The following is a 72089-nucleotide window of genomic DNA, read 5'->3' as shown; positions in this document are numbered from 1 at the left end:
TCTGAAAACGAGAAGTGTTTGAGAATTTCCACTAGAGGACAGTTTTAGAGTCGGACAAATAATAGATTCGATCGATTTTAATACGAAATATCGATGGAACGAACTTCGCAGTGCCACAACTGCTCCTTGGAGCTCTACATTTAGATAATCGTTGTTAAATAGCGCAATTAATTTATTTATCTTACAAAAAGAAATAGCCTATGGATCAATTCAACAACAGGAACTAGGAACATTAAACTGCTTAGATTAAGATCTAACGAAATACATTATGTAAGTAAATTTATTATTGTGGTCGAGTGTTCGTTCCTCTTGAACTTCGTTAACCTTCGGTTTATTACCTCCCTTACCAGCACACATTGTCCATAGGATATCCGATGGTCCGTTTCCCGTTCGTCCGTTTACCGTAAGATACGGACATCCTATGGACGTCCATTCTCTTCCATTTTACGGATGGTCTGGATATATCCTAGGTATGCTAGGATGTATCATATATATATATTTCCATTTATATATCCGGTTGTTTATCTGGTACCAAACTAGCATGTCCAATTAAACGTTCATATTTGTACGTCCACTTGACACCCAATAACATCCAGTTTTGGGATGTTTCATTCGGATCCGAATTGATTTTTGTGTAGGATGTCCAAGACGGACCGTAAATGGACATGCTCCTTTTAGACAACACTTGGACTTATTTGGGACTGGTATCTTTTCATACATTTTGAACACGCCGAACGCATGTCATTTGTTTGTTGGCAACCATATCTAATTCAAACAAAACATTTTTTGAATTTATTTAATGAAATTGAACTACACATTATTGAAACAGACTGTGGTTTACAAGTGTACACACAAAGTACTTTCCAGTTTTGGAATTATAATGGGAATTCGCAATGGCTTGCATTTAACAGAAGTTATTGGAAAGGATTCAAGATTACTTGACAAATTTGAGGATATTCTTTGATCAAACTAGAAGATAAAGGATATGTATACATGTCTTCTGTTTTCAGGAATCCTCTCCCAACCAAAAAGATTTGTTCGTGAAGTTTTGCGAAATTTTGAATTGCAAAAACGTCATTAGTATCGACAAGCAATACACAGTTTTCAGATTTTGTTATGTTTAGCACGGCATTTTTAAACCGCAGGGTCTTGTACTGCGTTGCTATAGTGAACTGGGGTAAAATCGGCCCTGAACAATGAATCTCATCCAGTCTATATTTTATTATATTTGTACTTTAATTTGCAGCATGTTAAAGGTTGCTTTTAGCTTTGAATATTTCATCCAGTCGCTGGACAATTTGTTGCAATGGCTTTCCACTTTTTCTCTACAAGTTTTTCATTTTTTGCAGCTTATTTTCATACGAAAAGGCACAACAGTCGTCGAGACTTCCCTGTTTACGCACGTCATTCGCTAGATGAATCAAATTATGAACGTTAAACGTTACATACTTGCCGCCATACAACCGAGCACCAATACTGACGTAGAGTTTCAACAAATACTCCGCATAATCCTTGTAAGTCTTACACGTATCCTTGTTTACTAGAATCTTTATTCCTACATGGAGCTACATCATATGAGAGTACATCTCATTACTCAAATGTGGTTGGTGAGCAACAGGACAAATATACGGCAGATCTAATCTCAACTCGGTTGCTTTCCACTGGGTTAGTTCGGAAAAAGGCCTAGGTTTTCTTGCAAAAACTTTCGTAATATACTCCTCAATTCCAATCAAGTAATTAGGTATGTTCGTAATCGTTTCGTTAGAAAATTTGAGCTTATGAAACGTTCCTGATACTCATTCCGTTAAGTCCTTAAGGCATAGTACGTGGTATGAGTTTTTATATTCATCACAAAGGAAGTAGCAGGGGCATTGCAACATATGCTACTAAGTATCACCTTGATATTTTTACCTTTATGTTGCAATCCATCAGTCCTCAACCTCACTACATCGTCTCAAAAAGCAGATAAAAACAGATACAAGCGCGTTTCTTTGATCCGTGGTATATGCCTCCGACGAAAATGTCGTCCCATCCTATAAAGAATATATAGTAAAAAAACCTAAAATTAGTTTCAGTATGTTTTCAATAAAATAAGAAAATGTATTGAACAAACACTCACCTTGTATTTTTATGAGGATTGGCCAAAAACCACTTGAGGAGCTTTTCGACACAGGAATGCCATCAACATTAGCCAGCATGTATGTCACATCAGGAATATCTGTTTCACTAAACTCCATTGCAGCCAATAGTTTTAGAAGAGAAGCAACAATATCAAAATGTTGATATTTTCCAGGTAGCATCTCCCTCAACTGAATTTTCCCTTGTTTGGACGACAGAAGAGTTCTCGAATCAAGTAATAGAAATGTAAGTTTGGCATGATTATGTCGTCTGTTTAGTAGATTGGTCACGTGACACCGTGTTATTTTGCAGCCTACTGCCCATTCGAGCAAACTTTATTTGATTGTAGATTCAAATTCGGCATTATCAGGTGATCCTTCGCTATCGGAATGTTCTTCGCCATCGTCACTTTCAGACCAGATAAATGAATCTGTTTCATTTCCTGATTCATCACTGCTGCTGCACTCAATATCACTAACAGGAACGTAATCAAACTAATCATCAGAACTGACTGGTTCATGCAATTGGTGAAAGGTATTGCTGTTAATTTCTGTAAACCATAAAAATAAATTAAGAAATGGAATAAACATCTTGTACACATTGAGACTTATATATTATTACATTATACACATATTATAGAATTATATTACATACCATCAACTGAGTGAGTTTGTGACGTTGAATATTTAAGTCTATGGTTGCTACATGAAAAGAATCATGTAAAATTTCAGTTAACGTTGCCTGATTTGTGGTTGAACCAATAGAATAATTTATATACTCTTCTATCACTCCACTTGACGTTGGCTAAGTAAAAACTGAGGCAACAGAGGCTCTAAAAAAATAATATTACGAGTGACCTATGTACATGCACTAAGATATGATCTTACTGTTGAGACACAAGTGCTTCAATATGTGAGTCATAAAAAAAACTTTTCGACAGACAATTGTAATCGGCGACGTATTTGGCGAGGCCCAACCTCCTCTTTACGTTTCCTTTTTGTGGCGACGACGATAAACACTGTTCATGAGACACGATTTAAGTTCCGAGAAATAACTCAATAATTTTCACTCGTTTTCAATAATCGTTTCAATCGTTTCGATTGGTAAAACAAATTGGTAAAACAAATTGGGACACAAAAAGAAGCTCTTGCCTAGCTCTAGAGTCCGCACTTATAATGGACAGTCCTTGCATGTACTGGGTCAACAGGACGTTGCGGTATCTTTCAACAGCAAGCGGTTTCAGGTTCGCGTAATCGTGATCAAGGAAGACAATGTCCCTATTCTGGTGCTGCCCAGTTGTTGCGAGTTGGGTCTAGTTCAAGTCCCACAGAAACAGGTCAATGAACTCGTTGTTGACGCGTCGCCACCCAATTTGCCCTCTGCGTTCCAAGACTACAAAGGTGTGTTCGTCGGCATCGGTAAATTGCCCATTATAACGCACCTGACGTGCTTGCAGGCGCGTTGCAGAGAAAGATAAGAGAATTTACTTGGGGGTAATTTAAGTACACTGTATTTCTGTGAGAAAAACGGAGGGACAAAACGTAGAGGACAAACGTAAGGACGAACTGTCTTTCAGACGGGGCAGGGAAAAATCATAACGTAAAAATCGAATGGACTGACGAGGTAACTTGGTTACAAAAAGGACAAGACTGACAAAAACAAAACGAGACCACCCGACGACGACTTAGAAGGCCGTTGCCTCCCACAGCCCTGCCCAATGAGGGCAGCACCGTAGGTGACAGTGGGCCCACCTGTCTACAGGTAAAGAATACAAAGAAAAAACGACCACGAAAAATAGGAAAAATAAAAAAGGGATGGAATCTTCTTCCGGCCGCCGCGCCAACTTTCACGTGTCTTACTGGGGCAGCAACTCTCGGTAAGTCTCACGTGGGCCGCACAGCAGCTGGTGATGTTTCCATGAGTTGCAAATCACACAGTACCGGAGATGCTTGCAGTCTCTTAACTTGGAATGGCCGGCTACCGCCACCTGTAGAAAACAGCCGTAACACCGGCGTTGTTTGAAGAACACTTTCAGCCGCTCTGCATTTGAGAGACCCATGAATTCCCTACATTCCGATGCAAAAAGACCGCAACTGGATGATCCAAATTTCCCTTAATCGTGAGACGGGAAACACTTCACCGATGGGGTGAACCTGGGTACCACGATCGGTGGTAAATCCATGTTGGTAGGCTGAGCTACGGGAATTCCATTTTCATTTTTTTTCTTTTCACGTAAGAGAGACCCCACAAACTTATGCAATAAAGTTTCTCTTACTTTCGAATAATGTACGTGTACGTAGACGAGATCTCGACCCACGTTGTCGATTTCTTCGTCAAGACTCACTATCATCTTCTGATGGCGGTACACTTGTTTTACGGCCTCTTCCCTGGCCATCACGAGCAAATGTTGTTTGTCACGAAGGTTTGTCACTGGATTCTTTAAGAGAAGCCTTTACTGATGGCACAGATAAGGGGGGACATTCGGGCATTTTAGAAAAACGTTTACGTAAGCACTGTTCAGATGGAGTGAAGGTTCACGTTTGAGTCGCGTGGTTCGTGGAAACGGTAATGCCGATCGTCTGCTAGCCTTGTGAGCGCTAAACAGTATCTGCGCAAATTTAGCAGTGATTAACGGAAATTGCACAACCTGGCGGATGAATTACGCAATATTGTATGAAGTTCAATATGGGTGGTGACGAAAGTTTCTACACTACCTTTATCAACTCGAACAGCTGTTTTACCTACACAATTGCTTGTAACATGTATAAAGTTAACGTTTCTCTACAAGTAGGTGAGTTTTACACTATTTACTTATCAGTACAATCCATTTTAACGTTTACCCCTTTCTCTTTGGCCGTAGCTAAAACACAGAGCTTTGTCACAGGGCGTATAAACGGGTTTTTGTGGTTAACAAGCTTCACTTTAACCACTCTAACGACATTGTCAACGGCACTGGGCATTATTTCTATCACTTTGCCTTATGGCCACTGCCCCCGTAAGGTATTTGATTCAATAACAAGCACTATATCCCCCACAGTAACATTTGGTTGATTTTCGGCCCATTTTCTTCTTTCAGTCAGACGAGGAACGTTTTCACGTAGCCATCGATTCCAAAAATGTTGAATGATAGCCTGGCTTTGCAGAAATTGCGTTGCGACTTCCGTCTACGTTTTCTTCATCTGATAACTTAAGCGGTGTATAAGGACGTGCCCCACCATGTAGAAAGTGATTCAGTGTGAGGGGATCAGGAACGTCAGGATCCATGCTGAGATGAGTCAGTGGTCTTGAATTGAGCAAGGTGGCTTCCTCGGCAACGACGGTTCTTAAGACACGATCAGTGATGAGGCGAGTCCCAATACTGATTTTCATCGCACGTATGCACGATTGAACCAGTCTTTTCCATACTCCCCCGAAATGGGGCCAACCCGGAGGAGAAAATTGCCATTTTATCTGCTGACAAGACATTATGGTCTGGAGTTCGTTGCGTCTTTCGACGAGCTCTTCCAGAGCCTGGCGAAGTTCTTGCTCGGCTGCAACAAAGTTTTTTCCGTTGTCGTTGTAAATTACTTCCGGTTTTCCACGTACACTGACGAACCGGGTGAAGCACAGCAAGAATTCTTCCAGACTGAGTCCATCTGAATTTTCTAGATGAACAGCCCTGGTTGTTAGACACGTGAAAGGACTGATTCATCGCTTTTCGTGCCTTACACCTCTTCCACCAACACGCACAGTAAGAGGACCGAAGTAATCGATCCCCGTGAAGGCAAAAGCAGCGTGATACGGGGTAAGTCGATGTACTGGAAGCGATGCCATAAGGGGCAGCATTGGCTTTGACGATCGGCGTTTACAAGGCCAGCAAGTATTCACGACTGACTTGATGACTTTCCGCCCAGATAGTATCCAGTAAAGTGAACGTATACTTGCTAACAACATCTCAGCTTTCACATGCAAATTTTTCACGTGATGATCCCACACTATCCGTTGAGTCAACAACTGATCTCCTGGTAGCAGAATGGGATGTTTTGCTGAGTAGTCTACCGGGGCGTGGTGGATACGTCCGCCTACTCGTAACTGTCCGACATCGTCTAAAAATGGCTTGAAAGGATGAAGTTTAGACGTCAGCGGTAGTTCCAGGTTTTTTCTCAGGGCATAGATTTCTTCCTTGAATGCTAACGCTTGAGCACGTTTGACGCAAATCACTAACGAGGTTGACATTTATAACACCGTTAACTCTCCGACTGTCAGTTTGTCCCCACGTTTTTTGGATTGTGTATTTCTCACGAATCTCAAACACCAAGCTAGAACTCTCTGAAATCTAAGCAAACTCGAACAGTTTTTTACGCATTGGTCTACGGGATGATTCTCATCTTCTGTTTTTATTGCCAAGATGCGAATCACATTCACGTCACTCTCTTCCGGCTCAGCAATGTCAACCCAATTGTTCCATTCAGATGGATCGAGTTGCAAGAACTGCGGTCCTTGATGAAACTGGAACAACTCGTTTACGTTCTGTGGGTCAATACCACGACTGCACAGGTCAGCAGAGTTTTCGAATCCAGCTACATGACGCCACTGCCGACGATTGGTGTTTCTGAGAATTTTGCCAACACGATTGTTCACGAAAACTTTGAATTCGCACGTTCGTGAGTAAATCCAACGTAACACTGTTTGCGAGTCGGTGTGAAAGGTAATGTCTTGTAGGTCCATTTCTAGCTCTCGACAAACGGTGAGGGCTATGTTCAGACCTTCAGCTGCTGCTTGAAGTTCCAGCCTAGGAATTGTATGGCCTTTGACTGGGGTGACGTGGGTTTTCGACATGACGAAAGACACGTCTATCAAATGGTCTTCATAGACCGAACGGAAGTAAGCCACAGCTCCGAAGCCTTTTGAACTTGCATCCGTGAATACATGCAACCGCTGCTGCTTACAGCTCCCCCGATTGAATCTGTAACACCGTGGCACCGAAAGCTTCTCCAAATTTTCAAGAAGTTCGTACCAGTGTAGAAAACGTTCACGTAATTCTTCGGGTAGAAGATCATCCCAGCCAATCCTGGTTTCATACGTCCAGATGTCTTGAAGAAGAGACTTCATAAAGAAGGTTACAGGCGCTACGAGACCCAATGGATCGTAAACACTGGAAATGATGCTTAGGAACGTTCGCTTGGTAAGAGTGTTAGGGTTTGATGACTTGTTAATTTTGAATGTTATCATGTCTCTCTCACCATCCCACATCACGCCAAGGGTTCGTTCAACGGGCAATTTATCCAGGTCGAGATTCAGAGTTGGTGTGGCGAGCCCGAACTCACGTAAAGCTGCCATCACGTTTCTTGATGACGACGTCCACTTCATGAGGTTAAAACCACCCAACTGAAGAAGGTTCTTCATTTGGCGGGCCCGTTTAACTACCTCATCTTCAGAATCGAATGAGTCAAGGTAGTTTTCGACGTAGAACGTACGTCAAACACTGTCTGCAGCTTCTGGAAACTGGTCACGGTGATCGTTTGCAGTTCGGTTCAGGGCGTAGATACAGGTAGTTGGGGATGAAATTGAGCCAAACACGTGAACGGTCATCTGGTACGTCAATGGAGCAGTACTGCTGCCTGGAGTCCGGTAAACAAAACGGTAGGCTGACTGATCTTCTTCGGGAACTTGAACCTGATGAAACATCTTCTCGATGTCTGCACCAACCAGGATGAGATTTCGGCGGAACCGGATAAGAACACCCAACAAGCTAACCAGCAAGTTGGGACCCCGCAGAAGATTCTGGTTGATCGATGTTCCGCCATACTCGGCAGCTCCATCGAAGACAACACGAATTTTGGTAGATGAGCTAAACGGACTCATGACTCAGTGGTGAGGTAGATACCACGTTTTGTTGCTTTCCTTCAATGCCTCTTGAGTCGTGAGAAGCCTGGCATGTTTTGATGCGATGTACTCCTGGACTACGGCATCGTATTTTCGGGCGAAGTCAGCATCTCGATGGAAGCGCCTCTCAAGTGCATAAAGCCTTTTCAAGGCAGACGTCCAATTTTTCGGAAGGTTTACGTCATCAGCCTTTCACATCAAGCCGACTTGGTAACGATTACATACGTTTTTTTACAGCACGATCGAGGATACCTTTTCCTCGCAGGTCGTCTTCGGAAAGAACGGGCGATTCTTCTTCGACGTCCTTTGCCTCGAGTTGCCAGAATCTCTTCACTAACTCGCTCAGGTCTTCGCTTTGTTCTTCTGACACAATGTGTGCGATGAACGGGATATCGGAGTTCTGCGGGCCCGTTGGACCACCCAGGCACCAACCAAAAGGAGTCTTGAAGGCGATGGGCCCTGTTGTTCCAGCCGGCGGCTTGATGGAAGCGACATGATCGTGGGCCTCTGCTACGTCAATTCCGATGAGTACGGTTACATCCTCCAGTTGAACGTTCGGGACATCAATACCACGTAGGTGGGTCCAAGATTCAAGCTGCTGAGGGTGGATCGGAGAGTTCGACGTTACCTTCAATTTGTCGACGGCGTAAGCATGTTTAACTTCAAACTTTCTCGTTCCGTAACGGGATGAAATTGAGAAATATACTACGGAAGCACAAACGTTAGACGTGGCCCCATCGTACGATACAACGTTGATGCGTTTAGACGGCCCAACGATTCCCAATTTCTTTACTACATCACTCCTTATCAGTGTAGTGTCACTTCCGGTATCCAAGAAACCATAGGTGTCGAACCACCTTCAACCAACATCAATGCGGATTGGTACGATCTTAAAACGTACACGACGCTTTAAAGGCTCCAAATGTGTAGCTGTCCCAAGGAATGCCGTCGATGTTGGTGCCGATGGAGTTTGTTGATCTGCTGACTTTCGCTGTGGGATGAATTCAGCTCCATGAAGCAAGGTACGATGTCTCCAGCCAGTGCAACCACTCATGGTGCATTTGACGTCTTTCGGACACTCCTTACGTTCGTGGTTGCCGGTGAGGCATAGCAAACATTTTCCGGATCTGAAGATTTTCTCCGCCTTTTTTTCTGGGGAGAGAGAGGTGAAGGCGGTGCATTCGATAAGGTTGTGGGCCTTACCGTGGCATACCAAGCATTTCCAATGCTCGTTCTTCTCGGCTCTTCTCTTCTCTGTGTGCGTTCGGCTCCTTGGAGGCACGGTTGCTGGGGAAGATACTGCCGTTACTTTCGAGCCTTCCGTTGTCGATACATGGCCAATGATGGATACATGAGGAACGCTGGGTCTCTTGACTGGCTCCTTTTCATGGAACTTCACGTTTTTGGGCGTCGATGTGGGCAAAGACTCGAATACATTTTTACCATGTTGTTTACTCATGGATTTTAAAGTTACCCAATCATCCAGGTCAAGGATTTTCAATTCTGCTCCCGCCATCTTACGTTTCTCACTCCACTTGTCCCTCGGGTATGCAGGCAGCTTCGCTTCAATAGCCATCAGGGTAGTGTGGCTGTGAAGTTCCTGCGCATACTTGGATTGGGATAGGGTCGCCACTGCACCATGTAGACGGTTCGCGAAGGATTTTAGGTTTTCAGCTTCTTGATTCTTTAATGGCGGAATCTGGAGCAGGTCATCTAGGTACGTCTGATCCATAATCTCGGTTCGGCCATAAACCTAATCGAGACGTTCCCACACAACGGAATACATGGAACCATCAGTAAGGCCTTCACCGACTTCTTACGAACGCCTTCTGTTAGGAACTCTTCAAGAATAAACAGGAGGACAGGGGAACCGTTGTATTTGTTTTCGTATAAGGTTCGGAATTTGGCCTTAAACCGAGCGTAATTCTTCGGATTTCCATCGAACGGCTGGATCGTGAAGTTTGGGGTACGTGGACGACTACAGCAGCCACCATGAGGGTGGTTGGTGTTGCCATTAGCAGTCCGAAGAAGCGTCGTCCCCAATATAAGGGCAGCAGGCTGGATGCATGATAGGCAGTGGTCTCGAAGGCTGCTCTCGTGAAGAGGTGTCGGCGTCAATCAGAGTCCTACGATGTAGTACCGTGGCTTTGAGTGACTTCAAGGTAGACCAGGCGGAAACGTCTTGTCTAACTGATAGAGTCTGTGGTCGGCTAGGTATGCGTGCTCCTTGGTCGATGACTTGCTCCTGAATCGTTCTCAGGTGTATCTTGCTGACACCAATCTCTGTTTGAAGGCCCTCGATCTGTGCGTTTAAGTCTACCTTAACCGTTTCGATCTTCTGATCCATGTAGTGTAACGTGTTACGTGAGTCTTTAACCATCTAAGTGTTGGCAGCGATTACAGTGGACGTGACATGGGAGCTGTCTATGAGCTTGCCTAGTTGCTCACCCATACCCTTTAAAGCCTTACTCAACGTTTCGGTGACTGACGTTGCGTTGGCTTCCATTTGGAACTTTGACTGTTCCAACTTGACTTTCAGCTCCAACATTTGCTTCATGAGGTGCAGGTCTAGCTGGCTGTTTTGTCTGGGAAGATCAGTTGGCGCCGACCGAGTAGACCTCTTCTGCGATAACGTTGTGCTAATTGTGACGTCTGAAGCTGACGTCCCAATAGAACTGACTGAGTGACGAGACGACGTGGCATACCTAATGGCGAAGTTGAGGATTTTCATGTGGTCGGTGTCAAATTGTACCTCCCATTTTTCACATGCTTGGCGTTGTGGATCCGTAATATTCGGCAAGCTTTCCATATACGTGTGGTGAAGATCTTTGACGTCTTCGTAGATATGAATTAATTCGTCTCGCCATGCTGTAAATGGACCGCCTTTCTTCTACCACGTTTATGCTTGAGATCGTTGTCTGGGTGGAGGGGGCCTTCATTCTTCACTTCTTCTGGCTTCATTTCGTCTTCTATAGAGATATTGCCGCCCGACTCAATACTCTCGGCTTTTGCTACGGCTTCACTCATGACGTAGAAAAGTTCAAAGACAAGGAAGTAGTCACACGTAAACGGATGTCGATGATTCACGTAGATACAGCGACGATACAGTCAGATACGAAACGCGTGGTAGACCGGGCTCTGCCTTCAGGCTGGCGTAAACGTGTGCCAAAGTCTTGCAACAGGGAATACTCGACAATTTTACTGAATCTTGACACGTTTTACTAGGGATAACAAGAGAAATGCACGTGTTCGTTAAATCCCGGGTTTCAGCACCATTTGTAACGCACCTAACGTGCTTGCAGGCGCGTTGCAGAGAAAGATAAGAGAATTTACTTGGGGGGAATTTAAGTACACTGTATTTCTGTGAGAAAAACGGGGGGACAAAACGTAGAGGACACACGTAAGGAGGAACTGTCTTTAAGATGGGGCAGGAAAAAATCAAAACGTAAAAATCGAATGGACTGACGAGGTAACTTTGTTACAAAAAGGACAAGACTGACAAAAACAAAACGAGACCACCCGACGACGACTTAGAAGGTACCACAGATTGGACACAAATTTGATTTTCGCATTTGCGGAGAAGGCGCAACGTAGGATGTCCAACTGCTCCATAAAGGAAAAAAGTATTTTGTATTTGTATTTGTATTTGTATTTATTTTATTTGGTATTTGAGGTTTTGGGAGAAAAAATTTATTTTGAAGGACGAGTATTTTAAAATATAGTATTTGTATTTTTAAAATACTCGTTTTTTTTCAAATACGATACACTGTTTTTCACTCTTTACCTTTTATTGTTTATTTTTTGAGTCTCCATTTTCTGGCCAGACGAAAAACGAAGTGAACTAGTGGTGCGGGTATGCGCCATTCTTTGTGAGATTTCGCGCATTTAGAGACAAAGGCTACCTAAATTTGCATGATTTTCAAGTAGAAAAACAACGCGCCCCTAGTTGCCGCATGTGTAACTATTTTTCTGACGGGAAAAAATCAGAAAATGACACATAGACTGCCACGGAAAAATTAATTACTAAAAAGGGATTTAAGTTTAAGCATAACAAGTGGCCGGAGTAGATAACGTATTTGTACACAAAAAAAGTCTAGTTAGCCTTTGATAGTATTACATTTGGTATATTTTAAAAAATAATAAAGAAGACACGTAGTGCCATAAGAAAGCATGGCGGAAAAACTCGCGTTCGGATACTTGTGCACTGATATGCCGGCCAGCGGCTAGAAGTCATATAAATTTTAAAAAAATTTGTTTAGATACCTTTATCTATTATTAGGTCACAAAATTATTTTCATTGACTTAGGTGGATTTTTTAACCGTCTTTTTCTCAATCGCGCTAAGCGCACTCCGTCATTTGAACCCAAGCAAAAATGGTCCGAAAACGCGAAGTGTTTGGATACTTTTGGCACCTACTTTATATCGTAGAAGAAGAAATATCATCCTATCCGAAGGACTACCATATTGTCGCGGTTGAAAAGGGAGAGTGGTTTTCTCTTCGCAGATATGAGTCACCCGCACCTTGGACAACACTGCGACAATGGTGGAGAAATTACCAGGAGTCCGCTCTAAGGAAGACACGGAGATACGCAGTCCGGAAGGGGAGTAGTTCGCGTGACGGTATAACACGCTGCTATGAATCTGCGTCAGTTGAGTCTCCATCGAGTTAGCTTCCGATGCTTACCGGTTGGTGGGTTTTTTGCATATTGACACAAAAATGTTGTATTTGCACAAACAAGAAATACTACAACAAGTGATGACTTAAACTAAACAATGTTTTATGTTTTACGAAAACCAAAAGGGGAATAGAAATTCACCTAAGTTCGGAGAACCGTCTGAATCTGTTACAGTTATTATTTTCCAACCTACAGAAGGCTTACAAGTCCCTAGTGAATTTCAACTGATGTTATCGATGAATAGTAACTTTTGCGAAGAAGACCAGTATCAAAATCATTTAGATTACGATTTGATTGATTGGAGCACAAATGATTTTGGAGAATCTGAAGATGATAACGACAACGAACGATGATCAAGTGAATTACAATTTATTTCTTGTTTATCAAACTCTAACTTTTAGAAGGAATTAGTTAATGTAGAGGCAAAGAAACAATATATCGCTTTATTAAGCACTGCTTTTTACGTGAAACATGGGCCATCTAATTGTGCGCTGAAGGACCACTTGGCTTTATTAAAAATCGCTTTCCCAGAAAACGACGTGGAAGATGCATCCAGAAGTCCATATCATTTCCAAAAAAGTTTGCTCTTCTGAAGAACACCATACGAAAAATATTTCTTTGCAACAAATGTTCCGAAACTTTGAAAACTGGAGTGGATTGAAATCCTATCAAAGAACAGCCAAGTTGCCATCCCTATATAAAGAACGTCAAAGATATTCACGACGGCTGCTACACAATCATGCTGCCCGTCGAAGAGCAAATACGATATTACGAAAAGCAATATGGATCATCCGCGAGAAGCCGCAAACCATCAGATGGTGTGGTTGGTGATAGAGTTTCTGGCAAACTCTATGAAGAAAGTCGTCACCGAGGATACATCTGCGATAACCCAATCACGATCCTTATTTGTGCAGGCGGAGCGAATCCTTATGAACGTAGTAAATTTGGGTTTTGGTCATTTATGGGAGTGGTCAACGAGGCACCATATATGGTCCGACGTTCAAACGTAATCGTGTTTGCACTTTTTTATGGATATAAAAAACCTTCCATGCATATTTTTATCAAGCCATGAGTTGATGAACTCATTCGTCTTGGAACTACTGGAATAGTAGTAGATGGAACAACATACCACGTAAAGCCTTTAATTGTTAGCGTTGACGCTGTTGCCCGTCCTGTGCTCCAAAATACGACTCAATTCAATGGATTATACGGATGTGATTTCTGCCTACATCCTGGTAATCTCAACACTTCATCCCGGTGTATTTAGCAATTCAAAATAATTCCTTCTTATTTTGATATTTATTACCCAGGCCAAATTGCTAGAAAAGGAAAAGGACATTCTCTCGTGTATTCAAATCCTCAAGATGGGTCTACAAGTTTCCCTTTGCGGACTTAACAGCAACACGATTTTGATTTATTAGAGGTAACCACGTCCTATATTTAAACGAACAAAGGGATACTAAAATTAAATCCCGTTCTGCCATTAACTACAGGTACTTATTGGAGAGAGTGCCTCAGTTCATGGCATCCTGGGTGATACACCATTTCTCAGGATTCCAGGATTTCATTTCATTGCCGCTTTCATCCCAGAATATATGCACTGCGTCTGTTTGGGAATTGTACGGTATTTCCTATTACTCTGGACTCTTTCATCGTATAACAAAGAGCTGTGGTATATTGGACAGCGGGCTATTCTAGACCAACTTAATAAGCGGCTAATTGAAGTTAAGCCTCCATTTGAAATAACAAGAACACCACAGACCTTAGAGAATATTCCCTACTGGAAGGGCTCAGAGTTCAGGTCGTTCGTTTTGTATTATTATCCGATCCTTCATGGAATTTTACCTGAGCCTTTTTTTTCACATTTCTCATCATTGGTTTATTCAATATTTGGTCTACTACAGGATGAAATTCATGTAAATTCCGTAAGAAAAATCGAAACCGTTCTGCGACATTTCGTGTACGAGGCTGAATATCTGTATGGATCGCAACACATTATATACAATATGCACCTTCTTACTCATTTGGCTAAAAGTGTCATTGATTGGGGTTGCCTTTGGTCAACTTCTGCATTTTTTCCAGAGGGGATAAATGGCGACCTACAGAACCTATTCAATGGCACTATAAACGTAATTGACCAGATGGCGCAAATGTATCTAATGCGCATAGGTATTTAAAAAGAAGCTATTGATCTTTTAGCATTCAGCAGTATTCTGAATGAAGTTGCCTGACTTCTCCATCGCCTCTTTGTTTACCCAAAGCGATCATTTCCTCTCGGTCTTTGCAACATGACCGAACGATTGACGGACATTAAAAAGTATTAAATCTTAATAATAACGCTAATATCTGCGATTAAATACCTTTGTGAGTTTAACTTAGGCAGGTTCTACCACTGATTTTATTGAAACCGACTTTTGACACAAAAAATGGCGTCTGCTTCTACACGGGGAAAAATTCTAACAACGGCTATTGCCGATATCGGCCACCAAGAAGGCTCTGCTTGGCAGTGCCCCTGGCGGCCTATACAAAGTTTACAATTACAACATACATTACAAGTAAAAAATAATAGGCCGTCTGACGGGCCTTCCAAATTTAGAAACTCTCTCTTCAGGTGGACTTTGACAATCCGCAACATCCTCCCCGCCGGAATCGCCAGCGTCCTCGCGTGATTCCAAATTCTTCTTAAGGAGCGGATTCTTCTTTCTCGTAGACGTAGTTTTCTCCACTGTGCCATTTCCGGTATCATCGACGGGCGTGTCGATATCGGCTTGGACTTCTAATGGGTAGACAGTCTGGATGCTCCTGGTGGTTTCCTTACCCGAACGTAGTCGTAAAATAACCGCTCGCACCTTTGCGTCGGTTCCAGGTATCACTCCTGCAACAATAGCCGTTGGCCACGAAACACGTTTGATGTTAGGTTCTTTCAGCAGGACGATTTCGCCAACACGCGGAATTCTGGTGCCCTTTCCCTTGCGACAGTGGACTCTTGCCACAGCCTCCACCATATCAAGGCGTGTTTTCTCCTCTGCTTGTCCAGCTCGATGAGGCCATCACGGCTCATCTTCGTTGAGTCGGGTGACTCTGCTGTAGCTCCAGGTGGTCTTCCGGTCAGCAACTTTTGTGGAGACAAAACTTCGTAGGAATGTGCGTCGCCAGAAACATAAGTGAGGGGCCGTGAATTCACGATAGCTTAAATTTCCACCAGTATGGTGTGAAGTTGGTCGAAACTAACCTTCTTTTTCTCCAGCATCTTTCTTAGCGGTTCTTTAACGGAGCGGACCATCCTCTCCCCAAACCCATCCCACCATGGAGCTAGGCTAGGAAAAAACTTCCATTCTGTACAATTACTTGAGAGCCAGTTGGCTAGGGTAGGATCTTCCGTCACTAATTTTGCAGCACAAGTAAACATTGACGCGTTGTCACTGTAGATAATTTTGCAATCTTCTCCACGTGACATCATTCTTCTTAACGCGTACATAAAGGTTTATGTTGTCAGATCAGTCACAAGCTCTAAGTTCACAGCCCTTGTGACTGCACAAGTAAACAAACACGCATGCACTCTCTTTTTTCCAACAAGAGTTTTCTCGATATCGTTCCAATCACCATCCTTTTCAATAAGAATCACTTCTTCTAGCACATACATTGGGCCGAAGTATTCGATCCCGATCACTTCAAATGGCTGCGCTTTCTTGGTTCGATCTAAGGGCATTGCAGCAGTTTCTTCATTAAAGGGACGCGATTGAACTCGTTGGCACTTAACACACTTTTTTATGACACTTTTAATCCGTTGGAAAACGGATTTGTCATCTTTTGATTTTCAATCAACATCGGCATACCTTGGCTGCTTGCGACCAGATAATTTATCTGCTTTCTGTCGGTTTCGCTTTAACAATAGCGTTGCATTTGGTTTTTTAGTTTTGCTGTTATGAAATCCTATCGACAGTTGCGCTGCTAAAATACGCGCACATATCCTTGTCGGGTTGCAAGAGCATTTCACAATCGGGAAAAGCCGAACCAACCGTGGTTCTGTAACAGCGTGGATCGTAAATGTTTGCCTTTAAGTATTGAGTTCAACTCTATTTCCTTCAATAAATGCGACTGCTCGCTCATAACAAGACTGCAGAGCTGTCTTGTTATTAGGAAGCTTAACTTTTTCCGATGCTGCTGGTTGTGAGTCCTGGCACTGAATGTCAAACACAGAAAAAAAGTAGCACAGTGTGGATGAATAGAAAGTCGATAGGATCTATTTTCAGAAAGTTGTGTTATTAGCCTACCATTTTTTCAGCTTTCTCGACAGCATCTTTAACATCACTCATAATCTGATCCACCGTTTTAATCTCGTTTAGTTGCGGACTATCTTTTTCCAAGTTGTAAGTCCCTGTTAAATGATCACACAAGGAATGTTCACCTCCGATATTGTATCTAGAACAAATAAAAAACAATTAGCTTAAAATATATATAAAAGTGCAAATAGCGGATATACCTCGAACGCATTATTTGAGTATCGTATGAATAGAACAAACGATAGAGAATCAAGATCATAACGTCAATTGCTGATTCTTTCCAATCGGTGAACTGTTTCATGACTCGGTTAAACGACTCTGATCGGTTAGTTGTAACTGAATCCACCCCATATTTAGAAAATGACCAGCGACCAATTCGATCGATGTCAGGGTGGATATTGTCGTAGAAGTAGGCATAGAAGGACTGAAAGCAATTAAAATTTAATTGACAACTACTGTTTAACATGATCATGTTGGTGAACTAATTCAATTTTTATCAGGTTACTCACCTTGTCCCAATAACTGACATGCTCAATAATAATTCCATATACTCTTCCTTAGAGGATGCCCTAATTAAGGTGTAGATGTCGTCAATGTATTTTTGTTGCTGCTTCCGTTTTCCAATGTTAATCAAAGCCAATTTTCGACGACAGTCGGATATAACGTGATTCCAGCATCGATATGCATCAACATTAGGAAAATGTTCCTTGAGGGCATTTACAATCGCAGTTTCGTCGTCAGTAACAAAGAAAATCTTTTCTGGATTTTTTAGTTCGGGAATCAACTTAGCTACTTCTCGGAAGAAAACATCGTGGCAATCCTGCAGTTTGCGTTCGTGTAGCATGTAAATGACTGGGATGAGGGGTTTTTCTTCAAACTCGGTCTCGACAAAAATCAGAACAGTGCAGTAAAGATCTCCTAGTTTAAATGTCGTATCGACGGTTAGCATTTGATTTGATAAATCTTTTCTCCCCAAAATTGCACGTAATTTAGTGAGCAAAGCGTCACTGTAACCAAAAACAACCACGTTAGGGAACAGCCGATAATACGTTATAAATTCCTTTACTTCAGCTTTCAAGTCAATGATGTTGTAAAACGCGTCATGACAAAAGCGATCACTTCTTCTTTGATTCTTTTTTATGTTGCTAACTTGTTCTATATCACGTGGAGCGTCGACTAAATGTCGGATTAGATCTTTTGACCCCTCAGTAAGCAGTTTTCTAAAGATCGTGCTAGGAGCTCCATTTTTCTTCCGTATTTCATCAAATAAATCAGGATTGGTACGAACGTACGGCGTCGTTAGTTTTGCCTTCCATTTCCAGTTGCCGTGTGGAAACTGAGTCACAACAGTATCGTCTCCGCAATAACGGATAAATTTTCTAGATGGAATGTCCGGATGACAATACACTGACCGAGTGAAGTCACTGGTCGTTGGATACTTGCCATCTTTCTTCGGCCCAGTTATTAACAGAAAATACGTTGCCCGTATTCCGGAATTGAAGGTATGACATCCGTTGTTTCGCCAACGATATCCATCAGCCCTCCATCCATCTACACATATAATATATAATAGGATATATAAATAGGAGAATCATTTTTACAAAATTAAACCATTTAATTGCTAGTTCACGTGGTGTGTAGAATTGCTTAAATGGTGTCTTAAGAAACCACAAATAAAAAAAGGCTTGCTCACACCGGACACAAGCTACAATAAGAGTCCATGCTGATGCAAACGTAAATTGGAAGCTTATTTCAAGAGTGAACCAGGCTAAAGATCAAAGAGCTCTTACCACCTCCATCGAACAAGTATGAATGCCCACCCTTGGGATTGATAGGCTGAATCGAAATCGCATTAGCTTTGTTGAAGATGTCCTATGTTGGTATAAAAGTCGTGTTTGCACGGTCCTCGGAAACAGAATCATCATCACTTTGATCACTATCACTGGCTTCCTTCTTCGACATAACGTCAACCTGTCGCTCTACTGGGCAGGAACTAACTAAACTACTTAAAGTGTCGATTACTCTAGTGGGAGGCCTCTGGGGAAATATAAGGACGCTACTGGTCAATTCAGGAGGAATGGAAATGAGGGAGCGTAAGAAGTGTCTGGGGATTGAATTGTTTTGTTTAAAAAGGCGTAAAAATAGACATTAAAAAACCCTTTAAATCATGAATTGCGATTTATATTTAAACAAGTAACAATTTGATACAATTAAGGATTCAACGAAACAATATTATAAATGTTAAAAAGCACTTTAACACATTACGACTGACGGAATGATTTGGCTGCTGAAAGAAGGCACGTCCAGGCGCGTCCCAGCTGGCTGCTAGCCGCTGCAGGAAGTGACGATCATAAACTTTAACTAAATACAAATGAAAAAAACAAAGTTTCGATGTAATTAAATTATATCACAACCAGTTATTAAGACATAAAACCTAACCTGCACTTTCTGTGAGCAGCATATGGGCCTGCTTTTTACCCACCTACCTGCACGCCGCACCCTGCACTCCGGGTTCCGCACTTTACCCCCCGTCCAACCTGCACCTGCACCCTGCACTTTACCGACACCCTATAATTCAAATGTTCTGTCGATTTTAATCACAGGCAAATGAACCAACAACCGAACGCCTGAGTCTCTCACTGTCTAAATCATTCGTGCCTCCTTTTAGGCCTTCCACAAATCCCCTTTTTGTAAAACAAGGGTTAAATTCCATTCCGGGGCTAAAGACGACCTATTCTCGGCCAACACGGCTGGTAATTGAGTAGGAAGAAACAACTCGGGTGGTAAATTGCCCGTAGCTAAGAGGGCCAGTTCCACACTTATGTCATATATGGCCAATCGGGCCTAATCCAACAAATGATAGGCGGCCCAAAACACCTCGTCTATTCTTGTGGTAACAATAGCCTGTTTATCTTAAGAATTAATTGCAACCATTACATTCTGTTTCCATCTGTTTAGCTCCGTTTCCAGTGCTTCGTGCACTTGATCCAATTGGTCTAGGGCCAGTGCATGGTCCTTCAATTCACAAAGAGTGTCATTCCTTATGATGATTTTGCGCCAAAACCGCCCTACCTCTCCTTAAACCGTTAAACTACTAATATTTTCTACCCACAGATGGCCTTTTCAAAATAAATCGGTGTTTATCTTTTTGTGCAGGGTACTGTGCAGTATCCTGCAAAAACAGGAGAACACCGATTTATTTTGAAAAAAGCCATCTGTAGGCAGAAAATATCCATTGTTTACTTTTTGAATAAATGGAGGTTGGGTTCGGCTCAAAACCATCATAATTGGTGTAAGTTAGTTTAAGTCTGCACACCGGTTTTGTTTTGCCTCAGGTAATTTGCTAAATGTCTAGAAGAAAAGTGTAAATCATACATTCGGTAGACTTTCCTACCCCCAGGATAACAAGAAAACTTTCTGCAATACAAAGCAGACTCACCTTCCATTGCTCATTATGGTCATCGGTCGGGTCGGTATAGTTCGGGTATATTCGGGTAGCATGTAAAAACAATTAATTCTTTTCAGCGGTATGCTAGCAGTCTGCTATTAAGTTGTTGGTGGCTTATAGGATCAGTTAGCGTCGGCGTGACGAGATCCGCGTTCTAAGCTTGATTGAGTTGTTTGTATTCAAAGTCCATTTCACTCACGAATATGATTACATAACTATTTAATGATATCTATTATATTTTATATATGTATTTATAAATATTTCTATATATATATTGTCACACAAGTTGTATTTGAACAAGAACAAATGAATACAACAAGTGATGACTTAAATCTAAATCTAGATCCAATTTTCCTTCGTGTTCCCAGCTTCTCTAGAATGTCTTTTCCTAGCAGTAGTTCAATGTTCGCGTCATTCAACTGAAAACGGCCCTTTGGCCTCTTTTTATGTGTACTATTTCAGGGTTGCCCCAAAAAATTACAACCCTACATGGTCGCGGAGATCGCTAACCCCCCACCAGTTGTACCGTACGATCCTCTGGTACCTATGTAGCCAGTCTTCAATATCGCTCTTGCTCTCCTCCCGGAAATACAGGTGGCATTTGGAACTTTATCAGCCCGCCATGGCGATGTAGGAGGGGGGGGGGTTAGGATTTGCTTAACCCTAATTGGATTAGGCCCCGGTGCCCAAAATGCCCGACGGCCTTGCGTTGTCCGGTGGCCTCGACTTGCTGATCATCGTCTAGATACTCGTCGATTCCACAATTCCATTAATGGAATAAGACGATGACGCGGAAGCGGGGCAATTAAAGAAATGCAGGGAATAGCTCTATGACGTTTGCAAGTGAAGCACTTGTGCAGATACTTCTTAATAGCCACTCGTCCTTTAATGATCCAATATTGAGAAATTTTTTTAGCTGAGTAGTCTTTCTGGAGATGGATGAAATACTAGGTCATACTCTCTCTTGACGATTAAATGCGTGATTGGATGATAATGAGGAAGGATTTTTGGGTGCTTGACATCGACCGAAAGGGTACTTCAAGCGACCTCCTACTCGCAGTATTCCTTCCTGATCCGGAAATGGTGATCGTTCGAACCCAATTTTAATGGTTTTTTATCCTTTAACTCTTCGATTTCCTCGGAATATATCGCCAATTGCGCAGATTTATGCAATGATTAGAAACGCGCAGATTGCATTTAACACCAATGCGTGATTTGTCACGATCCGGTAATTTCAATTTCGAGTTGGAAATAAAATGAAAAATCCAGGAAACAACTCGCATCACTAAATCATAGTTGGAATTTCGTTCCAAAAGTGAGCGGAGTCTATTTTCTTCAGTGGGGCCGTAAACGAGCCCAATCCAGTTGCTGGTTGATACCTCTGGATCTTCGACAGAAGGTTCGGGAAGTTTGAAGGTTATCGGCCAGACGTTTTTTTCTTGCTGCAAGTTGGCTGGGTCATGCACCCAACGATAATTTTCCATCATCTTATCAGGAAAAAGTCTTCTGCTGCACTCATCAGCTGGATTTTCGATAGCTGGGACATGTCTCCATTCAGTTGGTTAAGAATGCTCTAAGATTTCAGATATTCGATTTGTGAGGCACGTCTGAAAGCGACAAGTCGTTGAGGCTATCCTTTGAAGGACAGTTTTAGTGTCAGTCCAAAAGACGATTTGATAAATTGCAATACGAAGGGTCGATTGAACGAATTTCTCAAGGCGTAGTGCCCCAACTTCTCCTTGGAGTTCTAATTTCGGAACGGTAAGCAGACGAAGTGGTGCCACGCGGGACTTTGACTTCACGAAATTTACGGCGACGATATTTTTGCGATAGGTTACTCACAGATACACCACAGAGTCAAACCCAACGTTGGATGCATCGCAAAAAGCGTGCAGCTGAATGTTTTTGATGTCACTGGAAGAAGTTAGAGCTGGCGGGATCTTGAACGCTTCGAGATTGTTAAGATTAGTAGTCAACTTGTTCCACTGGTGTTGAATTACTTCCGGAAATGGGTCATCCCAGTCAATCCCGACAAGCCACAATTCTTGTAGAATTTTTTTAGCGCTAAGGATCACTGGTGATAAAAAACCCAGTGGGTCCTTCAAGGTAGACTCTGCACTCAAAATCCGGCGCTTTGTACTTGCTTCAATGTCGGTTTTAACATCAAAGATGAAGCTGTAACTTTAGCTGTCATATAAAACCCCTAAGGTTCTCTCCGATCTTCTAGATCCAAATTCAGGCAAGCCTTATTACGATCATCTTCTGTTATGCGAGACAATACCCGTCGAGATGAAGAGAGCCATTGATTTAGAGGAAATCCTCCCTTATTTAGCAATTCCGTAGAATCTTTGACTGCTCGACTAGCCTCATCTTCGGTGTAAAAAGAATCCAGAAGGTTATCCACATAGAAGTTCTTGTCGCAGACTTGTTCAGCAGCTTCAGGAAATTCTTCACGATGTAGGTCAGCAATATGTCGGAGCACTTGAGAGCAGATGAAAGGGGATTTAACCGATCCAAAGAATGGTCACTGCATCTCATATACGTTGGGCCTTTTTCAAGAGCCAGGTGGACGCCATAGAAATCGTAGAGTGGAATGATCTTCTTTCTTCGCGCCAACTTGAAGGAAAATTTGTTGAATATCCCCAGATAGGGACACCGGCCTTTCTCTAAAGAGTAGAAGGGTAGCACCTATGTCGTTGATAAGGTTAGGACCATTTAACAGTACTTCGTTGAGTGCAACTCCTCAATACTTGGCCGAAGCATCGAAAACCACTCTAACCTTTTCGGGTTTCGGAGTATTTACGTCTCCATGATGGGGAAGGTACCAATTTCTCCCAAAGTTGCCCTTCAATTCACTTTCTTTGAGAGGTCGAGCGAATCTCTTTCCACATACTTATCGATCACGGCTTTGTATCTGCGCTGTATAAGCGCTCCTGTCAGTCGCAGTTATCGATTTCTATCATATTTCAAGCCCGAGGTGTAGAGAAAGCGTAGCTTCGGCAGTCATCCGCCAGGAGCGCGAGGAATGGATGAAAAAATGGCTGCTAGGCTGGGTGAGAAACTGGCCAAATGAGCCCTTTACTAGATTGCGAATAACTCGGCCAATCAAATCCGGAAAAAGATTTCCTTTGGGATTTGCATTGAGGGGTAGCATATCAAACTTTTGCGAAAATTAGTTTTTTTAAGGCTTCACTTTTTCCCAAAAAGCGATACCAAAGACTGCCCACAGAGAAAAGCTAGAAAAATTCAACTCTTTTTGTAAGGAGCTCGACGTCATGAAAGTATTAGGAGTGAATCCCATCATTGATCAACCGAGTCAAAGCAGATAATCTGTTCGAAAGCAACCGAGACCAGCTCAGCAAAAGATTTCTTTCATATGATATTAAAAACTTGTCACACAGAAGGAATTGGGTTAATTGATTTCAGTAAAACTCTTTATGCCCAACAAATATTATATTTTGAGCACATTTGGCATTCTTAAAAATTCTTATTATAGGAATACTTGTACCAGGCAGTACTTCCTGTCTCATTCTTCCAGCTCTCCTGACGTAGAAGAAACTGAAGTTACCGACGCATCTTCTTCACACCAGCAGGAAAATGAGAGGCACAATCGTTTGGTATAAGCGTTATCACAATGTTTAATATTACATTACAGATTTTTAATCTTTTTGTTTTTCCCCTTATAGGACATCAAAACCGATGATATCGCTGCAGTGCTAGATGATGAACCGTCTGAATTCCAAGAAACTGATGACGACAAAAATACTTCAAATGAGTTTCAGCCAGATAAAGAGTTCACGACTGGAGAAGCCAGCGAATCAGCCCTGTCAGACGACGAAGCAGAAAATGACAGGGATTTGCATAAAGATCAAGATGAGCTATTGCAATTCTTCTCTTTAAATGAAATCCTTGACCAAGTCGCAGACTCTGCCAACATCTACCTTTTGTCTCCGCATCGTCGATGTTCTTGCCACACTTTAAATCTGATCGCAAAAAGCGATATTTGCTAAAATTTGGATCCAGCGCTGAGGAATTTGATGGCGACAGACGACAGACAAGAAATATTCAGCGATATGGGCGAAGCAAAGCCGAAGCACGAAATCATCTGATACAATCATAAAGTTCCTTGGACTCTTGTTCGTTATTCATAACGTTACTCGCTGGAATTCACTTTTCCTTGCCCTCCAGCACATGAAATACTTCCTTAACATGAAGAGAGACAAAATAAAAGCTCTGTTTAAGCACTTCGGGATCCCTTACTTCAGACCAGCTGAAGAGGAGTTGATTCGGGAGTACGTGAAAGTGATGGAGCCCATTTCAGAAATGCTGAACGTTCTTAAAGCCGAAATTAAAGTTTCTGTAGGCTATTTTACATTGACAGTTTTGTTGGATAAGATGAAAGCCTTGAAAGAGAGTGGGAATATCAAGCATTGCAAACTTGTTTTTCTCAAGATAATTGACTCAATCAAGCTTCGCTTCAAGGACTCCTTCAATGACGAGAAGCTGGAGATAGCTGTCAATGATTCACCCTTTCTTCAAAACTAGACGGATTCATGAGGAAGAACGCCAGTCGAAAGTAAACCGCCTTGTCGAACTCTGTCAGCCATTCAAGTTGGACCAGTCTGCGAAGGACGCAAGGCTCTGACTTTATAAACATAAATTTTATTTTTATTGGAATGTAATGATCGTTGTTTGTTTACAGAAGAAAGTTTAACGCCTCGACAGAAACTGGTAATCGAACTCAGAGCGAGGACAGTGATTATAGCCCACAACAGAATCAGGCAAAGAAAATCTTATTCAAAAAGATTCTTACTTCAAGCGCAGTTTCGGCAGAAACGAATGAAGTTGAGCTCTACCTGGCCGATCAATCAACCAAGCTTCAAAGCCTTAACAAATACCACACGATTAAGGAAATTTTCATCAAGTGCAATGCCAGACTTCCATCTTCTGCGTTACAATCTCCACCCAACCGCAAGCAACTACCGTACCCACGGTTGTTGAGAAAACTACCGCGTTAGTACCGGCGGTAATCCTTTAATTAATAAAAGCCTAACTTCTCAAAATACTACAATTAACTTTAATCTGCCAAATAGTTTTCAAAAAGCTAAAAGTTTGTCTTAAGCCCCTCAAACCCAAGCTAGCTCTTTCCTGTGCTCCAAACACGTTGGGGCGGAAAATTAAAATACGGTTAAGTGCCCCTTTTTTGAACAAAATTAGTTTTGACAATCAGAAACAAAGCAATTGAAACTTTTCTTGTCCGTTGAAAGGACGTACCTAGAATCAAATTTTTTTACATCCATTGGACTCCAAAGGAGACTAGCTGGCGGACATCCCTGGAACTACCCATAGAGGACATTGATATTTAACGAATATTCGGCCATGAATCGAACGTAGTAGAGGCCCATGGGGCTATATGCCGAAAAAAAGGCAGGTGAATTGAAACAATCTGTTCTCCCAGTGAAGTTATAAATAGCGTTGATCTTCTTCGGGGAGGGTTGCTGTAAGGTACGCATCTTTTATGTCAAGCTTCCCTATCCAGTTGTTTGGTAGATTAAGTGCTTTACGGTACCGATACTCTCCATGTTAAAACTGTTACACATATAACTAGCAATTCGAATAACAGACTTCCCCCGTCGTCCCGAGACTGGGTCCCTATATAGCAGACGACCGGATGTCTTGACCCGGAAAAGCATCCGGCTGCAATAGTACTCTGCCCTTCGTACATACCAGAGCGGGATTTGTCGCCGAAATACTAGCGTGGTTTAACGACCGCGAAAACCCCTCTCCTCAGCCGAATTCGTCCTTGACTGCATCTATATATCCTCTAATAAAGTATTACATATTTATAACAAAAACAAAAATTTAGAGACACCAAACAGCACTACATGGAAAAAAACAATTGTCAACAACCGGTCGATTACCGCTGATCTTTCTACTTGGCTACGCTTTTGGGGTCTCGTGGCAAACTCCTATCAGGTCAGACGTCAATCTTTTTGTGGGGCGTTTTGCATTCGGTCCTGGACACGTTGGTCTTCTCTCTCCCATCGGCTTTCCTATTGGCCGTCTCCCACAAGCAAACTTGGCTTTTTGGTCTCCCTCAATGGCTTCCATCAACATTTTTTCCGTTTATCCATGCGATCGTCCACCGAAACTCCCTGTTTATTCTTCTAAATTTGTCTGCCTTCTTCTTTCTTTATCACAACCACCACCCCACAATCCGTCAACCTTGACCGTCTCCTAACAAAACTCTATGCCTTTCTCTCGATCGTTCGATCGCTTACCCCGTTGTCCTCGCCGCCAACGGTTAACCCAACCATTTCCCGACGAAACCATTCGTCTCCAACTATCGATCGTCTGATCACTTACGATGGTGTCCTAATCATCAACGGTTAACCCAACCGTCTTTTGACAAAATCCTTCGAAACCCAACTCACGATCGCCTGATCGTTTACCATGGTCTTCTTTTTCGCTGTCTCGGGATGGCCAAATCTCCCGCCAGATACAGCTCCTTTCTTCTTCCACTCTCTTTTGGTTGAATTGTTGAACTTAATTTTCTGCCTCGCAGTCCTGTGATGGCCGAATCCCCGGCCCGATACCCCTTAGCTATTGACCCTGCTTTCTGATTTCCTATTCCACTTCTCCCAGCTACTTCTCCTTTTCATCCCGCCGTACCTCTGTCTGACCGTACGGCTCTCCCCAATCGACTCTTCTCCCAAATTTGTCTATCCTACTTTCAACCACCTTCCTGTCCTTGCGAGTCTTAACCTACGGGTTTGCTTCTGTTTATTACTCATTCCATTTGCTTTTCTGTGCAGCAAGGTTGACGTCCTAGTCTCGTACCACAGCAAAACCACAGCAAAGGTGCAACGACCCGCTAGGTCATCGACTCTCAGGAGTTCCTCACGACTTTCTCGCCCACTTACCTACAATTATAGCAGAAGCTAACGGGATATAAGAGCCTAAAACAAGGGCTTATCCATATGCCTGATTCTTAACCATTTCACAAATCACCCAGTCGTCCCGAGACTGGGTCCCTTTATAGCAGTCGACCAAATATCCTGGCCCAGAATAGCGTTCCGCTTCCCTTAGTACACTGCCCTTCGGACATACCAGAGTGGAATTTGTCCCCGAAATACTAGTGCGGTTGAACGACCGCGCAACAATACAATAAACGCGTTGAGCTTTTTAAAAATTGATAACAGAGCGAAAGCCGACAGACTGAACATATTGCTAACAAATTTTACCTCCTCACTGCATTACACGGCTATTTTCCTTACTATATTCTCATTTTCTTATTCCAATTTCCCAATTGCTTTTTTCCCATCACCGTATCCCCTGGGATAAACTGATGCATAGGCTTCGAGATGAGCTCTAGTTTTAACCAATATCTATCATATCCCTTTGTACAAACGGGTCGTGAAATTGCTCAGTCCAAGCCCCAGTGCAGGGGGGACCATTCCATTATGATCATTTATCATGAAATATGAAAATACTCGTACATTCCTCTGTTGCTGAAAGGTCTAGAGGGCCTGGCGTCTTGATGATTGGAAGCGATCTTCTAAATTGGGGTGTTCTCACAGCCAAACCTTGCCAGGGTAGCGTCATTGGCCTCCAACGGTTTAAAGTTGTTGAACGACTTACCCTGCTGGGTCGTTTGATTTATAACGCTGACGGCTGGATTGACCCAATGCTCTAGTTCTGCGCTGCTGCGTCACCTCATGGAACTAATTGCTAACGGGCGTTACCACGTAAGTTGCACACATTATGCGCCGATCTATACCATTCCCGTTTCTCTACGATGTATGGTTCAAAAGTTAGCAATTTTTCATAATTTTTCCCAAGTTCACACTGAAGAAAAATGGCGATTGTTCACAAATCTTTGATATTCAGATATTAAATGTATAGTATCTGACTAAGTTGGAGACTCTGCGTCGATCCATTCTCGTTGAAAAACGATGCGTCGTTCAAAAGTTAGCAATTTGGTAACTTACTACAACATACCGTCGTAACTTACTACTGAAATCTCTAAGTAACTGCAGTTCATTCTTTATTACTTCTCGATGCATTTCGTTTCTCAGGTTTGACAAGAAAAACAATGGATGGGCTGCGTGTAGGATCTTATGTTATGTGCCATAAAGGGCTCTCTAATTTTGGTCTATCGTGTTCTTGGAAGCAAAATATCCCTTAACCTGCCTGAGGCGTTGGTATTGTGCCTAGTCCAAGGAAGGGCACTTAACGAAGGTCGAGCGCCATTTAAATGACATTTAATTACCTTGGACTACGTGGTGCCCACTCCTCTAGTAAAGGGACGCAAAAGTTTCCTACTCTTATCCTATGATAACTTTAATTTTATCACCAGACTTTCTTCTTTACGCTTTTTTTATGGTCTGGAGTTCTCTTCTCTCTCTGCCATCCTATCTCTTCTTTTGCGTGAAAATTCCTATTCTAAAGGTACCTGAAGGTCGTGTGGTACTACTACCCCTACGTGTGGTAGGGATGTTTCTCGTTCGGGAATTATCGTAGTACCCAGTTCGCACGGAACCGGTGTTCCAATTTCATATGACTGGCTTGGCGCATGGATGTAGCAGAAACTTACACGTAACGAGAATTTATCGTCGACTAAAGAGGAAGTTAAGGACACAAAAAAGGCAACTGTAACTATTCTCACCTGGAGTGGCTTCTCGGATTTTAAATGTCTCCTGTTTCTACAAAATCCGATTTTCCTAAAGTAATGCTCCGCTCGTCGAGGGACTTTTTTCAAGGTGACGTGACATTACTAATGGAGATACACAGATTATATTGACACGATTGACTAAACCCAATTTTTGTTTACTTGCCAAATGATAAGATTTTACTGAAATTTCAGTAAAGTGAAAATGTCTTTTGCCACATACAAAAATTCTTCTAAAGGTGATTGTCCGTCCAGTTCTGTTTTTGGTTCACAACTTTACATATGTTTACGATAAATCCGGGATTACGAAATTTCAATTTAGATTCCACAAAGTTAATTTCAAGACTTTGATGATGATCAAAGTCCAAGGTCAGGGAGAGCCGATTCTCCCCCACTGACCGCTCTCAGTACTGTAAAGATAATTATGACATTACAGAATCAATACTCAGTATAGAAATTTTTTTACATGTTTCTTACCTTACTTTTGCACGTCCTACGAGCTGCTGCCCCTGGTTTGAGGTAGTAGATCGTCCTCATTGTCCACTTCCATTTCAGCCGCCGCTTTCAATGAGTTGCGGTAATTCTCTGGCATCCCCCTCATAACTGACTTTGTTAGTTTCTCAAACTTATAATCTTTGGCCCTCCGACCCCCTTTTTTTCGCACAGCTTCTACAAATTAAAACACCTTTTTAATGATACTAAAAATTACACATTCGATAGTATTCAATCATACTACTACTACCAAAGACAGCTTTGGTAATAATGGATTTTTTTCAGTCCTTGCTTCTGATGTTTCTTCGTTGCCACTTCATTCCAATTTACAAAAGCCATATCCTTAAAAAGAAGACGCAATACTATGCGCGCTTAACTGCACTAGTGATCGATCCACCTCCTAAGTTACGAATAATCGTTACCTATAGTTGAAAAATTATAGTCATAAACTTGGTAAGAATACGTAATTAAAAAAGAGGAGAAAATAAAATAACTTAGGCTTATCTTACCAGTTGATAGTACTTGTCGTTATCCAAAAGAGTTTCCTTGAGCAATTTGACTTCCTCAATTTCCTTAATGGGCTCCGGCATAAAATCAGCATCAATTTCTCGTTGTTCAGGGGCTTTGTCACTAAGACATCCATTTTACCCTCGATTACTACCATTTTCTTCATGACGTTTGAGATGTTTTCTTGAAGTTTTAGAACCTCTTTCACAAGTTTTGCTAAAACTGGTTCTGAACTTAAACATTAATAAATATCACAAATTAATAAAAAAATTTACAAAATTACCAACTTAGCATTACTACAATTACCTTGAGATAACTCGTTTGCTGGACAAGCATAATTGGAAGGAACGGAAATCGATTGATCAACCCCCCAATACGGGTTGGATGACTAGGAAAAGATGATTGTGTTGGCTGCAGAACAGTCGTCGATTCAAAAGGAAAAGGTTGATTCCAAATGGTTAAATAAGTTTTTTGTTGTGAAGCAGCGTTAGAAAAAAAGCCCAGGTGAAATCGCAGTAGTAGTGACGACTGCTTGCTGAGCTGGGTGTTGAGTAGATCCATACAATCCAACACTCTCATAACTATCATCACTTGAAGAACGCCCACCTTTAACGGTCTCTGTTGGCAAATGTCTGCCAGGGGTCCCCTTGTTTCTCTTGCCCCTTCCCATTGTTGTTTTCTGATCAGACTCAGAACTTATATCTGTCTGTATTATTCCCTGATTTTCCTTTGATCTTGAAGCTTCAAGATCTTCTGACAAAAAAAGAAAAATCAATTTCTAAAGCAAACTTAAAACAAATAGTAATTAAACAACTTACTGAAAGCTTTGTGAATTGTACAGTAATAAATCTCCCAATTTGTTTGAAGGGTTCTCTCTTCATCGCAGCAACTCTTGCATCACCCGTTGATCTAGGATAGTAACACTTGTTGCCCTTAAAGACCCAGCAATCAGGCACAGTTGCAACGTAAAGCCCTGTAGCAGTTAACAAATCAACCAGCAAGAATTTCACTACTGAAACCTAAATAACATAATATGTAACACATTAGAAAAGAAAAGTCCGTTATGTTGTACACTAGCCTTGTCTGTGTGTATCTGAAGCTCAGCCTCTCTGTATTAGACGACGGATCATAACCAAGAGGGGCTCTGCCCAACACGTCAAGATAAAACATCTTTGTTTTTCAACACAAACAATGAGGAGGCAAAGCCGGGCAAAGCGAATACAAAAAGGGGAAACAAAAAAAAGAAAGGTTAGGTTAGGTTAGGTTAAAAGTTAGGTAAATCTGAATTGACACCGCAAAACATTAGAAAAAGGAATCAGATAAGGTTAGATGCTTTCCAATGAAAGCGCTGCGTCTCACAAACCTTGATCAGGACCCAGAGGTCTGTCGGGAACTTCTGGTGGAAGGTGGAACTACTACCAGCTCAGCGGGATCGAGCACTGGAGTCGGATTACTTGCTGTGGACCTGGCGAACTGTGCGATACACTCCGTCTGTTCTTCGCGGCCAACCTTGCGCTCGAGAGTGAGCAGGACGGCCACGCTCTAGGTCTGCGATAATTTCGAATGACGCCTGAAGAAACGGCTTGACTGTTCGGCCCAACAAACGCAGACACCGGGGGTCTAGCCGGTAGTAAAGAAGGGACGGGTGCCAATACGTTGCTGTCAACGGACCGGGCCCAGGAACCACTAACGGGGCGTGGACTGAGACTGTGACCGGGGCTAAACTAGACAGGGAGAAGGATGAAAACATGAACGAAGCCCGTGTTCTGCTGCTGGCCACTGCTGCGTTGACCACTTGTGTGGCTGCTGGAGGAGTTGCTGCTTCGATTTTTTGCTGACCACGGCAAATGTTGATCGCCCTGCGATTCCGGCGAAACTCTCTCTCATCACTGGTGCTGACGACATAGGAATCCGGCTGTTGACACACTGTCTTCACTACACCAGGGATCCATTTTTTCCCGATGCGAACCCGAACACGTTGTTTAACTATCAAAACCTGATACCTGTTGGGAACAGTGGACGACTGATGAAATATCATGCTATCCTGTCGACGGTTCAAAAGTTTCCCCACTTCTCCACTGTTTACATCCGGATGCTTGAGTGCTGCAGGCCCAAACGGCAGACTTCCCCGAAATATCCGGGACTGGATCAGGATGGACAGAGACGGAAACCCAACGCCGACTGGAGTGGAGCGAATAGCCCGGACTGCGGCCTGAAGAGAGCGTCCGCTCTCAATGGCTTTTTTAAAGAAATTCTTGACGGTCTGAACCGAACGCTCAATGAAACCTTGGGACTCGGGGTAAAACGTGCTTGACGTGAAATGAGAAAACTGCTGTTTGCGAGTAAACACGCGAAACTCCAACCCGTTCACGCCAAACTGAGGCCCGTTATCGGACACTAGAATTTCCGGGATGCCAAAATCAGTGAAAATTCTCTTCAATTCTCGAATAGTGGCGAAAATGGTAGTCAAAGACATTTTGACTACACAACTTGCTGAAATAATCGACTGTTAAAAGATAGTGTATACCAGCAAGCTGGAAAAAATCCGTTGCTACTTTGTGGAAAGGGTGTTCCGGAATTTCCGTCGGATGATAACGTTGAGCTAGATTGTTGCTTCGTCTCTTTTGACAAATACTCTACCCGTAGACGGGGTTGTGGATCTGCTCCACGTAACCCGGCCAGAAGACGACTTATTTCGCCTTTTCCAAAGACTTTGTCTCGCCGAAATGTCCGCCATGGATTCTTGCCAAAATTTCACGTTGGAGGCTGTACGGTACAACCATTTGTTGCCCCCAAAGAAGTAGGCCACGGACTGTCGACAGTTTAGCACGTTCGGACTAAAACGGCTTCGCTGGAACAGGACAATCGCGCTTGTGCTCCGGCCAGTCTTTGTTGACAAAACTGACGACTAACTGCAGAGTCGAATCAGCTTCCGTGGCCCGAGCATATATTTCTTGAATTGTTGGCCCCGGGATGACATAACTGAGTATGGTGTGGACATGTTCATCATGACACTAAGACTGGTTATTGGAGTATTCCCGGGTTCCAGCACTCTGCTCAAGGTGTCGGCAAGATACAACAAATTCGAGGAGTGCACAGGCCAATGGGTTTGTCAATCAGACCAACGAGGGGCTTGTGATCGGTTTCAACTAAAACTTGACTCCCATACACATAATGATGGAAATGCTGCATTCCAAACTGTACCACCAGCAACTCCTTTTCAATTTGCGCATACCTGCACTGAGTCTGGGTCAACGTTCGAAACGCAAACTCGACTGGCTGGCCATTTTGCAGCAAGATCGCACCGAGGCCAAAAGGAGACGCATCCACTGACACAGTCACTGGAGCAGCCGAATCAAAAATCTTGGGGGTGGGCGCCGAAAGGACAAAATACTTAACGGCTTGGAATTTGTTCGTGCTTGCTGCCTCTCAGACCCACTCAACATCATGTTTGAGCAGATCTCGCAATGGTTTTGTTGTCGACGACAAATGCTCACAATACTTTGATATATAATAATTGACCATACCCAACAGCCACTTGAGATCTTCCTTTAAAACAGGCTCTCAAAGCGCTCGAATGGCTTCAATTTTATCGGGATCTGGTTTCAACTGTTGGTGGGAGATAATATGTCCAATCCAGGGGAGTTCTGACTGCAAAAACTTAAACTTAGCGGCATTCAACTTCAAATTGACTTGCACACATATGTCAAACACAGCTTTCAACCGTTCAGCATGTTCTTCTCGTGTTTCGCCCCAAACCAAGAAATCATCGAAGTAGATCTCAACACCGCTAAGGTCGCCAAACAACTGCACCATCGATTGCTGATAAACCTCCAGCGCCGAGCAAATACCGAACGGCAGACGAAGAAAACAATATCGGCCAAACGGAGTAGCAAAGGTCGTAACGAAACTGGATTCCTTCGACAGAGGAACCACCCGGATTTATGAGCGGTTTTTTATGAACGCCTTATTTATATTTTGCCGTAAGGGATTTTAATGACGATGTTACACGGAACGGCATGCATTCCTGTTTATTGCATATATTCATTCGCAGCCATTTAACACGTGTAGCCGTACAATAAAGTTTTTTTGTCTCCGGATCGGCGAGAATGGGCATAACATGTGTAATTGAGGGATGCGGTAACCGCAAAGAGAAACCGGAAGAAGGAAAAAAAATTTTGTTTCATCAGTTACCTGCGGATGAAAACCAAAGGAAAAAGTGGTTAGAAAATATAGTGAAAAGTTCCTGCGGATTAAAAAAAATTTGAAGACAATTGGTGATAAATGTTGCGTGTGTAGTGAACATTTTTATGAAAGTGATTACATCTTGGGTTTCACGGGAATAAAGCGTTTAAATTATAAATTTGCCGTCCCATTCTCCACACTTACAAGTTGCAAGGTAAAACCTGATTTCCAATTATGTAGTGAAAATAATTCTAAAATCCGGTAGCATATTTTAACACTGTATTTGTTTTTTAAACCGGTACATTGTTACAAAAAGGAACCACTGGCCCGTCAACTCTAGACGGAAAAGAAGTAAGGCGTAAACGTTAAACGCAAAAGAAAGAATAAAATAATAATATAAGAATAAGTAATAATGTAAAAGAACATTTCTCACAAGCAATTTCTAAATCACTTGTGTAAGAGCACGAATGACAAAATATCTCGTCAAATCTGGTCACCAAGCTGGTAATTTCTGAAACGATATGCCAAAGATATTTCAAATGTAGATAATTTCCATTCATTTACCTGTGTATGAAACAGTTATCGCCGCAATATTATTCCTCAGTAGCTGAATTATAAATGAGACCCAGTAAATGGACGGCGCTCACCTAATTTACCTAAAAACCAATAAACTTAAAAATAACATTCTCTCATTAGGAAACTGAAGTAATCACAGTTACAGTGGTCGATAGAGAAACGCTGCCTGCAACTAAAGATTTCAATTATGAGAGTGATGAACCACTCAACGAATTAAATCATTCAAATAAAGGAAATAACCAAGCTACGGGAATCGAAACTTTAAAAGGAAGAAACTGGCTGGATGACGAAGTAGGTTAACCATCTCAAATATTTTTTACCAAGAATACTTTTCCTATTCTGTTATCAGGTTGTCGATGATTATTTAAAATTAATCGCCGAATCGTCAAATATGGAACCAGTGTCGCCAAAAGTTATTAATCTAAGCTGTTTTTTGTCTTATCACTATTGAGAGCGCAACAAACCGGAAACTGGAGCCAGGTTATGAAGGCCACACGGAAAATCAACGTTTTGGAGACGGATCTCATACTCATTCCAGTGAATATCAACAACGTACACTGGACTCTGGCCACTTTGTGTTGCAACGAAAAACTACTTAAGTTCTACGATAGCTTAGGTGGAGGAGGTGGAGATTTTCTTAAATTGATACTAAAACATTTTGCATCGCTTACAAATACGAGTTTTAACGAATGGAAAATTGAGGTTATGAAAAACATTCCGAGACGAGAAAACTCTTACGACTGCGGAGTATTTGTTTGTCAGTATTTCCTCTGCCTCAGCAAAGGGGCGCCTTTAAATTTCCATCAAGACAATATGAAAATAATACGCGAAATAATGATTGAAGAACTTACCACAAGGAAATGTTTCGGGAGCTATGAATAAAGCTGAATGCAGTAGATGCTGACACTTGATATTTTATTGGTCGAGAGAGACTGAAACTGATTTGCACTTCAGTATTCAGCTCTGCAACTGACAATCCATAGGGCAAATGATAGTTAACAGTAATGGTGCCTAGATGGCAAAGAGGAAAGAGGTTAGATGGGAATATTCACACGTGAAATTTATACAAGTACTACCTGTGGCAAGGCTGTTGACCATTAGGTTTAAATGTGCAACGAACAGCAGGACAGATATGCACGGATCACTTCAGTAATGCCGCTATAGAAAACATGTAGGTATAAACATACGTGAATAAGTATAAATTAGACGTAACATTTTACTATAGAAACCATGGCCTACTGAAATAACGGCCCATCAGCTCGCTATCTCCCTGTTGCCGAATGGTTCCTAGCCCCTACCCCTTCCAATCCCCTACTTTTCATAGCCAGAGGGTCGTATAGTACTTCAGAAAGTTCCACATTCCATGTCATCTTTCCGCGGTTTAAAATTTTTTTGATCGTCAGTCTGTTTGCCTTGCAAGCCTTAAGTTAACGTCATATATGGTCGTATTTGGGCATGGCTAATTAAGTCTTTTTTTTAATGTAATTTTATTTCCTTTAATACAATGCCAAAGTGTAGTTGCTGTGTAAGATTTTGCAATAGTTCAAACTATGTGGAAAAAAAATCTAAGTTACATTTTTTTTCGTGGCCTAAAGATGAGAATGTTGTGGAAACGTGGCTCAAGGCATTCTCAGACAACAGTTTTGTCACGGGGTTTTCTTAATATTTTAAGGTTACCAATAACTAAAAAACTCTTAAAAATGCTATTCCTACCATTTTTCAATTACAAACACATCACTCCACACATCACTCACTCCAAGGCAAGTTGTCATAATAAATTAAAAGTTGTTAATATAATAAAAATGATGTGTTTTGATGTGCCTAATTTCAATTAATAATATTTTTCTTATAGGCATGTACAACAACTACAAATGTGGACAGGACACCATTAACAAACCTAAATGGTCGATTGAAATGTGTACCCTCCATTAAGGTTTGGATTACTGGTTGCTTTTAGTTAACTTGATTATCTAGTTATTAATTTATTTATTCTCAAAATTAGGTAACTTCAAGTGATAAAACAGGGAGCTCTTTTTTTGCTCGTGACTTACATTCTACATCCACTAATTCTAACTCAATTAGTGGTGATGTGGGCTACGACTTCTCCCTTCTATCTGTAAGCATGTTTGCCTTTTAGTGTAGTTAAATAAAAAGTTATTAATCATTGTGATTGTGTTAAGTTGAATATCAAGTTTCAATTTATTGTGTTTCAATATTAGGAAGCTACAAGTGACACAACATTGGACTCCTTCGGTCATGACTTGGATCAAAATGGTAGATCAACTTCTCATTCTAACGTCCTTCAAGGAGATTTAGAATTATCTCTTCTCTCTGTAAGAATTTATTTACTTAAAGTTTAGTGGAAAATCAAATTATTAATTATTGTGTTTCACTATTAGAGAACTACTAGTGATATAACTTTGGACTCCTTTGGTCATGACTTAGATCAAAATGGTAGATCCACCTCTAATTCTAACAACCTCGGTGGTGATTTACAGTTGTCCCTCCTATCTGTAAGCATTTTTCGGCCTACAGTTTACTGGAACATTGAGTAATTCAATATTGTGTTTCACTACTAGGCAACTACTGGTGATACAACCGTGAACTCCTATGGTCATGACTTTGATAAGAATGGTTTTTTTTTGCGGTTTTACGGACTGAGGAAAAAAGATTTCGGGTACGATTCGAAAAAGTACCAATTGTTTGCAACAAACCACAAAAGAGGAAGGTATTGAAACTTCAGAAGTAAATAGGTTGTAGCATTTGTTTGTATTCCTACAATAAATTCGAAAAATTGAAACAATATTTGTTTTTACCAAAATGTCTAAAAACTTGATTTTCAACTAAAAGAAAAGCAAATAATGCTTAAGGAGAGAAGAGACAATTGTAAATAACAGAGATGGAATGGATATAGAATTTTGATGTAAGTCTTAATCGAAAGAAGGATATACTGTTGTTTACTTGTAGTTGCCTTGAATTGAATCATAATGAATAAAAACTTTGCATTCAACTATTCTAAAAGCAAGTGATGCTTACGGAGAGATAAGAAAATCAAAAGTAACTGGGATGGCGTTAGGATGGGAAGTGGAAATACCAGATAGATGTGAAAAATTATCAAAGTTCACTGTTTCATCACATGTTTTCCAATCATTGAAAAAAAAATTACAATTTCATATTCAATTAAAACCGATTGAAACCCTAATAACGCTTACGGAGGGTACAGATGACTGTGAAGTCAAGATCACCACTGAGGGTGTTATATAGAGAAGTTGATCTACCATGTTGATCTCAGCCACGACCAAAGTAGGAGTCCACACTGTTGTATAGCTTGCTGTTGCCTGTTATTCAAACACAACGATTAATAACTTTATATTGAACAAAACAAAAGCAAATAATGCTTACAAGGAAAACAGACAATTCTGAATTTCCATGTAGGGTGTTAGAATGAGAAGTGGATCCACTTTTTTATCCGTCATGAGACCTTTGAGTCAGAGGGAATCCTTTGTGGTATAACTTGTAGTTGCCTAGTACTGAATCACAATGATTAATAACTTTACATTCAACTAAACTTGACTTCACTAAAAGTCCAACAGGCTTACAGATAGAAGTCGTAGCCCACATCACCACTCAAAGTGTTAAAAAAAAGTGAATTTAGAATGTTGATTTCATTCGTGACCAACTGATTGTGATAGAATGAGGAGTGGATGTAGAATGTTGATGTAAGTCACGAGCAAAAAAAGAGCTCACTGTTTTATCACTTAAAGTTACCTTATTTTGAGAATATATTGATTAATAACTAGATATTCAAGTTAACTAAAAGCAACCAGTAATCCAAACCTTAATGGAGGGTACAGATTTCAATCGACCATTCAGTCAGATTATGGTTCCCTGTCCACATTTGTAATTGTTGTACATGCCTAAAAGAAAAAAAATAATTAATTGAAATTAAGGACATCAATACATATAATTTTTAAATTAACAACTTTTTATTTCTTATGAATACCATGCACAGACAATAAGTCATCACCACGGTTGGCAAGCATGATGGCAAGGAAAACAAAACAGACTGACGATCAAAAAAATTTTAAACCGCGGAAAGATGACATGGAATGTGGAACTTTCTGAAGTACTATACGACCCTCTGGCTATGAAAAGTAGGGGATTGGAAGGGGTAGGGGCTAGGAACCATTCGGCAACAGGGAGATAGCGAGCTGATGGGCCGTTATTTCAGTAGGCCATGATAGAAACATACCTGATGCACTAATATGTGATAGATAGCAAGATCACGGTAATTAACACTAGCAGGTGATCAGAACAGAGAATGACACGTGAGAAAAATGAGGTTTGCAGACGAAGACTAGAAATGGCTTTGACAAGGAAGAAGGAAAAGAAAAGAAGGGAGAGGGAGGAAAACGTTGCCAGATGGTGAACAATAATTATCGCCGCAACAAGGAAACTTCGGGGCAGAACCTTCGTAGCACCTTCACCGATTGCAGATGCGGGTCCAGATGGTGCAACATACAATCATCATGCTGATATGCCGATTGATAAATGTTGTGGGGCCCATCCAGCATCCGAGATGGACATGTCTTATGTGGCTGCTTCACCTATTTCGGCCATTTACAATCCGCCGATGTCTTTTGCGGCTCCTTTACGAATTCCGGCGGCCCCGGAACACGATCCACCAATCTTTCGTTTGGATTCCATGGCGGCTCTCCTTCAAAATCCGGCTGTAGCAGCGAACAGTCGAGGAAAGTCACAATACTGGATAGAAACTTCTACTGCTGAATATCACGCCTCTTCCGTTCCACCTAAAAAAGGAAAATTGTTTACGAGAATGAACATGTTAAGAAAAACTTCCGAACCACATTCCGAATCTTTAATACAGCGGAATTACATGTGCTTTCGCTCCGGGAACAAGTGAAGGTACTACATCAACAAACAAGAAGACTCGAAGAGAGATTAGTAAAGAAAAGTGAAAAACTGAAAAAATATGAAGAGATTGCAGCGGATAAAGAAAAAAATCAATCAATGGTGGAGGAATTATCTAAACGACGTGAAAATAAAGAGATTATGGCAATGTTTTTACTAAATCAGGTAGATTACTTTTTACCACTGCAATTGCTCCTATATTTAAATGTATGTTCATATTTGCACAGGCGGAAAATTTGATGAAAAAGAATAAGTATACCTGGGAACCAGAAGTTATAGCATGCTGCATAATTCTTCATGCTCGATCGCCTGGAACGTATAAATATATCCGCCGGAGTAAACTTCTATTGATCCCTAGTGTTTCTACTTTAAGGAGTTACATTGGGAAATCGACTGGAGATGTTGGCTTCACTCCAATTGCCGAGAAAAGGTTGACATCATTAGCAGCCATCCTGGGTGAACAAGAAAAAGAAGTAAGCCTAGAAATAGACGAAATGGCAATAGATCCAAAAATGAGAAAAATCAAACAATGGGATAGAATTGTTGGGCAAGTAAATACGGGCGGTGTTCTGGCCATACAAGATGGAAAACCCATCTTAGCAAACCGTCTACTGGCATTTCACATGACTGGTCTGTCAATGGCGTTTAAATTTCCTGTTGCATATTTTTTTGTACGGCGGTTAATGGCAACGGATCTTTTCAAGCTAACGCAATTTGTCCTGGAAGGTCTTGAAGATAAAGGATTTAGAGTAGCGAGAATAGTCGGTGACAACGCTTCCACTAATGTTAAAATGTTTAAAATGTGGAGTCCCGATAGTAAGTTGGTGCCTTTCATTGTACATCCCAACGATGAGAATCGGCTACTGTTTTTCAGCTTCGACTACACTCACATACTAAAAAACATTCGAAATCTTCAAACTGATAGAGAATTCGATATCTGTGGCTATCCTGTGTCTTTTAAACTACTGAGACGAGTGCAAATTATACAAAAAAATTATCCCTTCTTTCGCCCATATCGAAATCTCACCGACAAGCATACGAATCCAAACACTTTGGACCGGATGAAAGTCGGGTTAGCATATGATGTTTACAGTGAGGAAATGATAGCAACTTTTGAACTATTTAAAAAATATGGAGCGGAAGGTGTCACAAATAAAGGGCATGTTAGTGCAACAATCGACTTCTTGAAACATGTGAACATGTTTTTTCAAATTCACGATATCTCCAGTACAACCCAGCACATCCGAAAACGACTGGCTATAAAGAAACACTTTAAAAAAATAGACGACGCTCGTCTAAGATATTTAGAAGAAACTCTACCGAAATATTTCAAGAAATGGAAATACCACACAGTGAAAACCAGGAACTCCCAGGGATTTTTAAGTAAGGAGACGTATGAAGCATTAATTTTTACATGTGCATCAACCGCAGCTTGTGTCCGGTATCTGCTAAAAGAGCGCAAATTCAAATTTGTACTGACTAGAAGATTCTCCACAGATAACATAGAACGAATGTTCGGCGCAATCCGCTCGATGGGGGGAGGAAACCACAAATGCGATGTGGCTTCGGCCACTTTCGCTATTAACAAAATCCTACGAACTAACATTTGCCACAGCTCTGTTCACAGCAACGTCCCTATAAAAATTAACAAGGAAACTACTGCAAATTTGCTGAAAGAGTCGGCGAGTGGGAAATCCCCTCAGAATATTAGAACAATAAATGTTCTATATCGATTGGAGAAGTCTACGCTGTCAATACTTGATGAGCTTACAGAAAGTCCAGGTGAAAAATCCTGAAAAATTACCATTACCCCACCTAACGTATCTTTTACATTCTAGTGTTCCCCGGAAACGGAACGGGTACGGCAGCTATTGCTCGTGTTGGCGGATTTATTTTGAGATGCCTCTATGAACGAGAGCTATGCACGAAGTGCATTGAAAACCTGGAAACAATAAATGAAACGAGCCAGCAAAAGTGCGACTTCTTATTTCTAACTTTCGGAACGGGTAAAATTTCTAATAAAAACACTTGCGTGCTTGAGCCGTCTTAAAGCTTCATTTTCAATACTTAAATAATATAGATAGAGGAGGTTTGTTTTACCCAAATTGGAGTTTCATTTCCAGGCTTGTCACTATAGAGAAATTCTTGCGAAAGGCTGTGCCTTTAATCCACGGAGCAACTCACATAGTTAAGGATCTCATCGAGTTCATCAGGCCACACCTCCTGAAGTGTGAATCAATGTGCTGCGGAGAAGGACCAACTCCAGATGTTCCTATCCATAACGAAGAATTAGTTCAATGCATTTTGGAGAAGTTTCTTTCGCCGGCAATAAGCATCTATGCAAGCCACATTTCAGAAATGGAAAAACCAAAATCAAACATAACATTCAAAAAGGGGAAACCCTTACTACGGAAATACAGAAATTTTTCCTAATATTACCGAGTTGTGTTGATTTTCTCTCCTCCAAATGTTTCGAAAAAATTTCCGGCATCAAAATATTTTTCTCGCAATTGTCGATAACGTCACATAGACTGCATGAAGCTCTGCGATGCCAAGGTCGCGATTCATGACTACACTTCTCTCGTTGCTCATAAGCATCTAAATCAAAGAGAACTTCACTTACCATATGCTAAATGAGTTGCTTTATCAAGAGTTCATCCTCATTGCCATCAGCGATAGCAGAGTGGAAGACAAAAATTCATTTGGCGGTGTGATGAAATGCTGTATGAGGATTTCAGGTAGTGGTGGGAGCGAGGGCATTTTTACAGCCACTGTGGCCTGCAAAGGAAATTCAGGTCATTAATGGTGAGCAAAATAGTTTAAACCTGAGGTACAGACAGCAGATAAGAAATGTCAGTATGATGGGCTACTACCGTCAAATTGTGTTTCGAAGAAGCTTCATAATGCAACTGTTGCTTTTTGTTCGAACTCCTACAGTTAATCAGAAAAGTGATAAGGGATGCAATTTCTCATCAGAAAGAAAAATAACACACCTGGACGGCCGTCGATGAAAAATAAATAATTGGGCGATGGAAATTTGACCATTCTGGTTGTGAGGCACCAATTGGCGAGTCTGAATATAAATGTCATTGCCCATTTGTCCTGCATAGCAAAAAAGTCACACGGTCACAAAAGTATGAACAGTAATTTAAAGTAATATTCACCACTGGAAACAAAATTGTTGCACCTTATGACATAACCATTATCAATATCACTTATTGCAGCACCGAGGTGAAAGTTATCTAGAAACAAACAAACACAACTCACAAACAAACAAAGGCCACCATCTTGAAATCTTCGGACTCCGTCTGGAATGAATTCATATCTATCGAAAAGTTAATTTTTTTAAATCGCCACTAGGCGATAAAACGGCTCCCGTGTGTACACTTGAAGGATGGGCAAAATTGGAGGAAGGGAAGCCAAAATTGCTTCAAAAAAAAGCTCCAACCTTTCGGCTTTCTTAATAGAGAAGGCTATGGTGCTAGTAGCAGACAATTATTGGCCTCATGACATTTTCAATGGCTAAACAGAAAAAATAACTCCAAACAAAAGAGCAACGGCTAACGGAAACAAAGATTTTTAAACTTAGAGGAACTTTATTTTTTATTCGATTTTTCCATTTAAATTTTGGATAATCGAATAAAAAATAAAAATAAAATACAGGTAAAAACTATTCGAGAATAAAGAATAAGAATAAATAGAATAAAAATTTATTCGAAATAAAGAATAAGATTTTATTCGTATTCTTATTCAGAATACGTTTTTTATTCCAAAGAGCTTTATTCGGCAGAACACTGGTGGTACGCTGTCTACAGCGTCTTATGGGAAAACCAACCATTTCACTTTTAAAATATTGTTTTCTTCTCTATAACTATGTTTTACCTCACTGTTGTACCTAACAGTGGATTCGCTATTCATTTGGTGATAATTCACCAATTTAAGTTAAGTTAAGAGTTAAATTTTTAAGTTTTCCTAAAAACCTCCCACGCTTTCTTTCGCAAATTCTGGAGTTGTTGTACTTCGTTTGAACAGTGAATTTTATTTTTAGGAAAACTTAAAAATTTAACTCCATCCTTGTGATTCTTTTCACAGTTTCGTACGCAACACTTCATCTTGTTAAACTTACAAGTTTGACGTTTATAGAGTGAACAACAATACACCAGCTAGCTAAAGAATTCGGGTTCTTCTGCTAGCCGGGTCGATCACAAAAAAGGACTCTTAAACAAAAATTAACTACAAATAAATTAGATTTAAAAGGAGATGGAGGGAAAAATTTGGTTATCCAAATATATAATTCGTTAAAGAAACTTGTGGTTTAATGAAAACACACACGAGACAATAACAGGCGACGAAAAATGCAATTGAAAGTTTTGAAACTAGAAAAAGCTATTGCAAAACGTTTTGCAGGTGCAATAACGCTGCCAAAATGAAGTTCCTTTCGATTCACACACTGTTGCCAATTAACAAACTTCAAATCTTTGAAACAAAAGTATTTTGTATTTGTATTTGTATTTTATCAGTGTTCTGTCGAATAAGGTTTTTCGTGATTCGAACGTAGCTCGAATAACGAATAACTGTCATTTATTCGACGAATAACGAATACGAATAAAAATAAGGGTTTTATTCGAATTTTCGAATAGAATAACGAATAACGAATACGAATAAAATTTCGAATAAAATTTCGAATAACAAATAAAAAAATTGTTGAACGTTTAGACGTTACACGTTTACCTTTAAGTTAATAGACAGCAATAAATTGCATGGAAAATGTTGATTTTTATTAAACATAGCACGACGACGTAATGTCATACACAATCATTTTATCAAACATTTGCTGACTTTGACTTGGTTAAATAAACAGTAACATGAAATGATGAAACATTGAAAGCGTTTTTCGTTTTTGAAACAAATGCTCTTGATGAGTAGATGTGGGCTGACGAGAGAATTTTAACTAAAATCACATTTAGTCAATGACAAGTTAAAAGTTATCAGTTTTGATTGAATGACAAGAGTTTTCGTTCGACAGTTTTAGAGAACGAGCAAAACAATTTGCTCTGACTCGTTTTGACTTGGTTACGTGACATAAAATCCATAAGCATATAGTAATCCTATATGATTTTGGATTTACATTCTTAAGTATACTACAATAGTATACTTAAGAATAAACATTAAAACTTAAGAATGTGGAAATAATGAGGATTGAGGAATGAAATAATCGAATGATTACTCGATAAGGCTGAGATCAACCAGGCCGGTTTAAAGACTTTTGTGCACTTTCAAAATCAGAAGAGTTTCAAAAAACTCATCTGACAAGCGATTTCTTCGAATAGTTAAGACCAAAGGTCCAGCGCTGAACAAACGTTCAACTGGTGCGCTTGACGGAAGCGCGGTATTAAACCGGAGGAAAAGGTCCTTGATGCGGGGATATTTATTTAGAGAAATTAAGTCTCTATCATTATCAATTAGAAAAAGGTCGAGCTCATTCATAACTGATGTTGCTCTAGAAGGGATATCTAAGGGGTCTTCCAGTTGCTCATTATGGAACGTTTCTCCTAAAACATCCAGTTTTTCAAGTTCAGCTTCTATCAATTTCCTTACTTTACTAGTAAGTTCTTCATTTTCTTTGGCGATCCAGTTGAATTTGAACCTTGGGTGAACTGTTGTTGCTATCATCAAGGAATCCCTTTCCAAAAGTGGCTTGAATCTAAAAATAATTAGGTATTGTTATAGAAATTTCTTAAGTTAAATTCTTAATTGTTTAAAGAACTACCTTCTTTCAATATGGCTCATAAGCCCACGGGAAATTGCGACTCCGTATCCATTAGGGGCAAGATCTTTGCATTCCGTCATGGCAATCTTGATTTTTTGGAAACACGGAATAACACAGCCCAGGTAGTTGTTTGTTTCAGACTGTAATACATCCAAGTATTTGGCCAGAGGCCCCATTACAGCCTTGTATTCCTTCAAAAGAGCAATATCGGATTCGTCGAGGACGTCAAGCTTAAGTTTCTTCATGACAGTGTTGAGTGAGACTTGGTCTTGCTTCAAAACGCAATCTACGGAGTCGTATTCTGAATTCCATCTAGTCGCGCACGGTGTTTTCAGTTGGCAACCTAAAAGATATATAGAACACATTAAAATGAGTTGATGAAGAAATAAATGAATCTGAAAATGCTTCTAGCAGCAAATACGTAACTAGTAATTACCGAGAGATTCATAGATGAGTTCAGATGCTTGAATGCTCCTGTTACTTAAGTTCCATAGCTTCTGGAGTTTACCAAAGGCTTGCTCATGAGGCTTTTTAAATATCCCAGAGCGGCAGTTATCGATAACTGTTTTGAAGTCAGCTGTAGCTACTAAATATAAACTATGCGTAACACAGGGAATGTCTTCACACAATGTGCTTCGGTTGTAGTTGAATTGCATCCCGGTCTCATCGATTTCTTGCGAAATTGCAGTTTTCAAGATATTGCCCACTGAGACTTCTAGTTCATCGAAGATAAGTTCACTCTCAAGACTATCTCCAATATCAAATTCCAAGTAAATAAAATCTTGCAGATTCATGTCTTCGAAGTCATCGAGTCCAAGATCATCTAAAAACCACCAGGAACAAAGAATTATTAGTTGGAATTGTTTATACAATTCATTGGAATTATGACCTACCACCAGATTCAACATCAACAGTTGGTGTGTTTTTCGCCTTTTTGGCTTTCCTTTTTTCTTCTCGGATAGATTTAGCCTTTTCCAGTTTAAGTAATCAAATGTCATTCAACCTTTCCTTGTAATCGTCCTGCATGGACTGGACTGCTTTCTTTATGTTTGCCCCATTGTCTGTGACGATGCAACATACTTTTCCTTTTATATCGAATCTTTTTATTTCATTTTCAATGAAATTTGAGATATCGTCGAACGTGTGGCTACCTATAACATTAAACTATAAGACGTTTCTGTTGGAAAATACAATAAAATTTAGCTTCATACCGGTCATTCTCTTGCAGCATAGAGCTTCTGATTTTCTTGTCAAATTGTTTTTTTCAAGCCAGTGAGCAGTGATGCCAATCCATGCTCGATGTGATGTTGACCACATATCTGCGGTTAAACACACATATTTTGCAGCTGCAAGGGCATTAGTAGCTTCCTTTTCGAATTTTCGTTTCTCTTCGTCGATAAGTGACCTTAACTTTTTGGCACCCATAACATTAGCTCTTGGGTTAAGACCATTGATAAGGGCAATGAAAGCTGGATCATTGACGGTGTTAAGTGGAAAGGCTTTCGTTATTATGAGGTTCACAATAACAGCATCAATTTTGCTCTGTTCCAATTTAGATAGCTTTGATGGGGCCTTGGATGACGAAAAATTCAGGAGAGATTGACGAACAGCTACTCTTTTCTTTCTGGCAGCAACCGTTTTGGATGACACAGTCACACTATCTCTAGCTTGTTTTCTTTCCTTTTTCTTCTTCTTATAATCATCATATAAGTCTGGGTGCTGCTAAAATATTGCAAACATTGTAAAGTAGAATTAGGATAAATTGATCAAGACGATCTTACAGCAAATTGAAAGTTAGCATCATTACCTTGATATGCCTTACCCAGTTGGTTGTTGATCGAACCTGTCCACTGCATGGCTTGAGACACTATTTACAATTCCCCCTTATGCTGTCATTATCTTTCGGCTTTGATTCCATAAGCTCTGGGTCAAAAGTAAAGAAGGAAAAGCAGCAACGGTTATACCAGCAGCTGCCTTCAACCTCAACATCTTTATCTTCATCACGAGTCTTTCCACTATGAAATCCAGCTTGATCACTTTTCTTCCTATGTACAGTACTATGGCTGTTCTCTTCATCATCACTTGCATGATTTGACTCCAATGTAGAAGAAACATTACTGCCTTCGTGAGAGCTTTGTCTTTCCGGGCTAATATTGCGAGCAACATTCTCATCGTATTCATATTCTTCGTAGTCGGACATGCTGACATATGAATGACTCCTTGTGCATGTGCCTAAACAAGTTTGAAGACGTTAAACAAAGACAATTTTTTAAATTTGAGTCATGCAGTTTGCAAGCACCAAGCAGATACTTAATCCTTACTCAGCCAAATAAATTTTTTCGGTGCCGATTTCAATTTGCAATTTCAATTTGGAATGTCTACACGCAGGCTAACTAGTAACTACAAGTCTACAACTATGAGCTCATCAAAAACAGCAGACTAAAAGTTCTCGGCGAAAGAAAAATCTATACTAAACAGCAAACTTTAAAAAAAAATTTTTTTTTTAAATATTCGAAATTGTATTCGAAATCATGAAATCGTGAGGTACAACGAATACGAATAACAAATACGAATAAAGAAAATTTTATTCGACGAATAACGAATAACGAATACGATTATTTCCTTATTCGTTATTCGAAATTTTATTCGAAAGTTTTATTCGGCAGTACACTGCTATATCACTTTCAGCGTAAACGACCAATACAAATACAAATACTTTAAATAAGAAACAGCCCAAATACAAATACCGAATAAAATACGTATTTTAAGTATTTTATTTTAAAATAATTTTATTTTAATACCCAAATACGATACACTGGTGAAATACATTAAACCATATACTTATTTGTGTGAATTGCTCTTGTTCTCTCCATTAGCACATTAAGGGATTTTTAAAATCAGAAGAGGACAATTTGCAAATCAAGATTCGACACAGTTGTTCATCTCGGTGAGATTTTAAGCATGACCAGAATTTTATTATTCGGCTGCAGTGGGCTGAATTACACTACAGCCCGTTGGTAACCAGGTAATCTGCTGAAATACAAAAGGAAGAGAAAAAGAGGCTTACCAGCAGGGTTTCGTCGTCCAACCTCCTTATACGGCTGGCTTATCATGAGTATACATACAAGCAGCCGCATAAAAGTATTATTTACACAGTCACGCGTGCAGCAAAAGCGGATTACAACGGAACACTTTTTTGGAAAAAGAAAAATGAACTCGGAGGAAACCCACGATTCTATATGTATTGCAAGGGTTTCGTTTCAACAAAAGTTGACTTGAAAGTTTTATTTTATACATACGGTCATATAATGAAGCCATTCTCATTGTTTTCAGTCCTCACATGTAATACGCTGGTTAATAACTGCCGTTGTGACGACTCTATACGAAAGCTGCTCAAATTTCATTGGAACAAAGTGTTTCTTTTCCCAAAAATTTGACATGAGGAAACACAAGTAGCACTTGTCTAACTAAGATTAAGACCAACCAGATATTGGCGTCCCAGGCGACTGTTCCTCTTGCGCCTTTGATCAGCAACAGTCATTTCGTCCGTTTGGATGATGACCGTTTGGATGATGCAACACGGCGTATGAGTCATACTCGGGTAGGAAAAATAATAACATTATTTGATAATATGAATAATTTTTTATGGATATAAAAACTACGTAAATTCCACTCCTAATAGATTTTTAATTGCTACGGTTCACAAAAGACAAATGTCTTTTAATACAGTGGCACACTGGAATCCGTTTTATTGGGGAAAAAACGAGTTTGTGTGTGGTTCAGCAAGTCGTTCTTCAACCCACACTTGTGCATCGAGTAACCACTCTTAGGTCTATATTCAGGTTGCCCAAACCCACGAGCACTGCCCATACCCTAATTGGGATCTGCTAAGCGGGTCAAACCTATACCCACTGGGAAAAGTTCCTTCTCACCCCAACTGCCCCACGTCGCGCATAATGACTTAAGTAAACAACACAATTCTATCGCAAATGAATTATGTTTTGGTAGCACAAAACTGTAACGAAAATATTGAAGCGCTATTTGCAGCTGCAACTGATGCAACTAACATTTGCAGAGGTCCCCCACCTATAGCTTAATCACCCATATGAACCACGTATCAGTCTGATACCGACAGTCAGACAAAGGGAATCAACAAATATTCGATAGTGCTCGTTGTCATAGGCTGTTATCTTATTGCTAGCATTTTCGACGCATCTGTTTTATTCAACCATCGTTTATGCAAAAAGGGTTTCTTCTTGGCTATTAGTTGTTGTCTAATAGTTTCGGCAACCCAACGAATTCCATCACAATATTCAAAACTATTACAACCCCAAGAATACATGAGGTATAATAATTAGATCGTAAATAGGTTTTTGATGGATAATGATATGAGCAGTCCATACAGACATCGCAGTTATAAAAATTTGCGTCTCTCTATTGTACATTTATTTTTTTCAAGTTTTCAGTTCGAGAAAATTCGTTTTCTTGAAAAGTCACAAGTGCGCCAGCACCGTCGTTGAATCATATTTCGGTAAGTGCAAGCACAATGGGAGCGATAACTTTATTTTTTGATACGTACGTTTCACGAACTTTCACGAGAGAAATATATTCAAATTTAGATTCGCCTGGAACAACAAACTGAATGTTGTTTTACCTGCGAATGGCAATTACCTATCCACCACCATGCTCTTCAATCAGACATCACTGAACACCGCAAAATGGAAGGATGTCAATTTTGACATTTTCTGTTTGCACAGTCGTTGGAATAGAAAGGAAGTAATGGCGTTGCTACGTGAAGAAGTGAGAAACTTCACGATCGTACGTGACCCCATTGAAGTATTTGTGTCCATGTTCTACTTTGAGGATCCAGTCAGAGAGTTCTACGATGTCAAAGACATCCACGATATGGTCAATTCGATCCAAAACACGTCGATATCGTCTTCTGCCTTAAATAAACGCTGGCTAGGTTTTGTTGGTCGCAATCAAATGGCGTGGGATATGAGGCTGTCACCCGACATCTTTGATGATAAACTTGCTGTGAACAAAGAAATTGAATGACTGGATCGTGAGTTTGATCTCGTCATGGTTTCCAACCAGATGGAAGAGTCACTTATCCTATTAAAGCACCTGCTCAACTGGCTTTTACAAAATGTCATTCATCTGAATTTGAGTCGACGGAAACCGGAAAAACGGACCCCATCGTTGAAGGCACATGAAAGGAAGGTGCTCTCGGAATGGTTAGCTGCAGATCTCCAAATATTTGAACATTTCTCTCGCCGATTCGACGAAAGAGTTGCACAGTTCAATTAGCAGCAGTCAACGCAATCAACATTTCTGATGGGCGAACTCTTCAATTTCAATTCGGTAATGAGGACACAAACACAGCTACTGGAAAAAGCAAATAAAGAACTGTAAAAACGTTGCGTTCTTCAAGAGGTTGGTAATGAAAAGCTCAGTGGAAAATTTAAAGAATACAACAACAATATCATGGGGTTCCTCATAAATGAGTAAGTTCATTACCTTCGTCCCTTTGGATTGTCATAAAATGATTGAGTTGCCTTTGCAGAGAGCAGCAGGGGTGCGACTTGTACTCCATGAGTGATCCAGCCTACTTGAAGTTGTTCGAACATTTACTACTGTCCAGAGTTTCTAACACCTCAGCATCTAATTAAAGAAAGTAATGAATATGACTGATTTACTGTAGCAACTAGAATCGAACAAATAAATCACTGGGCATTTCATCAACACCAAAATTGAAGATCCACAGAGTTGACCGGAATTCTTTGTATTTGATGATGCAAGTCGAGTCTAGAGGTCTATCACATTTCTGTTTGGAACATTTGGCATCTCTCATTCACGAAACTGGGTATGTTGCCTTGGATTCTTTGCTATTGACTTTAATTTCTACGGACTGTAGCCGACAGCGATCACGTCTCCCCAACACAGACTTTTTCTAATAAATAAATCTTCTGTATAAATAAAAACAAATGTGACTTACCATGAGTGCACACGGATTTTCTCTATGGACTGCATTCTTGTTCTACACAGAAGTGTTTGTATTTTTCATTTTCTTTTTTACGTCAACCTATAGCTATAGGCCAGAAATTAATAATAATTTTGTTACTCAAAATATTGACTGTTTCATCAAATCGAATTTTTCTTTCTGACGATAGCCTATAATTTCACAGAAAGTAAAGGCCCATTCCGAACAACATATCAAACGGAATTCCCATCAAGTGAGGCGGAGATGGTTGTAGTGGTGAGTTCGGAATTTTAACATGGACAATCGAATCTTGCATTTGTTGTTCTTGGATTCCTATGGCAACGTATTTCGGCGAGTGATGTGAAGTTGCCTATATTTTAGTTTAACCACAAACGATTTGTCAGTGCTCGATAACACAATGGCCGAAGTTTACATAGCAGATGACGAGACAGAAAAATTTCTTGTGCAGAATCTTTCGAAAAAATTCCTTAAATAACTGCTTTTAACATTACAGGGAAAGACGTTGGACGCTAACAAGTACGCTACTAAGAAAACCATTGCCTAGGGAATGCTGGTAATGCATTTAACAAAATTAATTCTTAATTCCATGCTTGATTGAAGTTTTAACGTTTTTACGGATTGTTTTAGGACATTGCATTACTGATGGCGAACGCTTCTCAATTAAAATATGTTTTGCAACTGGGACATCGGCACGAATTCTATCACTTAATGGTCTCTTTGATCGCCTCTTCGATTGTTCTTCAGGTGACTATGATTATGGCTATGATTGCGCTTGAGGAACGTTATTTTTACTAGAATACTAGGAAGAATTTTAGATTATTATGTAGCAAAACACGCGCAATTGCCTTAACGAGAAGAAAGGCAGGTTTTAGAGCAGAGGGAAGGTCGTGCGTGATTATTGGGATAAGAAAGCTTCAATGCCAACACTTGTCCTACCAACGGATTTCCATTGAATGTATAACGTATCTATAGATTGTCGTCGGAATTTTGGCTCTCACCCTGAATATGATGCGCGACTGCCGTCTCCACATCCAAGAGTACCGGTTCTCGGCCTTGGCTCTGAACTACATCAACTTGGGCAGCGTCTTCGTCATTACTGTCTTGAATATTCTGGTTGCCGCTTTCGACCCCGTAGCCGTCGTTTTATAAAATGCTAAAGAACTAAAGAGAAAGTGAAGGATGAAGGGAAAATGTCAAACAGTCTTGCTAGCTAAACAGCATAAAAAGAGTGGCACCTTAATGCATACAATTAAACGAAATATGTCGATATCTAATAAAACGTAACAATGGACTGACATTCGATTGAATTTTGCTGAACGACTTCATTGCTATGTATACACGCCACTGCAGGTGATGCTGGGCCTCGCCGTCGTTACCATCTGCATAATGAACAACTGGCTTTACTGCAAATCTGTGTCGACCAATAAGCTCAACTATCTGGTCTTGGCCTTCTCGCTCGCTATTGCTATCATAGATTGCTTAAAGATACCCTTCGCTGCAGATCGTAAATATAACGAGTAGTTCTTTCTCAATAGATAGTTAACACCAAGATATCATTATTGCCATCCCTTTACTTGCTCAGTCCTGCACAAAAGCCTGATCGATTTTATCGAGCTAGTAGCAAAATGGACCTTAAAATGTACCACTGTTACGAGTCAATAAACAAATGGCACGCTGCGCTTCGATTGATTTTTTGAGAGTTGCGCTATACGGAACCATTTCGTTATTAGCGAGAAAGTCATATACCTTCCCTGCCGCAATGATGTTTCATAAAACTAGCAGATAGTCAAATTGTGAGAATGGCGAAGCATAATTACCTTTTCCTATTCAGGTGATTGTTGGCATCCTATTTCTAGTAATTGGAACCGTGAATATCAATAACGATGATACCCACCGGTCAGCAGTTATTTTGAAAGACTTGGTTGTTGTCTTCATTTTCATCATTTCTGTCATCAATATTTTAATTTCTTCTTTTGGGATCCAACACATTGACTTGGCCATTCTTCCGAATAATACTAATTTAACCACCGCCAAGTTTCTGGGAAAATAAAGAACCCTGCTACTCTTATTCAGAGAGGGTGGAAGGCAAAAATAATAAACGGTATTCGATTTTATAAAGAATAAATGAATACTGTACATAATTAATTCGAAAGATTTTCTTTTTCCTAGGATGATTGTACTTCAAGCGATGAAGACTTTGCGCAATGGAATCCCAGATTACCGACAGAACTACTCATAAATAGAACCATAAGTAAGATGGTTGTTATGGTGATCGGGAATAATGATATACCTGTCTGGAGTGTTTTGACTCCGAGAAGCACATCGGTAGCGGAAACAAGTGGAACGATGGCACATATACGATCCACGAAATTCAATCTTATCTTGAATCAATCATTCAATCTTACCATTCCCATCACGAAAACAAAGGGGGAAAAAAATGGTATACCACGTACGACGCAATTTGGTGATTGCGCAATATCGGTGTCCAAGGGCTGGTGATGAATCGGCTGGGAATGATGACGAAAAAGTTGAATTATCTAATTATAAAATAAGGAAAAATAAACGATTTTGCGTTGAACTAGAATCGAAAAATGTTTGTAATAATGTTAACTATAAAATAAAAGATGTCAGACTAAATTTTCAAGTAAAAAAATTAACATAAAGCGAAAGATTGACATTGCTGGTATGACATTGGGGGCACGGTACGCATATAAGAAAAATAATTAATTCTTGAATACTTATTGTTACGTTAAGTAATATTCTCAATTTTTGCAAATGAACATAGTTTCGAGTTTTTTTTATTAAATTGTGATTTATTTTCACTGTGATCTGCTTACCTTGTCAAGTGAAAATGCCTGCGAAAAATCAGTGTTTGGCGATCAAGCCTCTTCCTGGCACAAAGAAGGACTTTGCCCACGTTCGTAGTCGCGTGATCAGTTTTCGAGTAGCGAAACCATCCGCAGCGAACAAAATCGTTTCGCCTTCTGTGACCATTAGTGTCGTTGGAAACACTGGCTTTCATTCGCGAATTCCGGTAAGACGAGTGACGAAATTAGCATCACAGGCGATCCTTCCTCTTTCGCATTATTTTGCCCTTAACCAGCAGCAATCAATTCCCTCCAAGATCCCCGTTCGTTTGATTCGTCTCGATGATGCAGGACGGCAGCGGTTGGGATTGCGTGGTGTTGAAAGGCAACTCGTTCCCAACTGCCGTCGTCAAGTGTCACTGGACCATCTAGATCTGGTAACTCATCAACGGATTAACCTTGCGCCTGCTGATAACGAGCTCCGAGTGGGCCTAATGCTGGATCCTGAAGAGGAAGGTGATTTGTGGGAATTTGAAATCATGGAGTAATTGATTCTCGACGGATTGACGTATTTACCTGCCCTTGTGTTGGACCCGATTGAGGAGGTAGAGCTGCGTGCATTTGAGCTTCTTGAAAACACCATCATTCAAGAAGAGCTCGAACAACGCAGCCCTACAGCCGCCATTATCATGCACACACAAGTTAACACCAGGCAACGTTTCACACCGAAACTGGATACGATTCCGGAAGAATCAGTGGATGAGGAGCGGCGAAGACAGATTCGCAAACAGAATAACAGAGCTCTGAACGCTAGACGTTCTAAGAAGAAGAAGGCCCAGTATGAGGCCAAAAAGGCATTACAGGAGGTTAATAAGGTTCATTGGTTTAAGCTGGACGAAAACGACCCTGATGGGTTGCCCATTTCTACCAAGGAATGGATCGGGATACATGTGCCACTTATCCAACTACCAACCCTGAATTCAATGAACGCTTATGTGACCGATGAATGTAAACCTTTTGAATCTTCTTCCCTCACCACCAACAGAGGTGTTGCACCCGTAGTTTCACATCCGCAAGAATTGAATTATCCACCATTCGTCCCGTTTGTCTTTGTGAAGAATTGGGCGAATCCTGTATATTTCATCTGTGAAACTACGGAAGCTTAACCGCCATTTGGTTTTTTTGTAAAATCGAACGAGAGTATTGCTTGTCCAAGAGCTAAGCGACGTCCATAAACTGAAGAAAAGTCTGGCCACCAGATGAACTCCTCAGTGCCCCAGTAAAAAAAAAAAAAAATTTTTTGTATTTCTTCGTCATTTCGCCTCTTCTTATAAAAGGGAAATATATCAGGAAAGTTCTCTTGATCTCAAGAGTGTAAAATGGCCATTGAGAACGTTCTGAAATGCCCCATTCGGGATTTGCAAGCCCTCAGACGTGACTTCTTGCACATCAAGCAACAGAGTCAAGTAGCTTTGGATATGAATAATATTTACTATTAATTTTCTGACTGTAAAAGAACAATTATTTTCTTTACCTATTTTCATTCCCAGAAACGAAAGGAATCTCAAACTGGACTACTGCAGAGCACACCACATGAACTCAGAGAAAAATGTTTTGTCGCTCTGCATTCTGCTCTCATCTCCAACTCAGGCAACTTGCTCAAACTAGGACTGATGGGTGTGCAGGTATCATAGTTCTTAATGTGCATGTGTTTCTTTTTCTTGGTTAATTCCAACATTTTTGTAATACAGAAATTACTGCGAGACAATCATTTCATTTCAAAGCACTGTGATCCTCCAGATGATCGTCAGTGGCTGTTGTCTCAGTTACTGGATTGCCTTTCATTTCCATGTTGGGTCAAAATTTCAGAAGAAATCTAGATTGAAATGTCAAAGGTACTCATTACTCTAGTAGTGTTTTTAAAATGCAAATTGTTTGACCGAAGCTTTTATCTCTTCAGATTTATATCAATTTTGCTTGCTTGGAACCAAAATATCTCAATTTAAACGCACACGTCACAGTAGATCTCCTTACCCGACTGCTAGACATGGGTCAAAATGGAGGCGTAAGATCGCGCAAACACCAATTAGCACTCCAAACAGCATCTGTTCAAAACTTACAAACATTTGCTAAAAATATAGCCGCCAGCGTGACACTCAATCCACAGAACGTCGTTCCTGGTGATTTCGACGTCAACCAAATAATTCCAATCATTCAGTTTCTATGTGACAAACTAGAAGATGGCCTGGTGACATCCCAATTATTCCCAATGGCGTCGTTCCGAATGCGTCGTGCTTAGCTCGAAAAGCCACAGTTTTGTTTGGAGAACTCTCTGCCAATAAGCCATAGCCCGATAAGGCGACAGCTATTGTCCTTACAACGTGATACGGCCCTTAAGAAACAGTTTATTCGTGTAAAGGTAGAACAGTCTGGCAGGCTCACCCCCGTAAGTCCCGACTGACCCTCTGCGCCAGCAGTAACTGGCCTTACGGGATACAAATCCTGAAACCATCCACTCTATACAACATCCAGTGACTATAGAAAATCCCCCAAAACATGAAAAAATCGAAACACCCCCGCACTTAAACTAGCAACAGAGCATATAACACTCACTGGTATCGATCCTTTCAAAGAAATCCTGCAGTAAACCCAACACGCTGGGCAACCAAGGCGAAAACCACAAACAGTGTTGTATACCTACTAGCGCCACTAGCGGCATACTGATGAAATACAAAGAGGCCTAGCCTCAGTCATACTTGGACAGCCGAGTCTACCACATGGTGTCAGAAGTAAAGTCGATCGATCACTCCAATTATTCAGCATGGCGAGTGAATTGCATCCACCGTCATCCTTTTCGTTTGATGGTGATCTACCTTCTAAGTGGGCACTTTGGAAAAAGCAATTTATGTGGTATTTAAAGGCCACAAAGAAAAACAAAGACGACGAAGATGTTCAAGTGGGCGTATTGCTCACGTTGCTAGGCCAAGAAGGGCTCCGAATTTACGAGACGTTCACGTGGACAACAGCTGGTGATGAGAACAAAATAGCTCCAGTCTTGGCCAAGTTTGATGGTCATTTTCAACCCCGGAAAAGTCAAACTTTTGAACGTTACAAGTTTCTCACTCGTCATCAACGAGAGGGTGAGTCATGTGAATCGTTTTTATTGGAACTTCAGTCCCTTATCGCAACGTGTGAGTATGATACGCAACGTGACTCTATACTGCGTGATCAAATTGTTATCGGTGTAGCAGACATTCAAACACGTGAGAAATTGTTGTTCGACCCTCAATTAACATTGGCGAAGGCGGTTGAAATTGTTCGAGCGTGTGAAACATCGTCATCAATAGCCGAAAAAATGTCAGCAGAGGCGGTCAATAGATTGACCTTGGAAAAATTCAAGCAGTCGAAGCCCTCGGGGCATGGCCAGTCGGACCGACGTGGTTCAGCAGACAAGTCTGAACATCGCGGAAGTGGCGGACAGATCACAAATTGTAAGTGGTGTGGTGGCAGTCATGCTAGGCGTCGCTGTCCAGCTTACGGAAAACAGTGCACGAAATGTGGTAAGCCCAACCATTTTGAGAAAGTGTGCAACAACGAAGAAAATGTTGCTAGTTTGGACCACTACGTTATTCACTCGTTGAGTGATCGCCATGGCTCGCAGTGGAACGTTGAACTTTTGATCAGTGATTGTCCAATAACTTTCAAAGTGGACACGGGTGCTTCGTGTAATGTGTTGTCTCGTCATTGGTTTGAAAAAGTGAATCGTTCAAAGTCACAGCTACAGCCTGGTCCGCAAGTACGCACGTATACTGGTCAGTCGTTAAATGTCCTTGGGCAACAAGACGTCGTCGTGTGCTTTAAGAAAAAGCGGTATACGCTACGTGTCATAGTAATTGAAGAAGAAAAAGTGCCCATCCTGGGTTTGCCCAGCTGCCGTGAACTTGGCCTTGTTCAACCATCTGCACGTCAACAAGTAGACGCATTAGGAGACAGCAGCAGAGCGGAGTCAACCTTACCAAGTGAGTTTAAAAAGTATCAAAATGTTTTCACTGGTATTGGCAAATTGCCAGTGGAGCATCAGATCAAACTCAAAGAAGATTACGTGTCGGTTGTTCGTCCGCCAAGACGAGTGCCGTTTAAGCTACGAGATCCAGTTAAAAAGAAGCTCGATGACATGGAAAAATTGAAGTTAGTCTGCAAAGTGACGGAGCCGACCGAGTGGGTTAATCCCATGTTAGCAATACAAAAATCTGATGGCGACGTCCGAATTTGCCTTGATCCGGTCGATTTAAACAAAGAAATTAAGCGTCAACACTATCCAGTTCCGACAGCACAAGAGTTGTTTGCCCGCATTGGCAAAGCCAAGTATTTCTCCTCACTAGATGCAACATCCGGGTTTCTACAAATTCCGCTGACGGAGGAATCCAGTTATATGACGACGTTCGCAACACCATTCGGGCGTTATCGATTCCTGCGTTTACCATTTGGCATCTCTTCGGCACCGGAAGTGTATCAACAGACAATGGATCAGTTCTTTGGAGACCTTGAAGGCGTTGAAATTTATTTAGACGATTTTTTCGTGTGGGGAGAGACTCGAGCAGAACACGACCAGCGTTTGACAGCAGTATTTGATCGCTGTGTAAAAGTGAACCTCAAGCTTAATGCTAGCAAGTGCAAGTTTCTCCTCCCCGAGTTGCCATGGATCGGTCATGTAATCTCTTTTCAACAATTAAAGCCGGATCCAGCCAAAGTAAGTGCCATTACGGCGTTTAAAGAACCGAGCTCCAAAGAAGAATTACAGCGGCTGTTAGGAATGGTGAATTATTTATCAAAGTTTTGTGAACACTTGTCACCTCTAACTAAACCATTGCGTGATTTGCTAAAAAGTGACGTTGAGTGGGTGTGGGACAGCAGCAGCGCCCTCATTTTAAAATCCGTCAAAGAACTTGTCAGTACAGCGCCCGTCTTGCGTTTATTTGATCAGAAGTTGCCGGTGACGGTCTCAGTCGACGCGTCTCCTTATGGCCTTGGAGCTGTACTGCTGCAAGCCGGTCAACCCATTGAGTTCGCGTCCCGGTCATTGACGGACACACAGCGTCGCTATGCCCAAATTGAAAAGGAGTTGTTAGCAGTACAGTTCGGCATGACACACTTCCATCACTACGTCTACGGAAATCAGGTGACAGTAGAAACTGATCACAAGCCCCTGGTTGGATTGGTTGATAAGCCAATTGGATTGTGCTCCCCCCGAATCCAGCGGATGCGACTACAGCTGCAGGTTTACAGTTACCAACTTTTCTACAGGCCCGGAAAGGAACTCGTTCTGGCAGATACGCTCAGCAGAGCGCCAGACACCCAGGAATATGCAACGGATCAGTCGCAAATAAACGAAGAATATGTTCACGCAATGCTCAGCTACGTCATCCCAGAAGAAACGGTTAAAGAAAAGTATGCTAAGGCAACTCAGAGTGATCCTACGTTGCAGCTCGTCGTTGGATTAGTGGAAAATGGATGGCCCAATCACAAGCGAGATTGCCCGGTGCCGGCAAAGCCATTTTGGTCGGAAAGGGCCAGTTTATCGACAGCTGGAGGTCTGCTACTACGTGGACATCAGGTAGTTGTTCCCGTCTCACTGCAGTCAGAAATGTTAAAGCAGATTCACGATGGCCACTTTGGAGAGTCAAAATGTCTCGAAAGAGCCAAGTCAGTTGCCTACTGGCCCGGATATGTCGAAGGAATACGCAACCTTGTAGCCGGATGTCGAATATGTCAAGAGCGGCGCCACCAAAATCCACATCAACAGCATTATCCGGTCGAAGTTCCAGAATACCCCTTTCAACGTGTGGCAACGGATTTCTTTCAGCTACGGGGTAAAGACTATTTATTGGCTGTTGATTACTTTAGTAAATGGCCCAGTGTCGTAGAAATGTCTTCCACTACAAGTGCAGCCACAATCAAAGAATTGGATAAACTATTCTCAGATTTTGGAGTGCCGGAAGTGCTTGTGTCGGATAATGGACCACAATTTGGCAGCGCTGACTTCCGTGCGTTCGCCCGTCATCTTGCCGTATCCCATGTCACGTCAAGTCCATTTTATCCAGAGTCAAATGGTCTGGCGGAGCGATCGGTACAAACAGTGAAAGCGGCGTTCATCAAGTCAATGGAGGATGGTCGCACGCTCCAGGACACGCTCCGAGCAATTCGTTCCACTCCTGTTGGAGGTGGATTGCCGTCCCCATCGGTTTTGTTGCAGTCACGGAATCTACGAGGAAGTTTGCCATTTTTGGCTGAGTCTTTACGGCATCAAAACGTCTCATCGGGAGCTGTAGCGGCAGCATTAAAGCGTCGTCAAGCATCGGCGACCTATCATCAAAAAGCAGCCCGTCCGTCTCGATACTCCATGCTAACGGTCGGTCAGCCAGTCAGAGTACGTTTAGGAAAAAACTGGGTACGCGGAAACGTCAAGATGGTATGCCAACAGCCGGACTCTTATGTCGTCACAACTCTCGCTGGCCGTGATTTTAGAAGAAATCGAAGAGCCATTAATTGCTGCAAGGGAGATCCTGTTATTCATCCTGCAAGGGCCACTGCTCAAAATCAGAAGGCAGTTCCCCCTAAATTATCAGCTGAGCAACACCAGCCAAATCGTCTCAAGACACCTTCTCCCAGCAGGCAACAGTCGGTGTTTTCATTTCCGACCCTATCATTGCCACGGCCTATTGTATCATCACAGCCACAGGCTGTAGTTCAGCCGCCAGCTCTGCCGCCGGTTCCACAAGCACTGCCGCCAGTTCCAGCAGCTTTACCGCCGGCTCCACCAGTCATCATGCTGCCCGTCCCTGCACTTCCTGTTCGTGCCCCTCGTCAAGCTGTTCACAAGCCGCGAACGGCCAAAATCTGGCCATCGAGTTCCAGGAGTAGTTCCAGGTTGGCAGAGCAACGTCAGACCTTATTGACAGCGCAGCGCCGGTCCGTCTCGTTGAGTCCAGCTCGACCTCCTGATCTGGCCGGGCAGGTCGCAGATGCAAACTTGGGAGCCGAACCAGCGGCCGAATCGACTAGTCTAGTTCCAGCCGAACAGTCCGAAGTGGTTCAAGAGTGACAGCCCCTATCAACAAAATGTCCTGTTTCGTGTTGTTTGGTTCTATATGACGGTCCCTTACTTGTGCCTCTTTGTCGTTCTTTGTCCTTCGTTTGTCCGTTTGTCGTGTTGTGAAAGGAAAAGATGTTGTATACCTACTAGCGCCACTAGCGGCATACTGATGAAATACAAAGAGGCCTAGCCTCAGTCATACTTGGACAGCCGAGTCTACCACAAACAGAACTCAAATTCTCCCCTATTTAAAAAAAGGGAGCAAATCAAACTAAGCTGCTGCTAAAATCCTTAACCAAGAACTTGAATGCAATCTTAGGCCAACAAGAAGGGCTTACATCAATAAATCAGCTAAAGAAGATAAAAAAAACCTTATGCGGTATACATAATGAGGGAAGGGACATCAGAGGGAGGGGAATCTTTACAGCTGAAATTTATGTCATCCTTAGAGCTATGGAAATCACATATGGCCAAAATGACTGGACTGAGCCACGAAAACACCACTATACTGGATACCTAGTGTATGAGTAAGATAAAATAGGCCGTTTATTTATATCCCGGTACAAGTATACACAAGATGCGAGCACGGGCAAATCTGAGCTCAATAGCGAAAAGGAGGTTTTTTTTAAACACTTAAGTAGCAACAGCTGCAAACGCCATGGGAGAAATCATCAACACGCCTAGGCGGTAGAGACAGTAGTGTGTGTGGTGCGAGAGTAATACACTACATGCCATCCGTAACTACGCGTCATGGTGAGGTACCGCTAAGCGCAATAAGACCGGCTAAAATCATATGCGTGGTGACGTAGTGTGTGCACTGTGCATCACTTACACTTCAGGACTACGGCAAGTTGCCGTCAAGCATAATGAAAGCAGTTTCAACTCACTTCATCCCTTCCCCCTATCCAAAGAGGATGTTGATCGTAAAAACTTGTGTCAAATAGATTAAAGTGAATAAAAAATTTGTTACGAGAAAATCTATTTACATAAATAAAATGCAGTTGTAAAAAAAAACATTTTTCCAAATTTGGCGGGTAGGATGCGAGGTTGCCGTTCCAGGTAAATTAAATGTGACAGGAGGAATCTCCCAGATAAATTGATTCTGCTTCGAACAAAACGGCAGATAATTACGTCTGCTTTGATGCTAAATTAACAAGTAGGAGCTGATCTATTTAGGGATGTTATTGGTTTGTTTTTCCCTTACTTTGACAAAAACCGTAAAATTGACACATTTTCAAAAACGTCTGTTTTGGTGTAAAACGGCCCGACAAGGCGTCTGTTCAAACACCCTAAAAAGCAGCGTAATTTTCTTAATCTATTGATGGTTTTTTAATCCATGCCGCGCGGTATGACAAAAAACGTCCTTTTTGCCGACTTTCACGACCCGTCACGGGGGGAACGCGTCCGATGCCAGCCGACAGAGATGGGTTTAAGTCTTACTTAGACCTCCATCTAACGGTAGCATACGTCAAAGCTTTTACCCTTAGGTTTGACATGAGTTGATAGCTGTCTCTTAGTCTATAAAGATACCAAATATTTCGCAATTCCTTATCGGAAATCGAACACTGATCTACGGCGTCGCAATCAGAGGCTCCACACATGTGCCATCGGTTTCGACATAATTGTACACAGGCAGCTATCTAATTTATTTGGGTAAGGAATATTACACAGCCTAAGTCTAATATTTCCAATGGTCGGTTTAAGGAAACGCACCACCAACCAGGTTGCAAAAATGTCCCGACCTGTTACTTGCCTTAAAGCGTAATACTTGAAGGCATTAAAAAAATTTCTAGACTTACCCAACCCTGTACTATGTGTCCATCACCCCGTCTACCCTCCCTCATAAATAAAAACAAACAAAAAACCCTTTACCCCGCCAATAGGTGACTTTCAAAAATTAAATCGGTGTTCGGATTTTGGTGCAGGATACCGTACAATAAAGAAAGAAATTGTTGTTTCATGGGGATCAAAAGCTGGTCTCATTCTTCAATCTTGTCAATGGATTCTAGCTGGGCGTCTATTATAACATTCTTCATTCGAATATGCTGGGAATATTAATAACTATAAAACGAAGGGAATTATTATTTTTTTAATTATTTAATTAACAAAAAAAGCACATATTGCTCGATGAAAATTCGTTTTATAAATGAACGAGAATTTCACGTAAGGTAACCAAAAATCATCACCTCATCTGGAATCGAACACCGATCTCCAGCATAACATTCAGAAAGGCTACACCTACTCCATTGACAACGACGTAAATATTCACAGGCAGCTGGAACATAAGCTAAATTGTTTCGGTAGGCAACATTACCCAGCCTAAGCCCTAAATGCGAGTTAAAATTTGTTGTATCAGTATTGGAATTTCTTTGGTTCGTCATTAATTGTTTGAAATCTGAGCTAAACCCAAGTCAAAATCTGGAATATCTCGGTATGATAATCAACTCGAATCTCCTCTCCCTCGCTCTACCCGAGGGAAAAGTCGATGCCATTTTAAAGCTCTGTTTAGACTCCCTTCGGTCGGGCAAGTCTGGGTGAGTAAGCTTTCGAGATCTGACGAAAATCGTGGGAAATTATTCTTGGGTTCTTCCCACGGTGCCATTCGTCGAAGGGCATCATCGTAAATTGCAGTCGTTTTACATTTCCCCCTCCCATGACGACATGGATAGATCTGTCTGACTGACGCCGGAGGCAAGAGCAGATCTACTCTGGTGGGCGACGCATTTAAAATCGGTAATCCTTTTTTCCTGATGCACCAGATCTCTTTATTTTTTCTGGTGCCTCTCTCCATGGTTGGAATGCTGTCTGTGATGGATCCCGTTGTCGCGGTCCATGGCAATTACCAGACAAATTTCGTCACATCAACGAGCTTGAATTGACGAGCGCTTTGTTCGCGCTTCAGAGTTTTACAGCTTCATCCGCTAACATTTTGATCCACCTTTTCTTGGACAATTTTCCACCGCCGTCGCATATATTAACAAATGCGGAGGAACCCATTCTAAGGCGCTTTCCAACATCACCGCTCAAATAGCCTTATGGGGCAAAGACCATAAAATTTCCATTCTGGATTCTCATTTACCGAAAAACACCAACATAATTGCTGACGAAGAGTCTCTGAGATCTTTAGACTGAGGCGATTGGATGCTTTTATCAGAGGAGTTCCGGAAAGTGGCAGGCAAGTGGACACTGACCTCTTTGCATTCGCCTGAAAGGCCCAAATTTCTCGGTTCGCTACCGCAAAGCGCAACACAGACTACATCCGAGAACGGACTATAGCCCGATCTCCACCAGTCAAAAGATCAGATGATCTAGTGGCAGAGATCGGTTCTATGTCCGATCTAGGCTTGTAAACGTTTCTTCCAGGTGGCAATTTTGGACGGACATAGGTCTGTCCACGGAAAACCGAAAGCTTTGTTGTTTACAGCGACACAAACCTCTGAAAAATATCGCTTTCTCTGACCATTCTGTTTCAGATAGTTTGAAAACCGAAATGTCTGTTTTTGATTTCAGTTTTCACCTTAACACAAAGAGAACTGGCCGTTTCTTTTCTGATATCGTGGTTTCAGTGTAAGGATAGGAAGAGTGGCGTTTTTTTCATGAAAAATGGGGGGGGGGCCTATAAGATCCCTTTAAAAAACAATAAGAGAAGGCAGAGATCGTTCCAACGAAGCCGTTTCTTACTCGAGATCAAACTTAGAACCTAACAACTGAAGCCCACTGAATTCAAATTAATCTTCGAACCGAACATGTATTGATAGATTATTTTTCTAATTTTTAATTGCATCGAATCAAAAGAATGTCCTCTAATATTGAAGGAGTCAAATTATTTCGATTAGCAGAAAGAACAAACTTGAGGCTAGAGAAACATCTTTCTACGCTGACTTGAGTAACAGGGACCCCATGAACAATTTCGAGAAGAATAAATAATTCTGGCATGTCAGTTCGTGCATTATACCACCACTCCAGTACATTTTCAGTCGCATTTATTCACGGGTGACCTTCAAAGTTTTCCAAAAGGTGGTCGATTCATTTGTTTTCAATGATGAATGTTGGAGAAACGATTGAATTTTCACGTTCCCGCAAGGCTGATTCCAACATATCAAGAGGCTCAATGAAAGACTCAACTTGTCCGTGTGGGAAAGAGTTATTGTTAGATTCTCTGTCTAACCTTATTTGATGGACAGTTTGCCACGGATTGATCAAATAAGCTTTGGCTTTTACCCTCTCATCAGTAGATAGAATTACTTAATAAGCAAAACAAGTTACTATTAGTTATACAAAGCGAATCTATTTTATTTTACAATTAACCTTAAATAGGGGATCTAGATATATAGCTGATCGAAAAATGTCATTATCCATCAACATATTTTCCCGTGTTCGAAGAGCCGCGGAAAAAGCTTTCGCAAATACTGTGTCGATTTCTTCTACCTCCATTTTACACGACGTCAACAGTTAGTAAAAATCCCCTATGGTCAGCTGTTCCATTTGCAACCTGACTGATGCTTTTCGGGCCGGCTCGAGAACGGAAGATATCCCCTGGATGCCAACCCATTGAATCTCACGGATCTTTAAATCTGCACGAGAATTTTCTGTTTCGGTGATGAAGTCCCGAAGCTCAAGAAGACGAGCTAGCATCTCAAGTGTCGGGTTCCACCTGTCGTTATAAAAAAATAATTCAAAAAAAGGGACATACGACAGTTATTTATATTACACGTGGTTTTCCCATCAAGTGTTGTTTTTTCAGTTAACTACGCCGAATCGAAACCATAAACACCAGATTTTTTAAAGCTTTTATCGCCGCACGGGCTTTTGCAATTAATCTGTTAACAGATTTCAATTTAAACCCGTCCAGCACTGCGATTTGTAATGGGTGCGCTGCACACCGAAATCCACGCACAACATCGCGAATACTTTCCGAGAGTTCGTTAATAACAAGTTCTTCTTTTTCTTCGTCATCATTTATGTCATGTTCATCAAAATCAATTTCTTCTTTTCCTTCGTCGCCATCTAAGAAAAGTTGCATAGATTTTATCATGTTGCTGCCGTTATCAGTTGTAAGAGAATAAATCTGAAAGCAGAAATCCCTTAACTGGAGATGCACTCCAGAATCAATTCTTTTACATGTTCTCCTGTATGTCTCCCATATACTACTATCATTCCAAGTGTTTTTGAACTATTTTACCTTTTTCAGCATATTGGATGTATATTCCAAGTATATGACGATCAAGACGTGTGCAACAGTCAAATTTCACACATAAGAGTTTCCCTGCTACCTCTTTGGAAATAGAAGCGCGTCTATCAGATGCCACTTTAATTATTTCTTGGCGTATGTTTTGACAATTAACCACAGAATTAGGTTCAAAAACTTTAATTATAGGGTCAAAAATCATTTGAAAACCACTATCTTGAACTGACTTGAACTGCCATTTGGCGGTCTTCAAACCAAATTCCACACAAATCCTGGAATTCCACATGTTCAAGGCTGGGTAAAGGAGAATTGTCCCTTCTTGAAGCAGCTCCTTTATGTAAGAATAACATTTGTGGCAGATTGCTCTGTGATCCACAATAGTTAAGGGAATAATCACTCGGAAGATAGAAGGAGTAAGTCTGGCACAATTGTATTCTTCTAATAGCACTTGAATTTCTGTCTGATAAACTAGCGAGCACGATTTTATCGACCATCTTCCGAAGGGGTTTTTTCTCACTGTTCTCATGGGCACGCCCCCCATCTTCTTTCCTCTCTGCCATCCATTGTTGCCAGGTTTTCCCTTTTGTGGTAATCCTCGTCAATAACAAGCACTTCGTCGCCGACTTAGAGCTGGCGAGATGAACGGAAAATTTTTTCACGCTCAATCAAATTCGGCACACACTCTTTCATCCACCTACGCCAGTACTGATTAACGGTAAATTGTGACTGCTTCCAGCGGCGTCGCGTCAAACCGCCAAATGCATCTTCGCAGTCTGGCGGATTATACTGGCCCTGGTGTCCAACTATGATGAAGTGGTTTGGTGTTAATGCCTCTGGCTCGTCTGGGTCTGTCGATACATTAGTAAGTGGCCGACCATTCAAAAGGGACATGACTTCGGCAAACACCGTAGACAAAACTTCGTCAGTGACAGTTCGGTCTTGAAAGACGACTCACAGGGCTCATTTGCTGGATTGAACTAGCCTTTCCCAGGCTCCACCAAAGTGAGGGCTGGAAGGCGGGGAGAACCGCCAGCTAATGGCTTGGATAGCCAGTTCTTCTCTGACCTTTCTTGCGTTCAGATTTGCTAGGCCTTCTCGTAGTTCTCTCTCTCCAGCGACGATATTTGTACCGTTTTCGCTGAAGATGACGTCGGGCTTTCCGCGGTAGACAATGAAACGCCGGAGCGCCATGATGAATAAATCTGAGGTCATAGAGTGCACCACCTCCAGGTGTACGGCTCGAGTCACTAAGCAGGTGATTAGTAGCCCGTATCGCTTCTCCGATCGACGCCCGATGACGACTGTGATGGGGCCAAAAAAATCTAGGCCACTATTTGTAAAAGCTTGTCGGAAACCTTGAAACCCGTCTTTTGGGAGATTTGCCATCATCGGCGGTTGCGGTTTTGCTCTTGCAATTTTGCATTGTCGGCAGCTCTTGATTATTTTGCGAATAGCGCGCTGTCCTGCGACAAGGTAGTAGGACCAGCGTACTTCACTCAGTGTCCGTTCCTCTCCTGAATGTAGCACCTTGTTATGCGAGTCGGCAATTATTAGAGAGGAAAGCGGATGCTGCGGTCTGATTATAATCTTCTGGCGCGCGTATTCGGGCATCTCCGCATGTTCTAACCTTCCTTTTGTCTTTGGTAGTCCATCGGAATCTATAAAACGGTCTACCTTACGAAGAATTGAGTTACGGGCTATTTGTTTTCCACTTCGGATGGCGGTGATGTCGTCTGGGAAAAATTCTTCATTGGCGACGATAATGCACTTTGTTAGTGCTTCTTAAAGCTCGGATGCATCAATGATTTCTTCTTTTTCCATGCTACCCCGAGTAAGTTGTGTGACGGCGAGTTTGAGGTGCTTGAGTTCGGTATGTTTCTTCCTAAGATATCGCTGCGCTGTTGCCAATCTTACTGCCATGACGGCAGCTTGTAGCTCTAGTCGTGGGATTCTCATCGTTTGAAGCGGGACGAGATGGCATTTAGCCAAAATGAAGCTTGTGCAGATTTTGCCTTCTGCTATCGTTCTCATATATGCCACTGCGCCGAAAGCAGCCGTTGACACATCAGCGAAAACATGAAGTTCGAAGCTCGATTCTCCAAGTGGAAATCCTTGGGGCCGAAAACAGCGAGTCAGCGAAATTGATTCCAGCAGGTGAAGTTCAGCAGCCCAGTCTTTTCATTGGGTCAGCACTGTCGCAGGAAGTTGCTCGTCACAGCCGATTGGTTCAAAACGAGAAGTCAATACACCGTTTGCAATGGTTGTCTTCTCACGCTTCTCCCTCCATGTCGCTTGGAACAGCTCTTTGGCGCGTGTTGTGATGGGTAGGAAGGCCCAAAGTGGATCGAATGCCCGGGACATGGCCGCCAGCATTTGCCGTTTTGTGAAGACTGGTTCAATTTTCTTAATTTCAATGCGGTAGCAATCAGTGTTGCAGTCCCATACCATTCCAAGCAGGTACTCAATTGGTAGTTTCTCAAGATCGAGATTTAGAAAAGGGTTTGATCTCTCTGATGCGGGGATTGATGCTAATACCTTTTTCGATGACGACGTGAAGGCTGTGAGGCGAAATTCACCGAGTGCTAAGGATTCAATTGCCTCCTTTGAAAATTTTATTGCTTCTTCTTCCGATTCAAATGAATCACAAAGATTATCTGCGTAAAAATTATCGCGAAGTTCTGCTGCTACTATCGGGAATTGCTTATTTTCGTTGACTGCATGCTGGAGCTCCCAAAAGGCTGACGTCGGGGAAAAATTGGCTCAAAACACTTGGGTTGTCACTGCAGCGTTATAATCTGCGCGCCGCTTCCTGGCCTGCGCCAGACGAATCTCAACATAGGCTGGTCTTTTGGGTTCACGCTGATCCTGTGGTACATTCCTTCGATATCCGCCGATATGGAATATTTGAATTGGCGGCTCCGCAATAAAACGCCGACAAGATTTGATAGTAAAACGGGGCCACGCAAAAGAAAATCATTTAAACAGACTTTTTTTAACTTGGCAGAACAGTCGAACACGACTCTGATTTTTTGGGGTTTGTTTGGGTTGATAACGAAATGATGTGGTAGGTACCACACCCTTCCCACTGGCTTGTCTAGTTCGTCGTAGTTCACTCAAATAGCGTAGCCATTCTCGAGGTGGGCCTCAATGATCTTTCGATATTGCTCTTCTATGGGAGAATTTTCTTTCAGCATTAGGCGGCACTCGATGGCAAGAAAGCGCAAGACAGCGTGCGCTCTGTTATTTGGGATGGATGGCAGCGGCACTTTAAAAGGCAAGTCTACTTGCCAACCACACACAATATGAACAGCAGAGGTTTCTAAAATTTTCAGAACTCGAGTGTCATCTTTTGAAATTACCTTCGGGGCTCGCAAGTCAGTTCCTAACGATTCTGTGGTGTAGAATTTTTCTATAATTTTAATCAAGGGTATGTCTTCGGAAATGTAATTTACTTGCACTCTGCTCTTTCTACTTGGCCCGTGGATCAGGTTCGCTGGTATTTTCCCTATTACTGTCCATTCGAACGGCGTTTGAATGGCGGAAGGAGCGCATTCATTGTCGGGGGTTGAGCGAATTCTTCTATTCGATGCGCCTTAATTATGTCCATTCCCATCAACAATTCAACTTTCTCTGAGTCGGTGGGTGGTAGGTCTAGGTTTTGTAGATGTGGCCAGTTGGCCTTTAACGTTGGCTAATGAAGGTTCGAAAGGAGAGCTGGATATCTGGCACTGTGAACGCGTTGTTAATGCTGAGGGATATAACATTATTTTCGGATACGACAGAAAAGCTGACGAGAGACGAGTTCATCAGTACGGACTGATGAAAGGAACCGAATCTAATTTGGAACGAATTGTCCTTTAGTCTAAGTTTTGCCGCAAGACTCGCTTTCACCAGCGTTGCTTCGCTACCAGGATCGAGCACGGCGCACGTGTGGTAGCGAATCTCAAGATTTTGCACGACGAGGGGTACGATTGCGAGTAGCACGGGACATATTTTGCTTTTAATTGGCGCACGCTCAAGTAAAATATTGAAATTATAATTACCTTGTGAAATGGGAAATTGTCGGCCTGCTCCGTGTAGTAACGAGTGGTGATAAACTGAGTTATACGAGTTACATCCTAGGTCTTCTTTTTTGCACGATCGTCCAAAATGCCCTCGTCCTAGACATTTGAAACAATGGTTGTTCTCAGCGCACAAGGCGGCTCTTTGATTTGGGAGCATTTTTCTAAAAACGTTGCAGCTCTCTAATCGGTGTTCTGGATTTTCTTTAAATGCCGCGCATTGTGCCGAACAACTTACTCCGTTTGCTTGTGCCGGTCCTGCTGCGTTGGATGATAGGTTCAAGATAGTTGGCCCATATGGAGGTTTTTCGCGTGGAGGGTACGACTGCTGTACTTTGGCCGGTACTGTGTTGACTGTTACTCCGCATAATTCTTCTGCTTCGACCGTCGCATTGATCCATTTGTCAAAATCCGCGAGAGAAGGAATTCGTGGTTGCAGATTGTAGGAGTATCGCCCCCATTCACGCAGCAGATCGGCTGGTAGTTTTGATGCGAGTGTTGTTACAATTGTTGAATATGTGAATTCACCCATGCTCTGCTCTCCATGAACGCTTGTCTCAGCGTCCCGCACTTTCACGGCTAGGTCAAATAGGGACTTAAGATTGCCAGGTTGCAGCGCCGGCACTTGCGTCAAACATCGAACGTGAGCTTGAATGATGTTTCCTGGGATCCCGTATTTTGATTGTAGCTCGGACCACGCCTGGGTGTAGCTGTTCCTTCCAGTAAAGATGTGGGCCATCCTCTTTCTAATGTCATCCGTCAAGCTATCTCTTAGGCTCATTAGCTTGTACGGGCATGTTGGTTTCTTCCACAGTTGCATGTATAGCATGCACAAAGGGTGGCCAATGGTGGGAGTCGCCGTCAAAGGGAGTGATAGAAATTTTCGCCCACCTGGAGAACGGGATTTGAACAAGGCTGGATGAGTGTGCCATAGTTGGTGGTTGATTGGCCGCCTCTGCTTGACCCAACGGGCTTACAGTGGATTGATTTATGTTCGGGCTGTGATGTGCCGAGGAGCGTGGTGTTGATGTCAGCGGGTTCTTTGGGGCCCCTGATAGGATTTCCGTTCGGTGGTTTTCGTGATCGATCGATCGCTGGATGTCTTGCTGCACACGCTCACTCTTCCTTTTGATGTCATCAATTTTCCGTTCTTGATCCAGAATGGATTGCTCCAATTTGAATTTCAAGTCCAACTTGCGTCGCTTTGTTTGTTGGATGTCGTTGTCTTGCTTGCTGGTACTGGCCCCTACATTGACTGGAAGACTTTGGCTTGATGAGGGCGTTTCTACGTTCGGCGGTTCCCTTGTTCCAGAGGGTTGCTGCTTACGTTCCATGATTTACTTGCTTGTCCGGGTATTTTCTTCTTACGTTGGGGCTTAAGCTGGTTTAAGTAATTCGTTACTGCTTCAACTG

General features: G+C 41.6%; 5 protein-coding genes, 1 long non-coding RNA gene and 1 pseudogene across 6 annotated transcripts; 6 read left to right on the top strand and 1 right to left on the bottom strand.

Moving 5' to 3' along the window:
• The first annotated feature begins 33068 nt into the window (after positions 1-33068).
• On the top strand, positions 33069-35703 carry LOC123470684 (sentrin-specific protease-like). The gene is given in 4 exon segments (XM_045171236.1): positions 33069-33167; positions 34942-35112; positions 35171-35249; positions 35252-35703. Coding segments are annotated over 4 exon segments (801 nt in total).
• An 818-nt stretch (positions 35704-36521) lies between these two features.
• LOC123470683 lies at positions 36522-37626 on the top strand. Its single transcript, XM_045171235.1, has 6 exons — positions 36522-36581; positions 36674-36754; positions 36824-36937; positions 37041-37154; positions 37221-37334; positions 37401-37626. Exons 1-6 carry the CDS (start codon positions 36522-36524, stop codon positions 37554-37556), a joined length of 639 nt encoding a protein of 212 aa, XP_045027170.1. The 3' UTR covers positions 37557-37626.
• Positions 37627-41264: 3638 nt separating this feature from the next.
• On the top strand, positions 41265-42186 carry LOC116933104. The gene is made up of 3 exons (XM_045171234.1): positions 41265-41535; positions 41592-41759; positions 41834-42186. The coding sequence occupies exons 1-3, from the start codon at positions 41265-41267 to the stop codon at positions 42184-42186; spliced, it is 792 nt and encodes a 263-aa protein (XP_045027169.1).
• Positions 42187-49911: 7725 nt separating this feature from the next.
• LOC116935596 lies at positions 49912-51225 on the top strand (annotated as a pseudogene).
• A 636-nt stretch (positions 51226-51861) lies between these two features.
• Positions 51862-52735, top strand: LOC116935585 (ninjurin-1-like). Its single transcript, XM_045170562.1, has 3 exons — positions 51862-52080; positions 52155-52271; positions 52500-52735. Exons 1-3 carry the CDS (start codon positions 52075-52077, stop codon positions 52674-52676), a joined length of 300 nt encoding a protein of 99 aa, XP_045026497.1. The 5' UTR covers positions 51862-52074; the 3' UTR covers positions 52677-52735.
• A 754-nt stretch (positions 52736-53489) lies between these two features.
• Positions 53490-53732, bottom strand: LOC116935586. The gene is made up of 2 exons (XR_006644005.1): positions 53665-53732; positions 53490-53586 (listed from the first exon to the last, which is right to left on the bottom strand). It is a non-coding gene; the product is annotated as an uncharacterized LOC116935586 (long non-coding RNA).
• A 3423-nt stretch (positions 53733-57155) lies between these two features.
• Positions 57156-61436, top strand: LOC123470682 (uncharacterized protein K02A2.6-like). The gene has a single exon (XM_045171233.1). It carries the CDS (start codon positions 57156-57158, stop codon positions 61434-61436), a length of 4281 nt encoding a protein of 1426 aa, XP_045027168.1.
• Positions 61437-72089: the final 10653 nt, after the last annotated feature.

The sequence above is a fragment of the Daphnia magna genome, linkage group LG3 (assembly GCF_020631705.1).
Source record: "Daphnia magna isolate NIES linkage group LG3, ASM2063170v1.1, whole genome shotgun sequence".
Lineage (NCBI taxonomy): Eukaryota > Metazoa > Arthropoda > Branchiopoda > Diplostraca > Daphniidae > Daphnia > Daphnia magna.
Note: the sequence above shows the minus strand (reverse complement) of the source record. Positions and strands in the feature narration are given on the sequence as shown.

What these genes read in the sequence shown, in the direction of transcription:
- LOC123470682 (XM_045171233.1), top strand. Translation starts at nt 57,156, where the DNA reads ATGGCGAGTGAATTGCATCCACCGTCATCCTTTTCGTTTGATGGTGAT.
- LOC123470683 (XM_045171235.1), top strand. Translation starts at nt 36,522, where the DNA reads ATGCTATTCCTACCATTTTTCAATTACAAACACATCACTCCACACATC. An exon ending in AATGTGTACCCTCCATTAAG is followed by an intron (nt 36,755 to 36,823) that starts GTTTGGATTACT and finishes TCTCAAAATTAG; the next exon opens with GTAACTTCAAGTGATAAAAC. An exon ending in TAGAATTATCTCTTCTCTCT is followed by an intron (nt 37,155 to 37,220) that starts GTAAGAATTTAT and finishes TTTCACTATTAG; the next exon opens with AGAACTACTAGTGATATAAC.
- LOC116935585 (XM_045170562.1), top strand. An exon ending in CCTCTTCGATTGTTCTTCAG is followed by an intron (nt 52,272 to 52,499) that starts GTGACTATGATT and finishes ACGTATCTATAG; the next exon opens with ATTGTCGTCGGAATTTTGGC.
- LOC116933104 (XM_045171234.1), top strand. Translation starts at nt 41,265, where the DNA reads ATGTTCGGCGCAATCCGCTCGATGGGGGGAGGAAACCACAAATGCGAT. An exon ending in TGAGCTTACAGAAAGTCCAG is followed by an intron (nt 41,536 to 41,591) that starts GTGAAAAATCCT and finishes TTTACATTCTAG; the next exon opens with TGTTCCCCGGAAACGGAACG. An exon ending in ATTTCTAACTTTCGGAACGG is followed by an intron (nt 41,760 to 41,833) that starts GTAAAATTTCTA and finishes TAAATAATATAG; the next exon opens with ATAGAGGAGGTTTGTTTTAC.